We start from the raw sequence: 62,044 nt of genomic DNA, 5'->3' as shown, positions 1-62,044 counted from the left end.
GTCCCTTTTGTGTTGTTTGCGTGGGCTAAGAAGGGGATGGGAAGGAAGTACGTAATTTGACTAGTGCCCGGGGGAATTAAAGGAGGGAGAGGAAGAGGTCAGGCTGAACTGGTGAGCTCAGCGACTGGGGTATAGCTGCTGACGAGGAGGCTGAACAGGTTCACGGAAGCTAACCTTGTGTTTTTTTGGGGGGGGGGTTGATGCACTTGGCCTCCAATTCCATTGTCCTCATAAACTGACCGCCAAATAAGTTTCCAGTACAAGGGGAGGATTCGAAGTTTAGTTTTGACACCTTCGTGCGAGATATCCATTGCCTCAAGAGCATTAGCTCTGCGGGAAGACGTAGCTAATCAGGAAATCCGCGAGAATTGCTGGAAGATGGGGTTAATGTTTTCGTCCAAGGCTCTGACAGCAACTGTAGCAAGGCCTGGAAAATCAGGAGAATCTTCTTCACACGTATAAGAGAGGTACTCTGATAAGAGTGAGAAAAAAGCAGTACACCAGAGACTGTGATGAGAGGCTCTGTCCAACTTGGTTATGGTAAGCTCCAGGTTGGACTTGTCTTCATCAAGGAAGTGGTTCTTGCTGGAAGACTTAGCTGAGTCGGAAGCAATTTTGTCTTTAGCTGCAGTAGGAAGCTCGAGAATAGACAGAAACTTCAAAATGGTGAGGCCATTCTGGGGGAATTGTAAATAGGCTCTAGCTCGAGCCAAGTATGATCACCAGCATTTTGCACTGGAGGGAACTTTGTACATTTCCATGCGTGAGCGGTCTAGAGGTAGTTCTGGAAAAAGCAGTGCTGAAGCTTCCAGTGTGACCGCATGACGTTTTACGGAAGGGCGTCACTCGGAGTCCTCTTTGACCAGTGACTAGGCGGGTAGGCCTGTACCCAAGAGCCAAAGCAAGTCTTTCTGGAGCAGACATAGACAAGCCTCTATAGGCGTAAGGCTGGCAGCAGAGTCTATTTCTTCATCCCCAAAAGACGCATCTCGAAGGTCGGGCCGTGGCTGGACCGCTTCTTGCTGCGTACATGTATCTTGACTTAGTTTGCGTGTGGATTTTGATGAGGGTTGATAGTGTGCTGGATTATCCAAGCCCGCACTGACAACCGATGCATGTCCGTATTGGTCGGAAAAGGTCACGGAGGGCGGATCAGCAAGCAGAGGGTCAGAATCTGGAGCTGCAGCAGATGGTGTTGCTTTCAGATTGAAGCAGGTGACCAGCAAAAAGAGTGTCTCAGAGGACTGGAAAGCCGAGATGATAGCACAAGGAAATGCATCTCGATGTTTGGAGGAATGCGACTTCTTGCTGGTTGAACGACAAAAGACGACGTAGAGCGTCGATCTGCAGTTCATGCTCCGAAGGAGGCTTGTGCATCGAAGAGCCGCAGTGTCAGTAGTCTTGGTTTCAAGACGTTAGTGCTTGATAGCGGACACCGTGCACAGCACCTCTAACGAGTCATAATTAGACTGTGCGCCAGCTCGTACTAACGTCTTGTGAATCTTGCAGCAGCGTTTTAACTTGTTCTTTATTTTTCTCTCGCTTTTCCAAGGGAACCAACCAGCATTCGCTAAATTGCATGCATAATAAATTTTGATGACCTCAATAATACACCAAGGTAAGGTCACATGCATCATGGCTGTCTGCAGTCCCGACAACACAGACGTTCGTACGGAGTTAGCACAGAGTAGAACGGGTTATACTCAGACAACATGTAGGTTACGCCTACATGTAGGTTATGACTGAGGATCCTGTTCTTGGCGACCCATAATTATGTACAGTCAGTATGCCCTCCCAAGCTAACTAAAGCGTACTTAAAGACCTTAATCTTCGAGGACAGAGTACCCGGACTGCCAGTTTGTTGTCGTTTTCTTGCTGCACGTGTAGGTTTATTTGCTGCTTGTGTGAGTAATCTGGCCTCAGGCAGCATGCTCATTGTGAGTTGCAAAAAAGCGAGAACGTATTTCTTGCGTGGTGTCAGATAACGATTTTGTTTTCCCAATTTTTCTGCCGCAGATATCGCAAACATGATGCGATGCAGCATAACTGTATTCCCCAACGATACAAGAGTGGCAATTTCATGTCTGGTGTGAAAAATATGTCTTGCATGCCACTAATTCCTTCCCACAAACCAGACACTATTGACACGGTACTTGCTCGCATGAAGCCGCCATGTTGTTTGAGCTTCGAAGTACATGTACGTAATTATAATACCAAGGCTAGAAATATTTAAGTAGATTGATCATTTGCATACAACTGCCGCACCCCCATTCCACTGACACTACAGTGTCAGTGGAATGAGATGCATTCTTGCCAGAGAGCCCCAACAAGAAGCCGCTGGAGGAAATGACACTGGGTGCGAGGAAGCCACAGCAGTGTAGCAGGCCAATGACCTTTGATACAATAGATACAATGACCTTTGTGTGAGTCGGACTGAAATTTATGAAGGAAAGTTCAGTAATCGCCAAAATTGTCCATTATAGGATAACATAAACATTACCATCAACTGTCGTAGGCATTAACCTCGTGGTACTGTTCACACATGTGACCCGCCAATGTCAAAACATACCCACGGTAGTCTATCGCTTTGAAATTCAATGCACACACACTATACATCACACACACATGCCTCGTGTACTGTGTGCGTATAGAGTACATGTACATGCATTCACTGGTGACTGCTCTGTATCCCAGCATTGTCATACATCTTGGCATGGGGCTAAACTCATGGCTGTGGAAGGAAGTCAGTGGTTCGATATAGGACTACAGACTCAAATACCTGGGTTTGATTCTCGCCTGTTCATACAACCCTTCCATTCAATTTTTCTCCAACTTAAAAAGGTCCCCAAAACTGCTCAGTGCTTCTCTCCTGAAAAACACATTCGTCTCATTCCTAATTAAACACTTCAAAACTCTACCAACCTAAGCTTGATCGAGTCCAGGCAGACACTATTATCACAACAGCATGTCAATTTACACTACATATTTTCAGTTCAGCCCGACAGGTCAGGCCTTTTAATATCCTTCAATTCAGCTTGGGCAGAAAGGAAAATGGTGGTACATGGTAAGGACAAACATGTCTTTACAGCAGAAACAGCTTGTAGAACATTAGTTTTCAACAGTTATGTGTAATTTGCTTTGATGATGTGTTTCATATTTGAATATTACATTTTATCAATGAGCAAAGACTGATTCCTGTGATATGGTCACCCATCCAACTTGAAACAGGATGAAACTGGAACTGTTAACTATAAAAATGAGTCCATCTGTAACACCAAAGACAGGTGTCGACAAGTGTTTATATAAATTCCTACTCTGATTTCCCTGTTGGCACAGGTCCTTCCTTTCAAGCATGCTTATTAATCCTCATCTTCCTCGCCATCAGCATCTGCCCCACCCTGGGCCCTGCGCATATTCCTCCGTTTCACACGACCTGGCCGCCCCCCTCCCAGTGGAGACCTAAGGGAGAAGTCAATGTGCTTCTGGGAGTCCAGACGAACGATGAAAGATGGAATATTCACCACCTGCTTGCGGACACTGCAAAGAGAAACGTAAGGTGAATTAAAAAAACACTGACTACTGAATTCCTCACAACTTGCAGCAAGTACATGTACATGTCTTTGGTAGCATCAAGCACCTGCTGACAACCTCTTACAGTCAATTATTAGCAAGGTACAGGTACATGTAGCTGGCACCAGCTGGGATTACCCTTTTACATGTGTGACAAAATCCTCGTTATAAAATGTGTTATAAACAAAGAAGACTAAGCGACATTGTGAGACTTTGGATTTAACATTTTGCTCTTTGTATCATTTTTTATAAATGGTTCTACTGTACCTCCAGTAATGCAATCATGGGTAGCAATGCAACCACAGGCAGCAAATGCCACTTAAAGACTGAAATATAATGCTATCTTTTTTCTTTAAATGTGTGCTGCATGTGCTCAAGGAGCTTGTCCCATCTACATGTAGCTGCCCTAGTAAAAGCATATGTAAACAAGCATGATGTCATTGAATTATGGTTATATTAGATTTTAAAAAGCAATTAAATGCTTTGTCAACTCAAAACCCACAACACAAAAACAGTAAAAACTGTTTATATAATCAAATCAAAGAGAAGAATTCTTTAACACTAAACACTACATCCAATGTAGAGTGTTGACCTGAAGTGTAATATAATACAAAAAACACATCTTGACTGCAATGTACTGTAATACAGTCAAAGGGCTTGTCCTAGTGTTGACAAAAGTAGTGAAAGGCTTGGAAGTTGTAACCATATTCTGCAGACTCCGAGCAGTCACATGTAAGAAGGTGTGTGCTGACTCTGTGGACAAGATTATTATTAGGCCATTCTTTTGACATCTAGAAGACTAGGGAGGCCGAGCAACTATTATTATGTAGTTCATTACAGTACTGCTCACAATAAGTGAAACACGGTACCTGGATCAATTCCTTATACTGTGATGGGTATTAGGCAGATTATGCAAAGTACTTCATTGTAAAACTGCAAACCTTGCCCTGTGGTGGATAACCATTACCAGCACTTTACTGTCACTATACATGACCTATAAACCGATTACACCTGCAAAGTCACATGACCTACTCTGGGTATCAAACACCAACAAATATTGCACACTCCCAAAGCAAACAGTGTAGCATGTTGTTTACCAAAACGAAAGCCAGAGTTTGGTATAGCACTCAGCACATAATTGTCAGAGTACTTTACTGACCGACAGCTTTATTTTTGGTAAATGACACTTATGACACCCTTTGCTATGGAAGGATGCAAAGTTTGATGATGTTTGATATCCACTATGGGTCATGTGACTTAGCCAGTGCAATCAGTGTATTGTTCACTGGACTTTCTAGTGTGGTATGACCATGGAACACACTCTTGATCCTTTCCAAGTGTGTATGATCAGAATGACACAATAATCTCGCTTAATGCTTACAGTGCCAGTATAGGCCAGATGCAATTGACAGCTCTGTGAAGCCTTACCAGGACAATAGTCAACCCAAAGGAGATGCTCCTATAATCTCCAGCAAAGGCTACAGTCATTTACTTTGTTCTCGATCATGAACATTGTTCAATCTGACTGCTACATGGACAATCCTCAAATTCTAAAGATAAGTAGTCCCTATGTCTGCAGGAAATACTAAATCATTTTCATTTTGATTTGTACTTATTTTACATTTTAATTTGTACTCAAAGGATCAATGGAAGTGACTGCGAAACCTTGTCTAGATCTTGATTGGATAAGCCAATTCTGGATCACTTGAAATTTTAATCATGATGTAATCAAGTAAAAGATAAATTTTCCAGCCCGAATCACTGTAAAAAGCTCATTTTCTGATGAAAAAATTCTTCATTATGTAAAAATGACCGCCTATATTGTCAGATCAATGGCTGCGGTATTTGAATGGATCTTTGAAAATATAAAATTTCTGTTTTCTTGAAAATGATAGCATTCCTGGTGGCTAGATTTCACAGATTGTATGACACTATGATTTCTTACTAAGATATTTCAAGATAATTTGACAGTCCCGTTTTTCAGATCTTGCAAATCCTACATAAAGCCAGTAAGTACGTTTACACATATGTTCACTGTATAAGAAAACTGAACAAGATGTTATGCTTAGCCTTAACAAGTTACATTTCCATTTTGGGGGAAGAAAAACAAAACTAATGGTTCATTTGGAAAGGTTCTGTGCTCAGCATTGATACTTTGTTACATGGAACTATGTTTCCCAGAGGACTGAGAATGACTTTACGGCAACAGTTAACTTGTGATGAAGCACATTTAGGCCGCTGGATGGGTACTGGATTACCTAGTGTGCAAAGAGAGTTGTGGACTGACTACTGCTGTGCATTCACCAGGGTCAGTTATGGAAATTCTTCCTTCCCTGTTTCAGTGAACAAGGCTTTTGTTCTTTAAAGTAGATTCAGAAAAATTGAAAATACATGTACAAACAAGAATTAGCTTTTGCACAATGACTGAACAGATCCTCAGTGAATATTTTTCTGGTTTCCATCATTATCAACGTTGCCAGATAGTCAGTTTGGACTTGTCCCATGCATTGTGGGTTCAATGCTAAAGACTGGCAATTAGAAAATAGCACTTCCTGCAAACTAAAGGAACAGATAAGGTGCATTTTTTGATCAAATAGTTATTGGCTTGATCAGGCATGCGTTTCGGACGTTGACCAAAAAACAAGGAAAATCCAATCCTTAGAAGACTTTGTACAGTATTTTTCAATTTTCAATGGCACAAGTGTGAGGTGAAAAATTAGGAAATCGGCTAACTTGAAGAAAAGTTGCATGCCTCCTTGATGGGCGATAAGAGATTTTTGTATAAAGCCAACAGGGAAGTATATGTATTATGTACTGTGCTGATTAAGATGCTCTCATTGAACATGACACATTGCGTCTCTGGTTATGGTGTTGCCATGGTATGCAAGCTTCATTGGCTATTTATTGTGAGCAGCAACATACACAACACTTTTAGTGGAGACACCAATGTCTTGTGGCTATCAGTGTTGTAGCACAAGGCAAAAGTAATAGTTATAACATACCTGCCTCCACAGTTTTGGGTCTTTTGTTTTCCCAATGACCCAAGACAAAGCTAGGATCTTACAATGATCCTACCTTATTGGCTTTGGGGAACTCAGAACATTACAGAGAGAGAGAGAGAGAGAGACGTAGGACATTTTGCCCAAGTGGTCTCAAAGAAATGCACCGACAATAGCCAAAACATCAACTTTTTAACAGCATCCAGAATGGGCATAACTGCTGTATGTCCAAAGACCTTCTGTGCCGCAGTGGTTTCACTAGTAGTTTCAGCTGCATGGGTGTCAGAAGATAAAATGTGAGGTGAGAGTATTCCATTACCTGAGAAATTAATTCTTGCTGAAATATTAAGATAGGATAAATAACTGAAAGAACAGCTGCAAACGGAAGCTGCAAAGAGCAACTCAGATATTAATGACTGCCTGTGCTTTACAAAGCAAGTGTGTGCAACTTTATTGGTGGAAACTTTCCACTATTTGGACTGTTCCAATTTAAGTTTCAAAATTATTCTTGTGTCAAATCAAATAATAAACACATGTAGGAGCCTGCCAAATCTTCAAAATGTAAATGCATATTGTGCCTATCTTCCTTATTTTGAATAGATTCCTGAGAAATGCCCAAAAGATAGGCATTATGTACACCCCACACAAAGCAGATAAAGCAGAATCTCTGCCTTGTACATGAAGCAAGAATCTGTATATGTTCGATCCCAAGAAACGGGTATTATGAAATACTGAAGCTTTCTTGTTTACTCCAGATTTTTCTGCGGTTCATTACAGGAAATTTATGGCAAGAATTTCCCCAAACTGGGAGATTTACAATAATTTATGGGGAAAAAAAAAACATATATAATACAAGCCGATGAGACTACAGGACTAATACTGGACAATGAAACTTGACTTTTAGAATTGTGTATATCAGGACCTGTGATTTGCTTGTGACTTGTCTGTGGAGCAATTGAAAAAATTTGTCTGAACAAAAAGTGCTTAAGGTGAAGCTAATTCCAGAAGAGGTACACGTATTTTGTGAGCTGAGTCTATCGTTCAGTATTTTGGGTTGTTCTCTTTCCCATTTTTTTCACACTGGAAGTCAGCTTGTGTCCGTTGTTGTTTTGTCAATTTCCAGCCATTAGTTGAAGAATTGCCCCGAGACCTAGCTTATTTGCACTGTCAAATCAGTTTGGAAATATGTAGAGTTGTCTTTAGTTGCGTAAGTCCTTGACAAGGAAATCTTCATAAAATCTTCCTCTTACCTGCCGACACAACCTAGTTACTGCCCACTTTGTTAAAACCCTACAGACACTGAAACAGTGCTGAATATTATGATTAAATCCCAGTGTTTCTCTTTCTCTGTTCTTTATATCAGAATGATCTTGTTCCAATTCCTTTGTTGTATCAGAGAAAATCGAGTCTTGAGTAACACTCACTGATAGTTTGAAGATTCTCGGAGAGTAGCAAAAGGGTTCTAATGAGAACTTGAGAAAGCTGTTCAGTAGGCTTGCTAATTTTAGGCTCCCTATCATGACACTGAGGAAGTGCTGGGACAGTTGGGGAACAAAGTTTTGCCTTGCATACAAACTGATGATCCATTCCTACATTTTCTTACACCTATGAAGTAATGAAAGCAGATGGGGACTGTTTTGTCCAATGCCTACCGGATGTGACGTTGGCGAATGAGAACGCGAGCATGGTGAATGCTCTTAGCCAGACCAGATTTGAAGACCTGTGTTTGAAGACGGCGTTCCAAGAAATCCTCCACACGCAGTCCCAAGACATAATCAAGCTTCATCTTACTCTCGTCTAGCACACCGATGCGGACCAAACGACGGAGGAGGGCATTACCTTCATAAATAAATGAAAAGGAAAAAACCAACCTTTTTTAAAACAAATACTGTAATAACCCTCAGCAACTTATGTAACGTGCTAGGTAACTTAATTCTTCCAATATTCGGACAGCAGATGACAATTCTGTGTTCAGTTCTCTGGGCCATCTAGCCCTATGTAAAAAAGCGTGGCTAAGCTGCACAGGGTCAGGGAAGAGTAAGTTCAAGCCTTGATTCTAAATCACACTGAGAAGGTATTGAGGCCAAAATATAAATTTATTTCCATTTTCCTGACCAACCCTAAGGTTCAGTACAACCCTAAAATTATTACAGGCAAGTTAGAAAAACAATTTTTAAAAAATCCTGTCTTTGTCTTGACAAAACACCTCTGAACACTTTCTTGTCCCAACATCAAAATGCTTGTGTTTATATGTCTGCCTCCTTACATTTGCAACTCATGAAAGGAATCTTCAATTATTTTCACTGGTTTCCGTCACGTTTTGCTACCACTATGGTGAAAACACATGCACAATAATTCTCAGTGGTTTAAAGAAATGCTGCACTGGTTCCTGCTGCGACACCCCTTTCAAAAAGATGGCACGATGGAAATGTGGCAACTAGTCTATGGGTTATTCCATCGGTTTGGGAAGCAGTGTGTTTTAAGGGCACACTCGCCTTTGAAACTGCCTTTAACCCTCATCTGTTATGCGAGTTCACGCACACATGCATAGCGCCCCGTAGCCAACACACAGGACTGCGCCAAGAATTAGTTGTAAGAATTCTTACGACTACTTTCCCCAACTTTGTTCTTTTCTTTCTCAGCTTGAGAGGCCCCTACCAACATGCAATAAAAGAAATTTTTTCATTGGTTCTTAAAAAAATCCCAGATGAAACTGGTGAGGAACCCCTAAGTTGCTGAAGATTGATAAGTCCATTGAAACATGCACTACATTCGGCCTTTTGTCTCGACATCACGGTGTACACAGATCATGTGTCAAAAACTCTCAGAAATCGCCAAATTTTGCAGACAAAATGTTAAAATTAGACATTGAAACTTTGGATTCCAAGTTTTCTGATGTTTCCTCACGAGATGGAAGCAGTTTCGACTCTGATTCGAGCAGTTTTGAGTCACATTCGAGCTCGGAATCGGGCAGTGGAATTTCGAGTGATAGGTATGACTAGCCCTGATGGCGAATCTTCAGATTCGAGTCATTTCACTGCCGAAAATCCTCCCCAAAAACATGACTAGGTCTATTTCATGTATTTAGACCTGCCTAGACCCTATCATAATTTTTGCCTCTGTTTTTACAAAACCATGACGCAAAAACCATGATGCAAAACCCTGAAAAGGAGGAAACATACAAACCCTACCATCCAGAACTTGTAAGTTGGCATCGTTTTTACTTGCGGGTTCCTGTATTTCAATCATGTCATGTTGTTATGCTAAAATCTGATTGAAATTTGGGTGAAAACGACTGCAATTTTTCTTTAGACATGTTGACCTTGACTCATTCAAAATTATAAATAGTATCAGTCAATTTGATTTCTTTTCCTCCCAGTAATTTGATTGATTTTTGTCTCGTTTTCCCACTTTTAGTTTTCAAAGAAATTTCAAGTCTTATGGATGAAGGAGGGGTGAAGCATCCTAAGTTCGCCAATGAAGGCTCCTGTGGACCTCGTCTTCCAGCTGTCACTCAACTTGGCATCAGGAGTTTTTCCACGGCATTAGATTTTTTCAAACTTTTGCTTTCAATAGAAAAAAATTAATACTATGTACATGTATAACTACACAACAAGTATGCCGATATACATAAAGCAAGTAAACTTTCGTATAATTGGACCGATGCAACTCCAGATGAAATGTACAAGTTCACTGGACTTATTATCTTCATGGGCATGGTACGTATCTCATCTGTTCAAAACTATTGGTCCCACAGCATTTACCGTTTGTTTTTACCAAGGGCAACATTGGGCATAAAGAGGGTCAAAGCCATTTGTGCCTTGCTCCATATTGTTGACCCTGAAAACGACGGAAACAAGTCTGACAGGCTACGTAAAGTTCATTATCTCATAAATAAATTCAAAACTATTTGTCAGGAATTGTATGTACCATGTAATCATGTTTCAGTTGATAAAAGAATGGTAAAATCCAAAGGTAGATCAGGGATTAGGCAATACATGAAAAACAAACCATTTAAATTTGGCATCAAACTTTGGGTACTAGCAGAATCTTCAACTTGGGTACACTATTGATTTTGATATCTATGCTGGGGGAAAAAAGGTGGCAAAAAGCAAAACAAAAAAGTGAACCAGGGAAGGGTTTGGGGTATCAAGTTGTACTGAAATTATGTGAGTCTCTTTGTAATGATGGATACCATGTTTATTTTGATAATTTTTCAAAAGCAGTCCACTTCTGGGAAACTTACTAAAATGGGCAATTTTGGCATGTGGGACAACACAGAAAGGGAGATTAGGATATCCTTTGGAATTTAAAAAAAACAGACGCTTCTTAGAACAAAACAGAAAAACGGGGGGAAATGCGCTGGTTTAAGGATGGTGATATACTTTGTGTACAATGGAAAGATAAAAAGGCAGTCACAATCATGGCAACAATTCGCAATGCAAACAAATCAAATAATGTAAAGAGAAAACAGAAAAAGGATGGGGGTTGGGATGATAGGGATACTGTTGTAAAACGACCATGGTGTTTCAGGGATTACAATAAACATATGGGTGGGGTAGATCTTTCGGACCAGTTGATTGGGAAGTACAATGTTCTTCGAAAAAAAAACTGGTCGTGGGAAAACAATTTTCTTTCATTTAATTGACATTGCTTGTGTAAATTCCTATATATTATTGAAAGCCTGTCGGACTAAATATAAGATAGATACACTAAGGTGTCACCCCCAACTTGACTATAAAGCAGTCTTTCGTGTATTGTCGTTTTTTCCGATCGGTCTGGTGTTGCCAAGTAGGGGGAAATCCGTGGCCGCGACGGAGGTGGGCGCTGAAGCGCGAGGGGGTTTAATGAGCCAGGCGGCCGTGTCATCGCGACAAAAAGCATCATGAATAAGCATGATTTCTCTGGACCTCATGAATACTAACAGCCGTTCTGCAAACAAGACGTTCCCCTATTTCCAGTTTCAACATTTATTAAAGGCGATGGGGTCGTTACAGTTGTTAAGAAATTTTTTGCCGAACTTCGGTTCGTGTTGGGACATGTACATGCATGTGCATATGTACATGTACACGTACATGCGTTGTACACGTGCAACAGTTGACTCGCTACGAAAGTGCCTACTTCCGTGTATAAATGACACATTATTACTATCATTGAATCTCGGTTTTCATCCAATATCCATGAGAAACTTTGATTTCAACAGTTTTACACGTTTTTGCCAAAGTTTATTTAGGCATTACAGTTCCGTGAAATGTTATCTTCGGAGGCGGTGTGACATTTTCCAAACGAGTTCGCCGACCCAAACGGTTATGTTTAAACCAGGCTTGACTCATAGGATGTGTGAGAACAAAAAAACAGTATGCTTAAACAGGAATTTTCTACTTTTCCCAGAATACAAAATCAAACAGGATTTCAAGTGAATTGTGTTCTGGTTTTTTTTTTTACGAAATACAACTACCAAACTGTGGCATTCGATATTTTCGAAGGACCCTGATATCAAGTCTGCATTCTTTTCCCGGACGGCCACGAAGTTGCAATTTTGAATTTCCTATTGGTCTTTTTTCGAATGGATTACAGCATTTTTATTTGAAATCTACTGACAAGAGCTCTGGCAAAATTATATCACAACATATAAATACTACGATTTTGACCAAACGAAAGGAAAGATTAGGCCTATTAGGCCTCTGTGCGCACCAACTCTCGTCACGCGCTGAAGCGCTGCAGCTGCTATGCTTCGCCTGGCATAATCTTTTTTTCCCTTTGAAGTTGCCTTTGATCGAACACGAATCCAACTGTGATTAGCATCCAATCAAAATTTGTTTTGCATGTTTATTTATGACATCGTTGGCCTAATATGGAATGTTAGGGCGTGAATATTGGAGAATGGCATACATAAGATCGGTCTGAATATGCATGGAACAATTGGATGTAGTGAGAATTTAGCAATGTTCTGCAGCTGAAATGCCGTGCCTTTCGTGTTCTTGGTTGGTTATTAGCAAATTCTCACAACGTGCGTTTTACACCATCATCATGTAATCCGGGGCCATCGAAAATTTACTGTACAATGTACATACCCGCTCTACCCACCACACGTACATCTGCTGAGCAAGGATGCAGAATATTAATTTTTTCTTTGTTCCTCCATGTGACTGAAAACTTTAAACTGGTAATTGTTCTGATGGGAGAACGTTTTTATGCTGTAACTTACATGTATTTAATGATTGTCAGACAGCCGGCTTTCTGCCCTGTGCTGGAGTGCGTAAGCCTATGGGATGTGTAAGATCTAAGAAATGGGACCGTTGAAATATCGTTATATATTTTACTGTAAAGTATAGTGTCAGACAATCTGTGAAATCTTACCACCAGAAATTCTGTCATTATCGAGATTTTTTTCTCGGGAAAATTTCAACTATGGAAACCGTTAATGGGAGCTGTTGCAAGAGTTCTAATGAATGGGTTGTGTGCTAAATGCCAACGCACCATCAGTTCACCTAAAGTCAAAATAGATAAATAACCATAACTAATGACCTGAAAGAGAATTTGGACTGATCTGAAAAAACTTTATTCATGAAACCTCACATAAATTTATATCATCTCAGTTTTACCCCCTCAAGATAATGGTATGGTCCAAAACAATTACATATGACCTCTCTGGAGGAGCTCCGAGACCGTTTTTCTCAAACAGAATTTCCACTCCAATATCGAGACATTGAGCTTTTTAATTTTCAAATCACAGTAACTCACATGACCAAAACGCAAGGATGCATGTGGTAACTACAATTTTGTTGAAGTGTTTTGTTGAATTTATGAAGTGTTAATGATGGGCGCTGTTGATGTGCATGTTAACGGTTTTTGACCAATGTACTCCGCAGGCCTACGTGTGAAAGCGAACTGTACATGTACATGAACGTGGTCATTTGTGCATGTGTACATTATATGTAGGGCCTACGGCACGTATGGTCGCCAAGTCAGTGTGGTACTGCAGCAGTCAACTCGCTGCGGGATGAATCGTTGTTTGAAAATTCTCAGCGTTACATTTTTTTAAGATGAAACACAAAGTTGAAGGTAAATTCACCAACCACAATTATCATGAAAAGCAAAGGAAGAGAATGTCTTTCTTAAGGGTCAGATCGAACTATCCTAGCAGGCAGGAACGTTGTGAGGTCCACAGTGTTTTGCAAGACAAATCATGCTGCGCTCAGAGTGTTAAAAATGAATAGTGTTTTTTCAATTTTTCACAGAGCTGTGTACTCAAAAGCTGAAACAGTCCCTTGAATGATACATTAAGTCACAAACCCCTAAACCAGTCAATTTGGCAAACTGCAGTACATGCAAATCCTGCACAGTACCTAAACATATGCATCCATTTCAGAATTCCCACCAGGGCGGCCGGCCGACTTCAGACAAAAAAAACAACAAACTTGTGGTTTTTAACCACTTCCAGCCAGGGGCTCTGGTACTGGAGGCATAGGCCTTATATTCGTGGCCGGGGTCTCCGAAATCGGAACTTTACTGAAAAAAAAAAAGTTGCTGGCCGTTTCTTAAAAAGTTTGGCACTGCCAGTTTAAAAGTTTAGGCCATCATTGGAGTTAAATAAATTGGTCTGAGGCAATAATGGGTTGCTGGGGCCGGAGAATTGGGACTTTATTTTATAGCCGGGATGACCGAACTTATAAAAGCCTGTAGTAAAATTACGAGCTGCTGAGAGCTGCCGGGCACTGCCAATCAATCCCTGTATTCTTTTAGCGCAGAGCGCTGACATTAGCAGAGGTAATCCGGGTATTGTTTGTGCAGAGCACATTTGTTCACGCTGCCAGGCGCTCGTAGCGGATTGCACTGAAAAAAAGCGCAGGCTGTGCTGGCTCATTATGCACCTGTGCCCCATGAATGACCTGGCCTGGGCGCTGCTGGCCCTTGCCACGTTGACTGACAGGGCACGGCCCTCCCTGCTTGAGAATAAAATTGCCGTGCAGTGGCTACATGTTTTCATATTGGGTATCGTGTTATCAGAGCAAAGACAACATGGCTGAAGTTATATCTGAAGAGTCCAGTTCTTCCAGTGAAAGCGAGTTTTATCTGAGTTCAGACGAAGGTTCTTCGTCTTCTTCATCACCGCCGTCACCTGCTCAAGTACAGTCAAGTACAGAAATTGACAGTGATGTACCCTTGGTGGTATATGTCAAGCGCAAGAGACAGTCCAGTACACTGACGCCGCGTCAACCAGCAGCAGTGCTGCACTGTTCCGGTGGACAGATGAAGACAGTACACCGCTGAAGTACGGCTTCACCGGTAATGGTGGTGCCGTTAACCCCTGCCTGCATTGCAGCTCGACCTGCAGTGAAGCCTTTGAACTGCCAGTTTAAAAGTTTAGGCCATCATTGGAGTTAAATAAATTGGTCTGAGGCAATAATGGGTTGCTGGGGCCGGAGAATTGGGACTTTATTTTATAGCCGGGATGACCGAACTTATAAAAGCCTGTAGTAAAATTACGAGCTGCTGAGAGCTGCCGGGCACTGCCAATCAATCCCTGTATTCTTTTAGCGCAGAGCGCTGACATTAGCAGAGGTAATCCGGGTATTGTTTGTGCAGAGCACATTTGTTCACGCTGCCAGGCGCTCGTAGCGGATTGCACTGAAAAAAAGCGCAGGCTGTGCTGGCTCATTATGCACCTGTGCCCCATGAATGACCTGGCCTGGGCGCTGCTGGCCCTTGCCACGTTGACTGACAGGGCACGGCCCTCCCTGCTTGAGAATAAAATTGCCGTGCAGTGGCTACATGTTTTCATATTGGGTATCGTGTTATCAGAGCAAAGACAACATGGCTGAAGTTATATCTGAAGAGTCCAGTTCTTCCAGTGAAAGCGAGTTTTATCTGAGTTCAGACGAAGGTTCTTCGTCTTCTTCATCACCGCCGTCACCTGCTCAAGTACAGTCAAGTACAGAAATTGACAGTGATGTACCCTTGGTGGTATATGTCAAGCGCAAGAGACAGTCCAGTACACTGACGCCGCGTCAACCAGCAGCAGTGCTGCACTGTTCCGGTGGACAGATGAAGACAGTACACCGCTGAAGTACGGCTTCACCGGTAATGGTGGTGCCGTTAACCCCTGCCTGCATTGCAGCTCGACCTGCAGTGAAGCCTTTGAACTGTTTTTTGACGACGTTCTCTAGAACAAGATAGTGCAAGAGACCAATCAATATGCCATGCAGAGGCCCGCTACGACTTTGGCGCACATGCGATCATGGGCTGAACACTGGAAAACTTAAGGCCTTTCTGGGCCTTTGCATAATGACGGGCATTGTGAAGCACCCCACCCTTCATAGCTTCTGGTCCACCGACCCACTACTGAAGATGAGCCTATTCCCGTCCGTCATGGCCCGAGATCACTTCCTTGCCATCCTGCAGTCCCTGCACTTTAACGATAACACCACCTTGCCGGAGGACTGCACCGACCGCCTCTTCAAAGTGCGCACAGTCGTCGACCATCTTACTCAGAAGTTTGCCACTGTCTACGTTCCTCGACGGGACATTTCCGTTGACGACTCCCTGTTGAAGTTTTACGGGCGTCTCTGCTTCGCTACCTACAACCTCTCCACCATGCATACGGCAGACATCCATGGCTCCAGCAAGCAAGACAGGACGGGGGAGGAAAAGCAGAAACCTACCTGCATCATCGAATACAACATTCTGATGTGGGGCGTTGACAAGAGCGACCAACTAGCGGCAAATCATCGAGCTACTCATAAGTCCCTCGAGTGGTACAAGAAGCTCTTCTTCTACCTGCTTGACTTGACGCTGGTGAACAGCTACGTCGTGTACCTGGCCGTTGGTCACCGCCTCTCCTTCCTTGACTACCGCTTGAGTCTTGTCCATGAGCTGCTGTTCGACGAGTCCTTGCCTGAGTACTGCCCTCAGCACAATACTCCACCAGTCACCAACTCCCGCTATGTCGGCCGACACACCCCCGTGGCCTTTGAGAGGACCAGCTATGGCGACTTCCGCTACTGGCGGTGTGTCCTCTGCCCCTCCTGTGGTCGGCGAAAGAAAACACACTTCGAGTGCGACACGTGCCACCAGCCCCTCTGCATCGCCGACCGCAAAGAGCCATCAGTTGGCCTGCTGACGCATTGTCCACAATGGGCCCACGGTAACAATTGGGTCAATTCCTGCAAGTAGGATTTTGCGGTAACAATGTCATTTATGTGTCTCAATCGATCATCATTGTAGCGCGCTTGCAAGTGTTCCTGTGTGAAAAGACGAAGTGTGCGTGCCAGAAATGATTCATAACCAGACCCGCATTCTGTTTACACTTTCTGGAAGTATTTTGGCGACGGTTTTTTTTGGATCTGCTTCACAAAATCTTCCAGGCAAACGAATCTAGCAACGTGAGCAGTTTGAGTTACGGATATGTTTTGTACATAAAAGCTTATTCTTTCGGCGGGAATTAATTATTCTTTGAGTTGAGCTGAGTTTCGAGTTAACCGACTTTGAGTTATCAAGATTTTACTGTATATGGCAATAATCCAGTAAAAATCATTTTCACAGGAAAGTTCACAAAGGAAAGGAAAGGATAGCAAATTTGGGGTTCTCAATTTGAACAAGGAAACATGCAACCTGAACCATGTCTTCCTTCAGTGGGCATGGTGCATTGCCAGCGTGTGGCTGCTCAGAACAGGCAATCGCAAGTGTATGTTGTGCACATGTGGCCCGGCGCTGCATGCTCTGCGGGGCTTGGGGCTAGTTGTGGGTATATTCGACTTCTTGCACGGGCCTACTATCATTACTGAACCTGTACCAATAATTTATATTGGGAGTTCCAAGTTCAGATCAGTGTAATAGTTGACGATTATAATGAACATGCTGTTCCAATCGCAGATTGGCCGGACTCTCCGGTACACACAAGTCATGGAATCAGCCGTTCCAATCGCGGACTTTCAATTTGACATTGATATTAAATGACCTGACCTAAATTTGGGTAGGGCATTCTGAATGCAGAGTGAACTGAATATTCATACTTGCTGATTAACATACACCGTTCTTGCTGCATAGGTCGTCGTCATCCAGTGATCTTTTGTTAAAAAAAGTTCATGGACTCCAGCGGACTTCCCCTGGGAAGAACAGTCAGGCCTTACTGGTAAGCCCCTTATGTCAAAGCAAAAGGACCCTCAATTGTCCAGAAATACTTGATCAATTTTTAATGTTTGAAAAAGTGCACCATTCAGTTAAAAACACTCAAAAAAGATGTCAAAGTCTTCGTACACGCGTGAATTACAGTGCCGCAGTGCCTGTCAGTAGAAAAAGATAAAACAGAAAAAATGGGCACTTGCACAAGGAAGAAAAATTAGGAAAATCTGGTCCATTAGTTTGCAAAAAAACAGAAAATGAAACTTGGCATACTCAACAAAAAAATTGAAATTCGCTACAAATTTCAACACACCTGCGCATAGAAACCGTCCACACAGATAAATATAAGGCTGAAACAGTATGCCCTTCAGCTTAGCTAGCAGGGCATAAAGATCACAACACAAACAAAACCTGTTCTACATCCATTAAGATCAGCAGCAACTAACAAATGACTACCTTCAAAGAGTCTCTTGGGGTCCTTGTCCTCACGGGTTAGCAGGTCACGGGCAGCCTTTCTGATCTTGGCCAAGGTGTACTTGACACGCCACACTTCCCGCTTGTTCCGAAGGCCATACTCACCAATGAGCTTCAACTCTTGGTCCAAGCGTTCCTTCTCAAAGGGACGCCTGGGTGTCACACTGGTCTTACTGCATACTTGTCTAGGCATGATGTTTTGTTACAGAGACCTATGAACAGAGAAACATGAACACATACACAAAGTACAGCATGAGGAATTGTACGCCAACAAGATCACTGGGTAATGATTCTGAATTTTCCAAATCGAAAACCCAAAGCAAGGGAGTTGTTACTGGAATCCTAACTGACATTGATACAGAGCTCTTCGAGGGCCTGCAAGAAAAATGGAGTTCTGGAGGTTAAATGCTTAATGCGCAGAAAAAAACAGCTAATGAACAATCAGCCTTTTCACCGTGTAATTCAAAGCCTGCAGAGCACGCAGGGCCACAAACGAGAGTTTGGCAGGTGGCTTTCGTGGCCAAGTGAGCCCGGAACTCTTGGAGTCGGCTTTCGGAAAGAAATTCCCATCGTCAAGGGGTTATCTAAATGAGAAACATTGTGATTTTCGCAGTTGTGAAATGGAAACTTTTGAGTAATTTCTGGCATTAATTAGTTGACATGAAACTTGCACATGACAATACTGAATGGTCGTAACCTTTGGGATTTGAGAATTCCCTTTACACCAACTCTACGTGTACGTACGATAGTCTGGGTAGCCTAACCCCTGAAGTCAAGCTGTCCTTGAGAGGAGACTTGGCCGGACCCTGTAACCTGGCTGGAACGCCAGGGAACCGGCCGAGCACACCGTTACGGAGTGGAAATTCACATTACTTGTTGAGGGAGTAATCACCTATCAGGGATTTGCATTTGATCAACATAATGAATTTACCAATTTTCAATAATTAAGTACATAGCCCTCTTGGAAATCTAGTAGACGAGTAAAGTACATGTAGAAAGTCATGGGACAATTATTTCAAATTTAAGGGCCCATTACACAGATTATTCGTCCAATTTCAACATCATTGTAAATAGTGTACATAATCTGGAATTGTAAATATACAAGCCAGAATTGCACAAACTGGTTCTAAATCATTTTTTCCCATGCGTCTGAAGTAGCTTTACCCAGAGTTATCACAAACATAATGATCAAACTGTTCAGTTTAGAGAAACGGTGACAATTTTGTTTCAAAAAACAGTGGACGAAATTCCTCTGTAACATTAAGAACAGTATGCTGCTTACTATGTACAAAAAAGAGCCCTGTTTTGGGCACACGGTAAGACGGAAATGCACGCAATGCCATTTGTTAAGTTTTCTTTATATTTGAAGGGTATCCAGGTACCTGTATCGAAATAGAAAGGAAGCCTAGACTGCCCCGTTCAAAACATACCTGTAAATGCATGCACCCCTACCATCAGAACCAAGACAAAGGACAGTAAGCCTAATGAATCCAAAATCACAATGCCAGCAATACGAGGAAACGATGCCACTGCCCAAACTGAACAAATGACAACCACACAAATGGAACCAAAGCATCAGTGTTTTTGCAGCAAAAAAACATCCTGGAGAACTCAAATGTGCGATATCATATATATACATGTAATACCCTTTTAAAAATAAGAGAACAGCTGCAAGCACATTTCTAATCAATCATCTTCGCTCTCAACTTGAAGAACCTCCAAAACACAAAGAAAAACACAGCAGAGGCGTAACAACTTTGCAGTCACCAACCAGTGTGAGAAAAAAATGCACCAATATCTCACCAAAGGAAAAAAGGACCACAATTACCCTACAAGATGTAAGCCAACCCCCCTCAGGCAATCTAAACATTGTATCATAAATGATAAAAACTTCAGATAACATTTAACATTTATTTCATTTCTTAAGCACCATTTCTTTTAATATTCAATAGGACTGTACATATCAAAATAGCAAAAATAATAATTACATATTCACAACAGTTTTATAAAAACTACAATTAAAATTATAATGAAAAGTTACAAAAAATACATGTAAGTTATGGGTTGAACCACATGATTAATAAACCATAAAATTACATGCATAAGGCCTTATTAATTATAACATTTATTAAAAAGGTATGCCTTGATGGCATGCTGGAACTCGTTTTCATTCCTAATATCTTTCAACTAGGTTGGCAAAGAATTCCACAACCTCAGTCTAGCAATAGCAAATGCCCTATCATTAAGCTTATTACACGATCAAGGAACTTGAAGACTCAAGGTATCCTGACTATCCTAACGCAAGTCATAAGCACAACAGGATCTGACAATCAAGTCAGTCAGGTAGCTTGGTGCTTTGTTCTGCAACACCTTGAAAACCAAAAGCAAGATCTTAAATTCCACATTTGCACGAACAGAGCTGCATTATTCTGCAAATGCTGTAACTTGTGGAATGAAGATTGAGACATACCATATATTACAAAGTTGACATAATCCAGGTGAGATGTAATTAATAAATGAACCAAACACTCGCTGGCTCCTTGATTCAGATATTTTCTAATACGACATAAATTTTGTAAGCTATAATTCACCTTCTTACAAATATGATTGATGTAAGAGTCCAAACACAATCTTGAATCCAGCCAGACTCCCAGACTACAGACACAGTCAACAATTTTTATATGGTTGTCAACAATTTTAACATGGTCAATGTGGATTTTATGCAGTTGTTGCTGAGAACCAAACAAAATGATCTGTTTTTCCAGCATTTAGTTTCAACTTGTGTTTCAACATCCATGCTTGAACCGAAACAACACAGTTTCAATATTTTGCAATGAGTCTGATGACACAATTTGGGAGAAAAAAATTGCAACAACTGGGTATCATCCACATCACATAATCACTTATAATAGAGAACTTGAATAGGCCATGAAAAGCATAGGGTCCAAACATGAACCTTGAGGAACCCCAAATTCAACACTAATATGTTCCGACAGAGCACCTGAAATTGAAAACCTTTGGTAACGATTACCGAGATATGATGACAGCCAAGTGAGTACAGTGTTACAAAAACAAAAATCATTCTCCATAATTTGGAGCAACAACTTGTGGTCAACCGTATCAAATGCGGCACTAAGGTCAAGTAAAACCATCATGCCTACCTGTTTGTTAACCATATTTTGAAACATATCCAAAGTAATTCTACAAAGCATGATTTCTGTGCTGGGAAACTGCCTATAAACTGATTGGTTTGTCAGGAAGAGATTATTCTTGTGTAAGCAGTGATTTGATCTGCAGCTATTCGTTCCACTAATTTTGAAATGAAGTACAAATTACTTATTGGTCTGAAATTTGACAAGTCGGCACCAGCCCCACGTTTCTTAATCAAAGGAACACCCACTGCATTTTTCCATTAAGTAGCAAATACACCATTTCTGAAGGAACAATTAACCATAGATATAATAGAAGTAAAACATCTATACATTCCTCAAACAACCATGTTGGAATGGGATCATTTACACAATGTTTAGAAGGCTTTTAGAAACGCTTGACCAGATTCACATAAGCAGGTGCTGAACAGTCTTTTTTCAGGCCCATTCATTTTACATAAAACATCAACAGGAGCCTGACTCTCCAAATCATCACTGATTTTAATGGTTTTATTAGTGAAATGGCGATTAGAGTCATTAGCCAGGTTACTTTCCGAACAACAAATAGGAAATTCATCACTTCTACTTGGCTTCAGCAGAGAATTAATAATGCCATATTGTTTCTTTTGATCACCATGGCAATCATTAATCTTACTAGAGTAATAATCCTTACAGGCTTGAAAGACCATATTGGTTGTCTTATTTCTGAAATACTGGAACACATCTCTGCTAGACATTGTACAGTGTCTTCGCCAGAGCCTTTCAGCACGCCTCCTTAATTGCCCGAGTCTTGTAATTTCGTCTGTTACCCATGGAAGCTTTGGCCTAATTGTAATTTTCTTAATTTTTGAAGGAGCATGCCTATCCAATAAATCCCTCAAAACAGTATTATATACGCTCACCATCTCGTCAACATCTTCCCTCACCAACAGATCATCATCACATAGCTGAGAAAAACGTACGTCATTTACAAATGCAGCCTTATCAAATTTCCAGTAAGACATAAATGATTGTGTTTTCACTTTGATATGCCTGACACTGTTACGTAACAACGTAGTAACAAAACAATGATCTTATATAAAATGACCCTCTACAGGTGGAGAGAGGTGGGGTTTATCGTCGTCACGTGTAATAAACAGATCAAGAGTGTGAACAGATTCATGAGTTGGAACATGCACGAGTTGGATCAGGTTTCTTGAAAAACAAATATTAAACTTCATCACCATTGCACTTTCTACATCACTGACATGGATATTAAAGTCACGACAAATGAGTACTGACAAATTACAGTCTAAAACAACATCCAAGTAATTTTAAAATTCCTCAAAAAATGCATTAATAGGAATGGGATATATGGTTAAATAAGGACATCTGTACACAGTTATCAACTTTACTTGATTGCCTCCAAAACCAACTGTCCATTCAAAAGATGCCTTCTCCCCAAAGTTGATTTTATTGACCTTAAACAAGTCACTGTGAAAAACAACACCAATGCCCCCATCTGATCTATTTTGTCTGGGCTGATCGTTAATGGAATAGCCAGGCAAAAGACATAATGATCGAACTGCAAAATCATTTTCTTAAAGCCAAGTTTCGGTTAGAATACAAAAATTAATCTTCTAATCAATGAAATACAGTAAAATCTCAATAAGTCAAAGCCGGTTAAGTCGAAACTCCGTTTACCTCGACGTCTTTCTGTATTCCCAACAAAAGAATAGGCCTTTATGTACAATAAACTATCTGTAACTCGAAACATCAATACCACTGAAGCTGCTTATCTCGAAGTTTTGGCAGGCCAATTTAAAAAAATTTGAAGAATGATGAATAAAAAGTGATGAAAGAACGCTTGCCTTCATTATGAGTCATTGCTGTCACACGCAAGACTTTTCTTTGATGAACCGAGCATGTTCACAAGGGCTGCCTTTGTCACGTCGACAAGCACTGGGTGGGCATCAACCGCAACCATAAAATAAATCAAGCACGAATGATGCGCCCTCAAGCGCTTTGTACATGTATCACGTGACTCAGCACGGAAACCCTGACCGACTGGCCCGCGCGCTGCATTATGCGGTAACAGCCCGCCAAGCAAATGTGGTAACAGCCAACAAAGCAAATGAATGAATTCTCGAGACGTAGACACAGGTACCGGTACATAACTTCATTGGTTTGTTTATTAATGCTGTTGATGATGTTTGAGGAAAACTTGCACAGTAGGGATAGCCGAAAATCCACTTCGTGTTAGACTCAGCTTGCAGGCCGTAAGCCAGTAAAGTTGCATGTGCACTGAAGCGAGTAACTTTTGATAACTCGAATGTCAGATAACTCAAACTTTTCGTCCATTCCCCTGAGCTTCGACTTATTGAGATTTTACTGTAATCGCAAAAGGTTTCACACTTGTTTCTGATGGACCAAGTGTAAACTAAGGCCCATTTAAATGCAGGAACAAAGCTGCAAGCCTCAAGATAGGGATAATGTAAGTTAGAAATTCTCTAACCCTTGTCAGTCAGTGTTGTTGAGTTATCAACCATCTTTGCGGAAACCAATACTGTAATCTTGTAAATGTCTGGAATATCAGACACCATGTGATATTGGAAGGAGGTCGCATCCCAGGATAAGTCTGTGTTTGCCACTCTGGCACCCTAACCATAACTTGGCAATTCCAAAAGACTTCATGAGGCTATTAAATCATATGTTCCTCGTAGTGCAGGAAGTTTAGCTCTTGTGTAACTCGAGCAGGCTGCTAGAGAATCAGTATGAATATGATTGTCATTCTGCTGCCATAGTTGTGTCACAGCCGATGATTGCCTAGCAATGCTGTAACGGCGATACCTAGTCGGTGTTGTAGGTCTTGAGACCTTTTTTTGCAGTCTCGGTCTCGCCCTGTCAAAGTCTTGGTCTTGGGAGGGCCAGTCTCAGTCTCGAAAGTGCAGGTCTCGGTCTTGGTCTCGGATGCCATAGTCTCGGGTCTCCCCCTTGAGACCAGTCGAGACCATAACAGGAACCGTAACAAAATGTGCATCTAGCTACCACGCATGCACACGGTTGCAAAAGGCAAATTACCTCTGCAAGAGTCAAATCTTAAACCACTGATATAAATACAACACAGTAATGTTCAGATTTTTTTTTGCAATAAACAGTAAAATCGATGCTGGAATTAAGACTAGTCAATGCAGCATGATGTAACCTTGTCCCGAGTTGTTACTTTATTTCCAATCCAGAGTAGCCATGCTGCTTGACACCATGGAGATGAGGTTGCGAGTAGCGGAATTTGCACACTTGACTGGTTCCCGTTCCCTACACAGTCTCCTGCTGAACGTAGGGCCGGGACGGAAACCAGTCTGTGTGTGCACACACTATGAATTGTGTGCACGTGTGAAAGTGCTTTCATTCCATCTGGTATGTGGTACGTGTTGTTTTAGTAGTTTTGTTACGGTACATCTTTTTTGGATATTTGTTTTTCAGTATTTTGCTTACAAAAAACAGTCTAAGGATATGTTTTAATGTTCACATATCATTTGGGACACTCGGGTTGAAAATGACCAGACCATGGTAAAAGTAGAGCAGTATCACTGATAAAAGAACTGAGACATTCTTTAACAAATATTTGACCTATTTGTGAGTGTGATTTTAAGCTAATGTTTTCATTTTATTTCTTTTGTACTTAATTGTACTACCATATGTTTGTCCCTATTTACCTTTTGGTAAAAACTAAACATTGGTTTATGGTTGGTCTCGGTCTTGGATGTCATGGTCTCAGTCGCGACCTGCAAAAGTCTCGGTTTTGAAGTCCTGGTCTTGGTCTTGAAGGAGTAGGTCTCAGTCTTGGTCTTGGATACAACACTGTACCTAGTTATGTCTATCAACATTACAGAAAGAAAACCAACAAGAAGTGGTGACAGCTGTATGTTTAGGATCAAGCAGGCAAAGGTTCCTACCTCCCCCCCGTAGAATTTTTTATTATTAATATATTCATTTATAAAGTGCACATTTCATACAGCTACATGTATATTCAAATGTGCTCTCCAGCGTACCACAGCCAACTGCCATTTCAACCAGTCAGTCCAGTCATGGCTAAAAATTACACACATTTTATTGAAAGTGGCAGCACGTACCCACTCATATGCAGCAAGGTATGAGACGGAGAGAACCGCCCCTGCTTTGTGTTGGTCATTGTCTCCCAGGAATCTTGGGAATTCCTTCAGACATCTTGAGGGGATGCGTTAAGTATCAATAGTCAGGAATGTGTATAGGGATTGGACATGTTGGGGGGTACCCCTCGGTCTCATTTCTTGCTGGGTATATACCCACTGCCCAAGCCTACAGCAGATTGGCCCCCAGTCTGGGGCTAGATAAGCCTAATTTCCCTCTTTAATTCAAACCCCTGCCCTCTTTGTACAAAGTTAACTCTCCAGTCCGGCGAAATAATGTCATAGTCATCTAGTTTCGTGAGTCACGAGACTTTGGAAGCTTAAATCTAATTCTTCATACTGTATCACGGGTCCCAAAATTCACAATCCCCAAAGTTGTGCATACAGGCACTAACGGGTGTCGGACACTTTGCCACATCGCCTCATTTCCACTGTGCCCCACCAATTATCATTCATTCTGTTCTTTAATAACAGAGGCATAGGCCTAGATGGAACAAATTAACCACTTCCTGGCGGGGCCTCCGGAATCGGAGACGTATGGTTTATATCGGTGGTCGGGGTGTCCGAACTCGGACAACGGAAACAGGGCCCTGTAACAAAAGATCGTACTCCAAACAAAAGACCAGGCTGCTGGGCATTACTGACATTTTTCACTCTAAAAAGTGGTGATAATCCATCCTTGTTTTGAAATCGTATACCAGGGTTTTGGGCATTGACAGTGAGCGGATTACCACCGGGGACAAAGCGCTCCACCACCGCTGCGATGAGCCACACAGCACTGCTGCACGCTAATCTGGCCCCTATTGAAAAGAGGTCAGCAATGCACTAAGCCAGGTTCGTGAACAAAAGTAAGTTATACAACACCGCACAAACTGGGGTCTATTTACAAGGCTGCTGGCCTGGCTGAAATAATCGGGTGTCAATGAAGGTCACCTGTCGACTTAGAGTAGTGCCTGAAGATCACTTGGTGCGGCTACAAATGACCACTAAAGGAAATGATGAATTTTTGAAGGATTTTGAAAACGGAAAAAATGATACTCATGCCGGCCCAGCATCATCAACATTGAAAAATGCCCCGGCATGAAATGGTCAAAACATCAACACTTGAGCAACAAAATAACAGTGGGAGAATCCAACTTGCAAGGCTACAAAAATGCTTTAGATTTCCCGGCCGACCCTAATTTTTTGGCAAAACCCTAACATTTTTATTGACAAGTTAGAAAAATTTTTTTTAATAAGTCTAAGAAAGATAAATAAATAAATCATGTTGTCTATTCTGTCTTCACAACACCTCAAAATGGTATTTTCTCATTATAATGCTTGTGTTTACATGTTTTCCCAGTTACATTTTCAACATTTGAAAAACAACTTATGCTAATTTCACAAGTTCTCTTTGTGTTTCGCTGTTGCTGTAGTACTAACACGTGCGCAAAGCACTGGTTCCCACCACTCCGCACCCATACAAGAGAATGTGGAACACTTCTCTCGACCATATTTTGAAGAGGCTTGTAACACACTCGAGCACGGACAGGGCAAAGGGGATGGGGTGAAGTGGAAATGGGGCGATGTGGGGATAGGGCGAAGTGGAGATGGGGCGAAGTGGTTAGGGGTGAAGAAGCCCCACGTGAGACAATCTGTCTCTTTTCTGTTGCAACCAGTCTACTTTAAGGCATGTTTTCAACGCCTGAAATCCAAACTGCAGGACTGTCACAAAGTTAGAATCCTAATATCTTCCAAAAGAAGAATAACTCAACTATTTTACTTATACCGGCATACCGGCGTATTCCTCAGTTTGGACTTTTACACGAGTACCCTAAAGCTTTCCCAAACGGTATATTTTTCAATGTATGGCACCTTGAAAAACCGGGCCTGTGATATTTCTATGCTGACCATGGCGGTGCTATTTTAAAAAACGAAAGCAGTGCTTCTTGCACAAATGCTGCTTTTTTTTTTTTAAATAGTGCCGCCCATGGTCAGCATAGAAATATTCCAGGCCCGGTTTATCAAGGCGCAATATATTAAACAAATATACGGTTTGGGAAAGCTTTAGGGTGCTCATATAAAAGTCCAAACTCTGAGGAATGCTTCGGTGTAGGTAAAATTGTAGAGTCATTTTCATTTCAAGACATGTGAAGATTCAAAGTTTGTGACAGTCCTGCAGTTTGGATTTCGGGCATTTAAAAACCCGCCTTGAAGTGGGGCTGTGGTGGCAACAGAAAAGAGACAGATTGTAAAAAGAGCCACTACAGCTCTATTTGTGGGGCTAGGCTAGCCCCACTAGTGTGGCACAGGCCCTTGCTACTGCTCCATCCTTAGCCACACATCCGTATATGCAATTTCGTGTCGGCGTGGTGAAATCTTCGGTACACCCTCTTAAGCCAAAAGTTTTTTTGCACACAAATGATCCGTAATCTCTCGGCTTTAATATAAAGATAGCAGTGAGAGTGCAACCGTGAAATTGAATGGGTAAAGGCAAAAAGACTGGAAATACCAGAATAACGTGAGTGAGATCATTCAATAAATGGTCACTAGAAAGCGGAGAGACTAGGTATCATTTGTGTGTGCAAAAAAATTGTGCCTACGATTACAAGAGGGTGCGCCGAAGATTTCACCACGCTGACACGAAATTGCGTACACAGATTTGTCGTTGAGGATGGAGTGGTAGCGAGGGTCCATGCCACACTAGTGGGGCTACGGCTAGGCTGTGGTGGCGACAGACATGACAGAAGAGATAGCTTGTAAAAGAGAGCCACCACAGCCGCGCCCCACTTGTGTGGCATGGATCCTAGCCACACGTCAACAAAAAATTCGGTACATGGGCATGTGGCTGTAGGGGAATGCAGCGTACAGTAGGCCACATTAATGGGGCTAGGTCTAGGTTTTGTGGGAATAGGCCTAAATTAATGTAGGCCTAATTGGTTAACCCACCAAAAATAAAAAAGAAATTGAAACTAAGATTAGGGACTACATTATAATTTTATTTGTGTTTCTGACATCTCAGGGATATGTTGGTATTCATGTTATCGGGCCGTGAACAGTGCTGATTTTACATTGTATTCAATGGGGCTGAGTTTTAGTGAATATGACATATGCCTACTATTACCAGGCTAGTATTTAATAGTAGGGCCAGTACTACTAGTATTACTAATACTAATACTAGGCCTAACAAAATGTATTCAAGCGATCATTGCCAACTGCACGACAAAATGCCATTGACATTTTACGTATGATTTGGTACAATTTCGAACTGGTTCTGAATCAATATTCGAATAGAAGCCCAGTTATTGATCTCATGTAGAAAGATTCTAAAAATTTCGAAATTAAAAACTACATTTTCCCCTTAGTTGATACTGACCAGCTTGTGAGATCTCCACACACGCGGTGCAATTCAGAAAAGGAAGGCAGTGAGTCAGTTGACCTCTAACTACACGTTGTACAACGCATGTTTCATGTACGCGTACATGTACACATTGTGACCAGGTGCTGGTCGTGTGTACTAATCTAAGTGAGTGAGACAGTGGGAACGAGGTTGGACACACGAGGCGCACGCGCACGCCCGGGGTTCGCTCGACATTAAATACTGCGGTCGCGCATGCGCACAGCCTTCAGTGTGCCGGCGGTACCCAGGCTGTTTTCCAATACTCGACTTGGGCTGCGATGAGGCTTCAACTTTTTTTTTTTTACTTCCTGACTTTGAGGTTGTAAGAGCACCAGTAAGTCTGATAGTGCCACAAAACATCACGTAAAATGCAAAAGAGTCGAACATAACAGCACTTCAATTTAAGTTAAACACTTCAGGCCCACATGGCGGGGATTTGACTTCCTACACGCGACGGCGGTAGAGACGAAGTGAGTATTGGAAAACGGCCCCGGTTCGTAAGTGTGACGTCACTTCAGTTTAAACCACGCCCACTGCACATGAATGCACGTAGAGTTACATGTATTGATCGTTGTTTACTGTGGAACCATGGAACCGGAAGTTAACTTGCAACTTCAGCGATCGTCCAATGGGATCGAGCCTGTAAAATGTGGCGCGTCTTCCCTTGTGACGAACCGGGGGGTACACCACTGAAAATAAATTCCCATACACAGCAGTGATAAATCCCCATAGTTCACAAATATTTTAAAAATACTCACAACTCTCACAGGTGTTCAGGCTGCACAGAAAATTGATGTTCCACATGTCCTCTTTCATTTTCCTTTCAATTTTCGGGGGGGGGGGGTTGACCAATGAATTTTTGAGAAATTTTTACCAGAAGCAGACCACCCCTAAAATGCAGAAAATGTCCCTGTCCAGAAAAGAAGCCATTTTGAAAAATCCTCCCTCGGCAAAATGGCTCAAATAGTGCCACTTTCAAACCGATTGCATCCAAATTGCTCAGAATTGGAAGCCCCGAGTCCGGCCCAGAGGTGAGACAGTGGGAACGCGGTTGGACACATGAGGCGCACGCGCACGCCCGGGGTTCGCTCGACATTTCTTCAATTCCTCAGTTCCATGGCTCTCAGGACCCTCTAATATAGAATATTTTGAGTCTATAACTTTTATTAATGAGCTCGGCGGACATATTTCTGGCCTAATTACGAGGGTGCACCCCGGGTGCGCCTGACTGATTTCCAGTGATTGCACGGACAAAGCCTAGACCGTTTTGCAATACTCAACTTCGTCTCCGTCTCAGGGTTCGTTCCCAAAACCAATCCCCAATTGTGGGCGCTTAAGTGTTTAAATTACATTGGATTACTGTAATTTTTGGCTTTTTTGCATCTTATTTGATGCTCTGTGGCGCTATTAGACTGATTACTGCGCTTACATGCGCTTCAAAGTCAGCTAGTAGAAAAAAACAGTTGATGCCTGAGATGGAGCCGAATTTGAGTCCTGGAAAACGGCCTTGGACAACGGGTTACGAATTACCCTCTCGAGGCGGAATGCCAGCACATTTGTATAGCGAGCAACCTGCCAGAATATTCCGAGTCTCTGACACCGACAATAAAATGTCCGTTGTGAGAAGGGCGTGTTACCGTTCCTTGGTGTACGTGCCCCAAATCGACTTTACCCAACAGAGTTGCCAAATCTGTGTTGTAACTAATACAGATAAATACTATCACGCTCCCACAAACTGTTCCCTTTATGCATGTAGATTATAGTGTACACGCTACTACACACACCACTTACCCACACCAAGCACAATACCATCTACACGTAGATTACACGCATTATACAGCAGCGCATTGCATTCCACGCGCGACCCCGTTGCTCTATGCTGCAACATGCCTTTGAACCGCAGCACCGAAGCACACTTCCAACTTAAGTCATTTTCCCCCAAATCTTCCTCGGAGTCGATCCTACTTTCAGACGCACATATAACCCGTACATTCGACCCACACAGACCCCTAACTCATGCCGTATGTGTTCCGCCAAACCACACACCGAAAGCCTGTGTCCGGTTACGGCACAGCGAGGTCAATTACCTCCGCTCACCCTCAGTTTTAGCCCGTAAGAATTATGTGTAGATTTCCTAGCCATCCAGAGAGTAAGTGTTGTGAAAGGCTCTCCCCTTTCCTTTCCCTCGTTGACCAACAAGTCCCCCGTAGTCACCCACGAACAGCCTTTCACCCTCTTGCTCCCAAACGTCTCGGACCCTATCGCTCTCCAGAAACTGTCAGCGAAGAGACTTTTCTTCCGTAGACTTTCTACATGTATGAATTATTCATAACCACCTCAATCCAGCGCTCCCATTGGCTAAGACGCGGTCCCAAAAGTCTATATAAGGCGATCACCTCCAACAAAAGATTGTATAGCGCCCCGCAGCGCTATACAATCTTTGGCTCCAACAGTCCACAGCGTTCACTCCTGAACGAGCAGCTTTGGATGAACATCTCCCTGACAGTTCGTGTTTTGCTCCGATATGAACAACCTTTCTACCACCCCCGAATAAATAGCTGAGATTTGGACGAGCAGTACTCGAGTAACACCCAGCCTTACTAGTAGCAGTTGCTTATTGTAAATATTGAGAAGATGTAAATGATTCTTCGAAATAAAACAGTACTGTGTATAAGTCAGTCCAATGACTCTCATTCTTTATGATAACGACTCCCTTCCCCAAGAGAGACGTTACAATTCTATTACCTCCACGATGCTTTCAGTGTCGTGAAATTGTGAGTCCGAAATAAAAAAATTGCATCCAATTAGCACAAATTCAGTTTGAGTATTCTGAAAGGTGGTACACTGTAATAAATCTTAGAAAATTCCACATTAACGTCAACATTTGTTTGAAATTGGTAACGATGTCATTATCATACCTACACCAACAGTATTCAAATCAAGCTTGATTTAATAATATCGAAGGCACGTTAAGAGAGTTATTGTGCACTTTCAAAATCTGGTCAATCCAGAAATTCATTGGTCTTTAAGCCGGTAAATTGAATGAAGATTTCTTCCAGTGCACTAAAGGCAAAAAATAATGTTATATTTAAACGAACAAAGAGAGATACCATGTCTGTTTTTCTCAAATTATATGCTTGACAAGCTCTCCACCTTGACATTCTTATAATAGAAAGTAGGTTTGCGGTAGCACCATGGACGTATCTCTTTTGAGAGTATATGTGGTTCTGAAAAGAACCAGTGGTACTTGACGTTTCGAGCAGTATGCTCTGGTCGTCTTCAGGAGAATGCCGGACACTGACTGGGAGTGGGGCTTAAGTCGTCTGGTGGAGGATTCTGGAGACAGGGATTAGTCCGATGATGCGTGAAGGCCGGAAGTCTGGAGAAGGGGTTAGGCTGGCTCGGTGATGCGTGGTGGAAACTTGCTCAGGTGTGGCAGTACTGATGTGGGTGTGGATGGGTAAACATGGGAAGAACTGGGGCAAGGTGCCAAGGGTATAGATGACCCATGAGGCGGACTAAGAAGGGTTGAGGATGGGGCGCCAGATGTCACTGATGGTGAAGCCTGTGTCTTGCGGAACTGTTCTGTTCTTGTGAATCTCAATTGCCTCACGAACACGGCGTGGATGTCATTGCTCTATGTTGGCAATGAGATGAGTTTGTTGCCAGTGGACTTGGTGGTCTTCAGTGGTGGAGTGTTTGATGATGGCAGATTTCTCGAGATCCCCCCGTCCCCCCTGGAATGACCTGCTTCCAGTGGAGAGACAAATTCTTCGAGCAGTCTTCCGGAACCTCCATGGGATCGCCTCTATCCCCGGTTCTGGCAGACCTGTTCATGGAAGAATTTGAGCAGACAGCCCATCTTCTCTGCGGACCTCAACTTGAGCCCAACGTATGGATCCGGTATGTGGACGACACCTTCGTCGTCTGGCCACATAGCCCACAAGACCTCCAGCTGTTCCTTCAACACCTCAACAGCCAACACAACAACATCCAGTTCACCATGGAGAAGGAAAAAGACGGACGCATTGCATTCTTGGGTGTCGAGGTTTCAAGACTACCACCCTATCCCGCACAGTATATAGGAAGCCAACACACATCGACCGCTACCTAAACAACCAGTCATTCCACCACCCCAGCATCAAGGCCTCCGTCAACAGAACCCTCGTACGTCGAGCATACAACATCTGCGACCAAGACCACCTACAATCAGAACTCAATCGCATCTCCACAGCACTGCAGCGAAACGGGTTCAAGTCAAGACAGATCAAGACCCTAGATCCCCCCCCCAGACCAGCGGGTCTCCTAAACCCAAGGTCAACCCGTTAGGCACATTAGTTCTGTCACCCTCCCCTACATAGGCAATACCTCCCACCGGATCCAGAGCATCCTTCTACACCATGGCATCAAAGTCTTTCATACCACCTCCAACAAGATCCAAGCAACTCTCCAGTCTCACAAGGACAAACAAGACCCCAAGACCAAGCCAGGGGTCTACAGGATCCCCTGCGAACGCGGCAAGGTGTACATTGGCGAAACTGGCAGAGATCTCACTACCAGACTCAATGAACACCGAGCCCACGAACGACGGGGGAATCTCCAAGTTGTTCCTCCTAAAGTCACCGAATGCATCAGCACAAAATAAAATTTAGACAGTCATGCGAAAAAAAATCTCCAGGCCTAATGATGGATTACTGCATAGTTCAACACTGAACAGGTGGCCTGGTGATATATTTTTTTCTCAATCAGCACAGGTAGATGTATTCGATGACATATTCCTTGAGAATGGTTTCTAAATATCACTGAGTAAATTCATTAGCCTCTAACGTAATTTGTATTTCATCTTTAATGGGTTCCTTTTTCTCTAAGGGCTTTGTGGTATTTCCATCCATGATACTACATATATGAAACTCAGAGGTACAATTCAGGTTTTTGTCATTGAAATCGTGCTGTAGTTATTTTCTCTTTCACTGCAGATTTGCAGAAGACAGCCATAATGTCATGTCATGTCTTCCAGGGCTGACATATATCAGATACATGTACATGAAATTATAGGATATATTCCTCATCATTAATCAAAAGTCGTTGTTACTTTTGATTTAATATGAAATTACATGAGAAAATGCTTTAATAAAAATCAATTGAGAAAAGGAATATGAAAAAAAATCATTTGTCAAATGGAAAAAATACCTTTGCATTGTAACAATGTTGGTGCTGAACATTATGATCATGCCAAAATAACCATCGTGACCGTACAATTATGTACTTTCATGTCATACATGTATATACATGAACAATCAAAGCAGGTCGGCCACTAGTTTATTTCAATAGATTCTTTTAACGTTCTTGTACCGTTCTTACTTCCCTTCCTTCAACGTGCATGCAAACTACCCATCATGGGGCCTTACCCCCTAAAGGCAATACAAGGTTGAAATTTTAAAAAAGGTTTGAACCCTTGAACATGACCTCCCCCAAAATACTTGATTCTGGATCTGTCCTCAGACATGGCACCGCTGAGCTTAGCATGAGATAAAGGATAGCAGATATCCTTGGGAGAGCATTGACCAGTCACCTTTGAATACATCGGCAAGAAAATCAGTTCAAATTCTTTATAACAAATTCTTGTTGCTGAAGATCACCGTGTCACTGAGCTGAAAGAAAAGCACAGTTAAAAGAAGTTTGGACTATTGTGACTCCAATACAAGAAATAGATTTTTCAGCTATACAGGAGATATAGCCACGCTGAGCCACAGATTCAGATAAAGTCTTGAACAGTTTGAAACAAAGTTGAGACTAAGGAGATCAGAAAAACAATTTTTCTTGCTTCAGCCAATTCTACATTCGGTATGGAGAACATCTTCAAGTTGGCAATGAATACAGGTAGCAGAACCATTGTCAGGCATAGGGGTTAAAAACCAAAATTGATTTTAAAATGTTTAAATACAGGTGATTCAAAATACATTGCACCACCAAGAGTTTGCTGCAGACAGGCCCCTTTTCAAATTTGTTGACAATAAACTGCTCCGATTAAGCACATTCTGGTACATAGCTTGGGGATATTGATTGAGTTGTTTCCTACTCCACACAAAACGACCATTTTGACTACCTGACACCCATTCGCAATAAGCAGTTTCGAATTTTCAACCAATATAAACCAACAATCTGAAAAATTGAGCATGCACAGCGCAGTTAATGAATGAGGTTTTGGCAACTGTATAGCCCATAATGCACCATGAAAGGGTGTGTTGGTGGTTTTCCACAGGGTGTGTGATGAGTCTAGCGCAGTAGTGTAGTAGTAGTTAGCTTTGTACACCTGCTCTCTACCGTCAGCTGCTGCCGCTGGCTAGCCCTGTTTTGGGGCGAAAAGGGAGCCGAGTGCGTAAGTCTCCCCTGCCAGCACATAACCTCTCCACCATCAAGACTCTTGCGGTGCCTCTTCTTGGCAATACACGGTAACAGGGCATCTTGCAACCCCAGGCTGAATCTGCAAGGGATCTCGGAGCAGCAGTGGGCCCCAGAGGTATGATGTGCAGGCCCACCGGCGTGTGGACACGCCCTAGCACCATGCCAACCACTGCCTCAGCTATGGGTTAAATAGACCAGCAGCCATGCTTAAATGGCCCTGCTGCCTTGTGGGTAACCTCGGGAGAAGTAAAGGCTCAGGAGTAAACCTGAAAGAAATCTGTAGCTGGGACCCCGAAGGCACTCTGCTGACAATCTTTGTCATCTTTCTGGCAGCTCCTGCAGCCAAAGCGATGCCAAACTCTAGCACTTTGTGTTCCGTTGGACTACATCGACTAGGCCGAGAGGGCAGTCTTGGTGTACGGACAGCCCAGGACTTCCATAGCTTCACGCCCAGGAATCAGTACGCCACACCTTCATTTACTGACTTACAAAGGCCTGGGGCGATGGGCGAGTGGTGACGGTGGCAGGCACACGATTGTGCTGGGAGCCGTCAGCTACAAACCTGCACTCAGGCGGCCAAGAGGCGTATTCGGTCGTTCTCTTCCCACTGACGCAAGGGCGGGGAAGGATCTAGAAAAGATGACCTAAAAATGCTTGCCTCTCCACTCCCTGCCAGCTTACCGCAGCTGGACGGGCATCCAATCACGCGGTCGAATCTGCATCATGGATTACCCATATTTTTGTTTAAAATGTTTCCCTTTTTGTTGTAAAACATAATATTCGTAAAAACAATTGAACTGAATTTGTCATATCATTCGATTCATTAGGGATTTTACAGTCAAGAATACTTACAATTTTCTCAGGGCAACCTCCCAACAGAAAGCGTAACTCTCCATATGCATCTCGCGGAAGAGCATGTCATTCTGTGGATCTCGAGCAGGATAGTTGGCCTTGGATTCCAAGGCTTAACAGGGTGTGGAGTGTGTTCATGCCAGATTGACATTATCAGATCAGACATCAAATTGACAAGTGAAAATTCTAAAAAACAAAATTTATTAGCTGGTTCGGCAGTTCAGCCGAACTAGGTATTGTAATCGTTCTGTTTTTTTTCCTTTCCTTTTTTTTTTTTTAGCTGGTTCGGCAGTTCAGCCGAACCAGTATTGTAATCGTTCTGGTTTTTTTTCTTTCCTTTTTTTTTTCTTCTTCTTCAGCCAAGTTCTTCTACCCCTACACTTCGGCACCTAGGAAAATCAGAACAATTTCAAACTTGGAGGATAGTTGTGTGATCATCTAAGGACGGTCCTAGAAGAAATTCACAGTGATAACTTATGTGGTTTATTTGTTATTGATTTTTTTAGAATTAATTTTCCCCCATAGACTTTGTACACAGATTGCACACAGTTTTCGGACTGTCCTATATCAGGCTGTGAGGGCGCTATTGCAGAATTACGGTCACACCTGCCTGGGCTTTCAATTGTCAAGAAACTGTCCCATATTGAACCATGGATGGCGTTGTTGCACAACATAGGGTTTGTACACACATTGTCCCGCATAATGCGTGAGCAGTCCTCAACTTCGACCGAGAATTACTACCAGAACGAAGAAGAAATCAGACTAAATTTTCCCTTCCGTTCGATCGCAAATATACCCAAGTGTCCAAATATTAAATAATATTTCATAAGTTTTTCCCAGTTTGACAAAAATCACGTGACATGAAATTAAAGGAGCAGTTTTCCTGCACACGTGTTTCTAGCTCATTGACTGTGTACACGTTTTTGAGCGACAATTTTGGTAACTTTGCAGTCTTTGATCCTTCCCAAAGTGATAGCCAACGAAGACCCCGAACCAAGATTTATTACAAACGGATGACGTCATGATGACATCATCTTCTTATTTTATACTCATTTTTGAATATTTAATTTTTCCCCATAGGTTTTGTACACGTTTTTCTACTTAACACAAGTGAACAAGTAGTCTATAACTTCGGCGCAAGATTACTATAAAAACAAAGGAGAAATTGGGTACTTTACGCTCTGTTATTTTATTTCTAATGTGCCTAAGAGTCCGAATATGACGTAATATTTCATAAGAATTGTTCAGTTTAAGCTCAAATCACGTGACACGAACTTAAAGAAGCAGTGTTTCTGCAAACAAGTTTATAGCCCCTTGACTGTGTACACGTTTCTGAGCGACAATTTTGGTAACTTTGCAGTCTTTGATCCTTCCCAAAGTGATAGCCAACGAAGACCCCGATGCAAGATTTATTGCAAAGGGATGACGTCATGATGACATCATCATCTTATTTTATACTCATTTTTGAATATTTAATTTTTCCCCATAGGTTTTGTACATGTTTTTCTACTTAACACAAGTGAACAAGTAGTCTGTAACTTCGGCGCAAGATTACTATAAAAACAAAGGAGAAATTGGGTACTTTACGCTCTGTTATTTTATTTCTAATGTGCCTAAGAGTCCGAATATGACGTAATATTTCATAAGAATTGTTCAGTTTAAGCTCAAATCACGTGACACGAACTTAAAGAAGCAGTGTTTCTGCAAACAAGTTTATAGCCCCTTGACTGTGTACACGTTTCTGAGCGACAATTTTGGTAACTTTGCAGTCTTTGATCCTACCCAAAGTGATAGCCAACGAAGACCCCGATGCAAGATTTATTGCAAAGGGATGACGTCATGATGACGTCATTGCCTTATTTTATATTTATTTTTGAATATTTTATATTTGCCTATACGTTTTGTACACGTTTTTCTACTTAATAAAAGTGAACAAGTAGTCTTTAACTTTGGCGCAAGATTACTATCAGAACGAAGGAGAAATTTGGTACTTTACGCTCTGTTGTTTTATTTGTAATATGCCTAAGACTCCGAATATGAAGTAATATTTCATAAAATTGTTCAGTTTAAGCGCAAATCACGTGACACGAACTTAAAAGAGCAGTGTTTCTCAAAATGGGGTTTTTTGCCCATTAACTTTGTACACGTTTCCAAGGCACAATTTTGAGCCCTTTTGGATGTTTGATCGTTTTCACAGTGACAGCCAACAAAGATCTTGATACAGAAATTATTATATTTATTATTAAATAAATGACGTCATGATGACGTTGTCATGTGATTTACTCTTGTTTTTTCAATATTCATTTCAGCCCCTTGACTTTGTACACGTTTTCAAGCCAGCATTTGGGTTAGTTTGAGAGCTTTGATCAACAATACATATCTTGTTGGTAAAATAGTCCCGAACCAGCTCTGTGTTTGTACTTGTTTACAAACACTTCTCTCTAGTTTATATGTACCATTAAGCATCACAATATAAGTTCAATTTGACCAAAAAGAGCTTAACAACAGAATCACTTAATAAACGGACGGGTATGATCTGAAGGTTTACATGGTAGGTAACAATATAAAAACGTATTTGCAGTTGTACGTGTATCGGAAAGAATTCCATGCATATGCGGACGCCACTTGACATCCATGTGCATATTATCATCATGTATATCTATTTCTACATCCTTGGTGTATGGGACTGGTCAGAAAATTTTTAAGTGTTTTCTAAGTAAACGACTTGGGTTTTCCCGTCTAAATTGAACTTATCCTGACATGTTTTTGCTTTCTGACGGCTAATAGGTCACTGTAGGGAACAATTACTGGCGTATATATGTTCCGAAAACTGTTGCATTGCCGCTTTGTAACATGCCTGGCCCACATACCCCGAGTAGTAGGCGCAGGAGAGTTCCAGAAAAGCTTTACCCTCCTATACCTATCTGATCCCCCATAGGGACTTTCCCTAACCCCCAGACCTCTCCTCAATTCCCTGGGGCTCTTCTCAAGATCGTCTGACGACGAGATTTCACAAAACGGCCTAGATTCATTAAAACATTCCTCCAGGGAAAAAATAAAACCCCATTCTCCCTTCAAGCGAGCCAACAAGAATTTAAAAATCTCACAAGCCAATCATACCGTCAGCTTTTAAATAAAGCCCAAGACAACGACATCCCCTTTACAGCCACAGGTGCAAATGGTAACGTACAACGAAAAGACCTCATTACCGCGATTAAAGACTACACAAAACTGGAATCCATCGCAGAGGTAAACATCCAAAGAATAAGACGCTTTCAAGGTAACTACAGAATTGGGAACTGAAGCCTACTTTATATGCCGACGACTTCGTACACTTTTTTCGATTTCTACAAAAAGTACATCGAAGATAAAGCGTTGACCGAGTTTGAAAGAGATAGGCTCTTACAAGTTGCAAACAGCGATAAAAGTCCAGTTCAAAATGGAAAAGCCCGAAGTTTGAAACCAAAATAGGTGTTTTTACGTTTACGAGTAAAAACAACACGGTGATTTCTGAACGTAAGGTCAAAAATGCCTTGAAACAACAAATAGCGAAATATCTAGAAGGCATCGAAGCTCACGAACAGAGAGGCTCTGGCTGGGTGCTTGATAAAGTCGTCGCGTTTTACATCAACGTGGTGCGTTATAATCCAGTAGGAGTGACTTCCATTTCATTGCCTACAGAACTGGCTGTAAAAACAGCGATCATCAATGTTCAGAACAGAAAGGACTCGGGGTGCATTCGCTAGGCGTTGAGAGCAGCTTAAAATTATATTTTGACTACGATTCATATCAGCTAGAAACTAACCCAAATCATAAGATAAACAACGAACGCACCTCAACGTACACGACAGCAGACGGTTTAAATTTCACAAACATAGATTTTCCCACACCGATTTCACAAATTTCACGCATCGAATCGCAAAACAACTTAGTAATTAATGTATTCGGTTACACTTGGAAAGATGGTGCCTTTATACTTTACAAAACTAAACACATAGGCGAACCGATCAATTTTCTTTTTTTTAATGAGGTGAAACGGCTCACTATTGCTGGATTAAAAGTTTCTCTCGGTTTATGGGTGACGTCAGCACTCACAACGGTAAATCTTATTGGTGTTTAAATTGCTTGTTTCATTTTTGAACGGAACATAGACGCGACAAACACCAAGAAGATTGCGAAGGAATGGGCACAGCGCCTTGTAAAGTCGAATTACCCCAAAAGGGTAAACATGTTCTTAATTTTGAAAACTACAAAAATAAACAAGACGCGCCATTCGTCATGTACGCGGTTTCGAGTCTGTTTTAGAGCGTCTTCCATCAGAACAATTAAACACGATTAAAACACAACGCCATAGGCCCTGTGGCTTTTCATACGCTGTCGTTCTATGTGACGGTATGTGGACCAGTTGCGAAACATGCAGAGGTCAAGATGCAGCCATTCATTTCGTAAAATCACTATCGTATGGAATTCCATATATCCCGTCGTCCATCGTCCGTCGCATTTTGCTCTTTGTTGTGTCCCAATTCTGCCATTTACCAGTTCCAAACATGCCATTATCCGTCGTGCGTCGCCCGTCGTGCGTCGCCCGTCGTGTGTCGCCCATCAATGGCTGCAAAAGCCGGGGTTTAACAAATGACAATGTGATGATTCCATTCACTTCCAAAGATCTTTTCAGAATAAGGCAAGTACAAATCCCACCAGCAAAGCATATACTAGTCAGATAATTAATGCCAATAATGCTAGACTACCTCTGCCCTTTGACAAGAAAATATCGCCTCTCTGAGAATTCAACCAAGTGTTTTTTGGGGAAAAACATTTTCAGCAAAAATGTTCCGGCCAACTTATCCACAGTGTTATTCTAATTTGCATACTGTAAAAATGTGCCGACTTGTTTTCATCAAATTCCAGGAAGAAATCTGCCAACCGATACAGATATTCCATCTTGTCCTCTCAATTTCACCTTGAAATCCAGAAATACTAGACGTGCTGTGGATAACAAACAGTTTATTACGTGTCTTGTTAGGGGACAATTACCACTTGGTTTAAGTTTCAGAAAATATGACGTGTTGGTTTTGTGGGTGTGTATGCCAGGCTGGATAGACCAATGAGAACAGGTTGTCCAGCACATCAGCATTATTTATGGAGCTAACAAGTAACGTTACTGTTTAAAAGACTTCTGTGAGCCAACCTGCAACTAAAGTCATGTCTAATTTGGAGTATACAGCAGATTTCATCATAGGTATACCCGCCCTCAAAATAATGTCGAATCGGTTCGTCTCTTATGAAAACTATTAAGGAGTCAAACATTGTAAATAATCTATTATTTACATTCCGTTCTGTGGGATATCGTGCAGGGACAGACAGAAATATTACATAGGCTATAGACCTAAAGTCAGGCTGTTAACGAGTAAAGTTACGTCTAGAGTAACTAAGTTATCGAGAAAAACAATCTACCCCAACCAAAGTCTATTTTGTTAATTTATTTATGTAACCAAAATTTTGATTTGAAGAAAATAGCCTACCACCTCGAGATGCGTTTTATAGCTCTTTGAAGCAGCAGAACATAAGCAAAGAAGAATATTCCCGAGCTCAAAATGTATGGCAAACGTTTAGGTGTCAAAATCTCGGAGATTGTCACGATCTTTACGTCGAAACGGACACCTTGTTGTTAGCGGACGTAGGCCTATTTGAGAACTTCCGGAAAGTCTGTAAAAAGAATAACGGTTTAGACCCGGCCAATTATTACACGTCGCCAGGTTTATTATGGTATACTTTATTGAAACACTCTGAAATAAACTAGAGCTATTGACAAACATCGACAAGCATCTCTTTTTCAGGCTAAACGAGGCGGCATCTCTAGCGTTGGAGCGAAGCGTTATGCCAAAGCTAATAACCCCTCTTTACCCGACTACGACCCAAATATACCGACGTCTCACATACTGTACCTCGATGCGAATAACTTATACGGCTGGGCCATGAGTCAACGGTTACCCATCTGAAAATTTTAGTGGGTTAAAGACACAACCAAGTTTACTTCCGAGTACATGGTGAAGCTTTCACCATACGCTTCGAAAGGCTAGATGCTCGAAGTCACCTTGGATTACCCACGGCACTTGCACGATTTACACAACGATTTCCCGCTGGCACCCGATAACATCTCAGTCCCTAACGAATGGCTGTCGAACTATAAGAATGATTTGCTATCGAGTGGAGAAAGGGTTACATCCGTAGACAAGCTAATGATGACTTTGGACACTAAGCGCAAATACGTTGTACACTACCGCATGTGCAGAAATACCTGGAGTTAGGACTAGAGTTAAAAACGGTCCACCGTGTAATGTCGTTTAAACAAGCGCCTTGGATGAAAGGTTACATCGACAAAAACACCGAATAGCGTAAATTAGCCAATTCTGATTTCGAGAAGGACTTCTTCAAATTAATGAACAACTCTGTATTTGACAAGACAATGGAAAACGTAAGATATCGCATCAACGGACATCTGCTTGGATATCAACAGGACGCCAATCGATTCAAACGCCTAGTTTCTAAACGCATTACAAATTGACTACGCCGTTTAATAAACAACAGCTGTCCAGATCCGACAAAACCAATTATTCACAGTTACGCAAAATAAACTGAGCCTTTCGCCTTTAGACACAAAGTGTTACATTTTACCAAATGGGGTTAAAACTTTAGCCTACGGACATTATCTAACTACTTAAGAAGGTGGTAATTCGGTATCTACAGGCACCACTTGAAGCTCTTCTCTAACAAAACTCCGATTGGGGCCGTTTAACGATAATACAACGTTGGCCCCATTATTACCTTTTTACCTCGGCCTCGTCTAAATTGACTCGTGCGTTTTTCAATTTGGTAAACGTCAATGCTCCAAATGGGATCAGTTGTAATATAGGTAACTAACGATTGTGTCTGAAGGAAGTTCAATTTCTCTTCTTTTTGGGACTGGTGCACTAGGTGCTTGTTTTAGGTGGTCTAACTTGACGGCTTCCCCGGGCTTTTTATCGATTAGTCTAGTCTTTTCTTCATGTAGCACTTTATAACCTGAGGCAATCGTTCTACCCATTCTACGTTTCGCGTACCGACGTTTCATATTTCCTGCGCATAATAATGACCGAACAGCTGTCCAGCTAAAGTCAAGTTAAATCTTTCAACGATTCCCTGGGATCTATATACACCAGGTTCACCCACTTGAATTTCAACCTTGTTTTTAGGGCTATTCCGCGGTAACGGAATTACATTTCAGAACAAAATTGACTGTTATTTTCCATGCTATGAATTGGTCCTTTGAACTACCTGACTACAATATCTTTAATAAGGTCTGGCTATAGCCCTACCATCATACCAGTAATAAAAGATTGAAACATACTACTTGTAGAAAGATCCAAGGACCAGAATATTTTGGTAACGGAATTACGTCAGAAAATGAAGAACTTTTTCAAACATGATTTGAAAAGGAAATTCTCTGAAATCTATAACATGAAGACCACAGCTACACATTTATCTGTTTTCCCTGTGGTTTCAACTTTATTGTAGCAGCAGTTTTACTGTACTGATATTTACAAATATTCCATACTTGGTCATTTTTCAAAAAGAGGCAGTGATAACGGAATTACAAAAAATGGTAACGGAATTACACTTGTGAAATGTACCTTGAAAAATGCCAATTCTTGAAAAGCGGTTGTTTTTTTCTTACTCTAGGCATGTTTTTCAGCTGTAATCATATAAAATAAACCATAATTCAATGCATCTGTATGCCTCGCTGAAAGATAATTCAATTTTTGTACCTAGCAACAAGAATTTACTGGAAAAGAACATGAAATTTCTAACTTGTGAACCCCGAGTTGTGATCAGAAACAAGGCAGTTGCTTCAAGCATATTTCTTGGCGTCAAACTTTTTAATCCTGCTTCAGTTTGCGAGCTAACACTTGCTTCCATATATATCAAACAGTAAACGTTAAACATGGTAACGGAATTACATATTTACAAACCACGAATTAGGAATAACCTAATGAGCTGTGAAATCACAATATAATTGACCATGTGTGCCAACTTCATTTGACATCATGTGCATGATGAAGTATTAAGGTCGCCAACATGTGCTGAATGAGCTCATCTTTTGGCGCAAATCATTCAAACTACAATAAACATTGAAAACAAAGAGTCTTGTACTACTGCAATGCAGTCATGTACACTGCAGGTATCTGGAGTGAATTAATCAATGACCAAAGTTAAGTGTACATACATGTACATGTATCCGAATACAAGCTACCGTATTGACCATCTCTAGTCAACTGGGTGGAACCATCCTCTGGGGCATGGTCGCACTGGTATTCAGTACACGTACAAGTAGGAGACTTGTACATACATGTACATGTAGTGCTCAAAAAGAAAAATAAAGGGTCTTGTGAAAGATTGTTCAAAAAGGTGCCACTTACTATTGGACATAACTGCACATACAGTATGTAAGGTACCAATCATGTTTAAATTTTCAGTTAACCACAGCTCTTATAATCCAAACTTGTGCCTAGTTGAAAATAAATTGTTCCCTTCTATCCATCAGTGGTTCTTTGAGTACTTGCTTAATGCTGGACCTGTGAATGGTGTCCATGTCATCAATATTAGGCCACACATACTTGTCTGAAGTACCAGTACTGCGTTTCAAGAATCTGACAGTGATTTCATCACCGTTACTGTTGACTACCTGTCCTATTAATGTTTTGGCATGTTTCTGTCCTTGATATTCAATCATCATCCAATTCCATATTACGTCCTTGTTACTATTCAAGTTTCCATGCAGGTCTGTACCCCCACTGCTTTGCTGGTCTGTGTCCCCACTGCTTTGCTGGTCTGTGTCCCCACTGCTTTGCTGGTCTGTGTCCCCACTGCTTTGCTGGTCTGTGTCCCCACTGCTTTGCTGGTCTGTGTCCCCACTGCTTTGCTGGTCTGTGTCCCCACTGCTTTGCTGGTCATCATGCTTTGTATCCCCACTACTTTGCTGGTCTGTATCCCCACTGCTTTTCTGGACTCTGTTCCCACTGCTTTTCTGGACTCTGTCCCCACTGCTTTGCTGGTCTGTGTCCCCACTGCTTTGCTGGTCTGTGTCCCCACTGCTTTGCCGGTCTTCATCCACATTGCTTTGCCGGTCTTCATCCACATCGCTTTTCCGGTCTTCATCCACATCGTTTTGATGGTCTTTGTCCACATTGATTAGCTGACGAACATTGCCATTACCTGTATGATGATTTGAAACACTGATTACTTAACTGTTAAGACAAAAATATATAGCAGTTTATTTATCAGTACATAATTATTACACCCGGTGCCTTCATAGCATAATAAGCTCTTTAGACTAGAGTACATGTAAAAACATCAAAAAATATAATGCTGAAATAAACTATAATCATGTACTACATGTAGCTTGTTTGAGTACATCAGTGCTGCACATGTCATACACGTACACTGCAAGTAAGCCTATGTATGTACATGTACAGTATGTTAAGTACGCTCAAGTGAAAGTGCAAAAGAATGCATTTTGTAATGAGTATGATCATTGATGCAAGTACTTTTTAAGTAATCACTTATTGAGATTATCATTGTGAAAAGAAACTGCTCCTGGGGAATAGAATACTCACAAATTTGTAGTCTTGTAGATGTACGTGCAATGCATGGAGGGAGGTTACCGTGTGCATATGCAAATAAGTCATAAATTGCTGCCTTCTAGTGGTACATGTAAAAGAAAGAAACATAATTGTGATTGCTGCCCTCCTTGACCAAACACGGCCACAAAACATACATGATTCTGCAATGTAATTCTGTTACCCCACGTAATTCCGTTACCATGTAATTCTGTTACCAATGTTTCCATTGGAGTAAATATTTATATTTGAGAATTTAGTGTTTGAGGTTATTAGTAGGCAGATTAAGGAAGGGAACTTACAATGGTGGAATAATTCTGAAAGAAATGAGGCCAGGAGAAAAACTTCTGTAACTTTTTGGTGATGGAATTACAGCCTATTAAACCCAAATTTTGTAGTTTTCTCTCTCAAGTACCATATCTAGAGGAAGGAAGTGCCTCTGACACAAGCATCTATGGCTCCAAACCTTTGCAATTATACACTATTCAGAGGGATTAGTTAAGCATTTAGGATTTAGGACATTTTATAGTATTTAGCTTCAGGGGTCCTTATCATAAGCCAAAAAGAATATCAATTTCAAATTTGATTTTCCGGGAAACCAAACATTATTTTCCAAAACGGTTTTTTGCTCCATGCCAGGTGTACATTTATTGGCGCAGTACAGTCAATTCAATTTCTATTTGATCAGCTTTAAAATTTGCCATTTTTCTCATTTCCCATATGGAATTGCTGTTTAGTAAACAGCTTTTTAAAGCTTTTATAAATCCGTTTAATGGCTTCTGACGCTTGTTCGGCCGTTTTAATTGTCAACGGTTCAGCCTCTTTAAATCTTGAACCCACGTCGACCACGGTCAAAGCGTATTTATAAGTTTCACGGTTTACTCGATCCCAGGGTAGATATAGCACATCCATTTTATGTGCGTAATTTGGTTCTACAGATTCCTGTTGTAAAGTACTCGGCCTGGGTGCGTATCTAGGGGCAGGTAAATAAATTTAATAAATAGCTTGTTTATTTAGCCAATTTCGTATAACCGACCGTCTTTTCATATAAATTATCCACGGCGCTTTCACCTTTCAAATAGCCTTGTGGATTGTAAAACAACCTTGAAAATTCTTTCTCCACATTAAAATAAAGTTTAACTTAACCTTAACTTAACCGATACGCCAAAAATACGACTAACGCGGTTCCCCTGAGAATCCACACCACTTCGCGAATTTTTATCTTCCGAAGGTTCATAAAAGTCCGACAACTTAGGCTCTGGTGGCATGGGCGTCACTTTTTACCGATCAACTCTAAATAAGCGCGCAACGGCTCGTCTACGTTGACTAATGTCTGCTGACTGGCGCGCTCTTGCCTCATGGGTTCGTTTAAAAAATCTAACGTGCGCGCGATTTTCTTCCAAAGTTTTCTTAGCTGGTTCCAAAGCAAGGCCATGTCGTTTACGTTCCTCATCGACTTTATTTTTAGCTAAACTGCTGAATAAAAAACTGGACCCCGTGAATGCCAACGCATTGACTATGGCCCCTCCTACCATCATTAAAGCACTTGCCATTTTTTGTATTTTAAAAAATGGAGCAAATTAAAGAACAGTTGACAGAAATTCCGGCCGATCAAACAAACATGGAATCTATGCTGGGCGACATGCGAGCTAATATTGATCACAACTCTAACATGCTTTTAGAGATCCAAGAGGTACTTAACGAAATGAGACACGAAATGTTTCACAAGCGTGATTTATTGGGCAAATATGAAGACTTATTTTTTGAAGCGGGTGTATCACTGATCGCGATTTCGTTTATGTTTGCAATTTGGAAGTGAATTATAAAACTGTCTATAATAAAACATGTCAAGTCAGAACACTAAAAACTTGAACCCGAGTCGCCGACTTAAAGGTCTCGAGCTATCAAAGGCAAAAGACGCGAAGTCACCATAACACACAACTCGAGCCCCATAGCAGCCGGCCATACGCTAAACGTCAAATTTCCCGCATTACGGTATAGGAACTTGGAACTGCGTACTGCAAAATCACCGTTTAAACTCGAGCTAGACGGAGCATCGGATGACAACAGTTTACAACAACCTCGCAAGGAACCTAGTGTTGTAACGTAATGTTATCGAGACGCACATGTATAACACAGTTTTAAGGATAACTGGCGGCCGATATCAAAGACTAAAACTATGGCTTACTTTCTGTTCTTATACGCTTCGGCAGTGGCTTTGTCTTTACCGTCGTTGGCTGGTTCGGTGGCATATGCTGCTCCCAGTTGTTAGCTTGAGAAAAGTGGATGTAAGTGAACCAAGTACTGGGGAGCCAAGCCACGTTGATTTGATCCTTTATTTGTATAGTGGGGAGCAAGGATAAATAATGTAAGGTTTTATTGGAGGCTCTGCATTGTTCAAGCAGTTGGGGGCCATCCTAAGGCTTTTATTGGAAGCTCTGCATTGTTTGTGCGTAGGGAGCCTAGCTTAAGAATTTTTTGGAATATATTGTACTAGGGAGCTGTATCTGTGTATTGAGTTACAGTAGAGAGTTTCTTTTTATAAAGTTCTCTCACGGAACTACTGGGTTCTTGAGAGGAGATTTAGTGGAATTAGGCTGACGAGTCTGTTTCCCCAAGTGGTTTGACAAAGATCTGGGGCCTATTTAGTATTTTTGAGGAAGGCCTGGGGCCTATTTAGTATTTTAAAAAAAGGTCTGGGACCTTAGTGAATTCCTGTGGAAAGCAGACAGGTTTTAATGATACCTGGTCTGGTTTTCCAAGTTGATTAGCCTAGACAGCTTTAAACGATACCTCGTCTCCGCTCTGTAAGCAAGTGGACAAGTTTAAACAATACCTCGCTCCATTTTTGTGTTATACTACACTGTCTGCAAGTTACTCTTTCCCTTACTCCCTTGGTCGTATTCAAGTGCCAATCAACCCTGGGTTAGAAATAAGCAAAGATTGGACAAAGACATTTACTGGACAATACAAGGAGATGTTCATGTACAAATACATGTACAGAGTGTAAATACCTGACCTTATTTTATTATTGTTGCGGATACAACAAGTTTCTTACAACTTGTTATTTTTCTCATTTGTATCATTGCAGATCTGAATTAAATAGTTGGGAACAGTTTTGTCCTGTACAACTGGATTCCTGTCATAATTCATGTAAGCCCTTCCCCTTTTGAGGTGACTGCTTCTCGGTAAACTTCGTCATATATTTTGACCCGAAACCACGTCGGCCAACGCGAAGTGCTAAACCGGAGAGGAGAAACTCCGGAGCCTGAACTATTTCACCTGGTGGCAGCGCTATCAAGGATTTTTAAGAGGTTTCCCAAATCCCTCCCCCTTTTCCGATCAGCCCCTGGTCCACGCCCCGCCCCCGCCCCCTCTCGTGTGCCCGGAGGGGAGACAGTTCAAATTTTTTTGCCACACTAGCAAATGTCGGCTTTTCCAATAGACATGGCTGACTTCGATGCCTGCCCTTCTGGAAGATGATGACTAGCTTTTGTCGGTACCACTAACCGTAAACAGCCCCTCATCACAGAAGAATATTTTTCTCTGCACGGCCAAAGAGTGTCTTTCCTGTTTGACACTGGTTCAGAAGTGAACACCTTGCCAACTGTGATCTATCAATCTTTCAACGTCTCAAAGACAATTCTCTGCAACTATCTTCAACCAGACTCAGTGGCTTCTTCAGTGGTAAAGTCATTCCAATGGCCAGACAAGGCTGCTCTGCCAAGAGAAAGACAAGATGCAGCCACTGATGTTTCTTATCCTAGAGAAAGGGGAACCTATTCTTAAAAAGAAAGCTTGAGAAGGACTGGAAACACTGCAGCTACATGTAGGTTATACACTCATCAGTCCAGACACAGTATTTGAGGGTTCTGGCAATATGATTGGTCATCCTGTGACCATCAAAATTGCACACGATGCCTTGCCATATTGTGCCACTACTTCCCATCGAATATCCTCTTATGCTCATGCCTCAACTAAATCAAGAGCTGGAAAAGCTGGAGAGGCAGAAAATAATCCAACACATCAATCTGCCGATGGAACCGTACTCACCCATTGTTGTAGTCTGAAAGAAGAGTGGTTAACATCTGACTAAGTGTCAATCTGAACTGGCTTAAAAGAGAGAGAACAAGAGAACAATTAGTCATTTCTACTGTTGAGGAAGTGCTGGGCCGTATCTCTGGTGCACAGATCTTCTCACTGCTGGATGCACAACATGGCTTCTGGCAGATGCCACTCAGTGAAGAGAGTCAGTAACGGATGACTTTTATTACTCCCTATGGACGTTATTGTCACTGGCGCCTGCCGTTTGGTATTACACCCACTCCTTAAAGATATCAGCATGTCATAATATGTGACCTGACAACAGGCATGGATGATGCTGTCATTTACATGGACGACATGCTGATCATGGGGCACGATAATGAGGAGCACAATGAATGCCTACAGCAAGTCCTCCAAGTTGTGCAGAATGCTGGACTTAAGCTCAACAAGGAGTAGTGCATGATCACACAGACACGTGTCAAATTCTTGGTCATGAAACTCGACAAAGATGGTGTTCACCCTCAACTGGTAACTTACACAGATAGGCCCCATCTACTTTAAAGGGAGTGAAATCTAGGAAAGGTGAACTGGCTGGCGCAATTCATTCCTGGAGCATCATCAGTGGCTGCCGCTATCAATGACCTTCTGAGGAACAACATCAACAGGACATGGGCCCCATCCCAGCAGGCAAGCATTCTATAACATCAAGAAACTCTTGACTTCGGCACCCGTCCTTGCATTCTATGATCTGTCTCAACCAACCATGGAGAGTGCCGATGCAAGGTGACACAAGCAGTTACGGAATAGGTGGCTGAATCCTACAGCAACATGGCGAGCAGTGGAAACATGTAGCCTACTGCTCCAGAAGTCTGTCCAGTGCAGAACGGCGATATGCCCAAATAGAGGAACAACTGCTAGCAACATTGTGGCGTTGCAAGCAATTCATTATGTACTTCACAGTCCAGATTGACTACAAACAAGCCCTTGGTACCTGTGATAAACAACAACAAATGAAGACCTCTGACATGTCCCTCTCTGGTGCTAGTGTCTCATCATGCACTTCATGAAATACGAGTGCCCTGCCGTTTACACACCAGGGAAACTCTTGCCGTTGCTGACATCTTGTCAAGAGCCCCAATGAAAATGACGAGGGCAACACTGATAACCTGGAAGAAGAAGTGGAGGCTCATGTCAGCATGATAACAAGCACTGGCATGTGCCATCAGGTATGCAGGCAGAAATGGCACAAGAAACAACCCTTGGCAACACGCCCATCACCGTGACATCATACGTCAGTATTGGATGGCAGTAGTCATCCAAAATACATCAAAGACGTAGAATCTGCCAGTGTACGGAGTTATTGGGAAGAGCAAGTCAAAACCAGTCTCACTAATGGAGTCCTCATCCATGGGAACTGCGTCATAATTCTAGAAAAGATACGACCTGAAATGCTCCAGAAAATTCAGAAGGTCACCAAGGCAAAGCAGATTGCATGGTGGCTAAGTAATCTGGTGGCCAGGTTGCCACTAATATTGCTGAATTGTTGAGAAGTGTAAGCATTGCCAGATGAAGCAGTCGTCACCGTGTGCCGAACCGCTGATAACCACCCCACCACTGGATCGACCATGGCAGCGCTTAGCTTGTGACTTGGCAGATGTGAAGGGAATTAAGCAGTTCATCATCCAAGTGGAATACCACTCAAAATGAATCGAGGTTTACCACCTTAATATTGCTGTCCGTCATTAATTACATGAAGGCAATATCTGCACGTAGTAGTGTTCCGCACGTAGTAGTGTTCCAGACGTATTATGATGGGTTTTACGGTCTTTAGCTCCATAGTGAGTTTGCCAAGGAGTACGGTTTTCAATACGACACATCCAGCCCCAACTATCCCCAAGCCAATGGCCAGGCTGAGAAAGCAGTCTACATCACCAAGATGATTCTACAACAACCAGATCCAGTTCAGGCTCCGATGACCTACTGTTCCACTCTTGCACCTGCTTTGGCTGTTACCCCAGCCCGACAGACGATAGGGACAGAGATGAGCACATTACCTATTCTTCCCCTAGATCTTCATCCAAAGCTTGCAAACCAGAAGCAGTTGAAGGAAGCATACAAAACCAGCAAATCTAGAAGAGCCTTCTACTTCAACCAGAGTCATGGCGTAAAATTACTGGATGAGCTCAAACCAGCAGACCACCTCAGTACACACAAAGTCAGGATGAAGTGTGATGAAGTTGATGGTAGTCCATAAGCGTGAATCAGAACCTGTCCTTGACATCGAGACACCAGTGACCTTCAACCTAATCCAACAGACAGACCTCAGTGCAAGCTGCACCCATCCGACTGGCATCTAGACTATGTCATAAACTAGCAAACTCTTCAAACTATAAGTTCAAACACTTTTCACAGCCTCATCTCAGTACTTTGCCAACATCTCAAGTATTTATACCCGGAGATACGTTAAGCAAACGTGTCCAACTTCTAACTCTTGAAAACCTGCATGTTATCAATTGCATTACAGACTCTAGATTTATGAACTCTTTAATAGCTTTGGATCTGAAAACATATCAAAAGATTCTTTGAAATATGACGGATGTAAACTATACCAGACCTTGATAAGAATTCAGTTTTAAAGGAATGGTTAGCAACTTCACGTTATAGGATTTATGTATAACAGTTTATTTCTTCTTCTAAAAGGAAGAGATGCTGCGAGCATGGTGACATGATCTACACGTTGTTAAATGTGTTCAACGAACCAGGCTTCCAAGATGTCTACCCTCATGAAGTTGAGTGCCTGGCTCATGGTGAGTTCATTTCATGAATTTAACAGGCATTCATTACCTTTTGCACCCTGTTCCTATAAAAAGGAAACAAATTAACAAACATTTGACCTTAAGGAACATTACTCAATCCTGATAGACGTAGTTTAGGCAAATTTTGACAATATTTAAGCAAGAAAACTTAAAATTTTTAATACCAAGTTTCGCAAAAGACAGCCACTCATTCAAATCACGTCATTTTGTTTTTCATCTGGTTACCTGACTCAGGCATTTTGGATTCAATCACAACAAATCTCCATCCAGGTCAATGAAATTGACTGCATTTGCTTATTTGTCGTTCGCAGCTCTTCGGGGCGGTCATGTATGCTGCAGCTTTACCTTAAAATTTCCCCTCGAAAACCAAAAGCCCTGTTCTGTTTTCTTTCTGACAGTGATATGAAAGAGGACATCACGGACAACTTGTTTAGATAAGTTGTTTCAAAAAAGTAGAATTTGTTCCCTGTAGAATTTGTTAAAGGTAACAAACCCCATTTAACAGCTACGTTTCTTAAATTCCCTCATGCATACGGACTAAAATTTAAGTTACAAAAAAACTGCAGTATCCTCAAAAAGTGTAATTTTGTACATTTTAAGAAAGGAAGGAGTACTAATGGTAACTTAATCAGGCAAAAAATAATAGAGAGATTAGTATTAGTACCACCAAAATAAAAATACATTGTACTTTGACTTTTTCATCCTAGTTAAAGTTTGTAAAAGATGGGCACATTCATAACATGCAATAAACCTGAAACTGAGGTGCTTTGTGAAGTCATTTACCAGACAAGTTTAACATTTATACATAATAGCATAAACTTTCATGCAAATTAATTTTCTAATTGGGTAAGATGTTTTTTTTCATTTACAGATTAATTAATGCACCTTGCCTTGCACTTTTGCTTTCTGAGAAATTATTTCACCATACAAATTAAATCAAAATCATAACTGCACAAAATGTTCAAGCTATTCTAAGTTATATATTACCCTTAATTTGGGTTTCTAACAGAAGTTTGTAATTGGTGAATTCCTGGCAGCTAGCTGAGACTATGCTGCCCTCTGTTATCAAATTGGGTAAAACCTGAAACTTACATGTAAGTTGTGTCCAAATTGGCAGTGGTTTGAAATTTCAAATGAGTCCACGATAGTGGCTTTAGCACATAGGGTGGCAAACGTGTGTAATTTAAAGCCACAGATCACATCCAAGTAATTTGGACACAGCCATAGCATACCTGCCCACATTGAACAGTCAGAAAGTCGAACACCCCTTATATAAGCCCATTTCAAAGTGTGTATCCAGCAAAGAAGGGGTGGGACTCTTTTTTACCAGATCTTAATATTTTATTCAGGCAACAAATCATATAGGGAAACTGACTAGGTTATGAATGATTATAAAGATGAACAAAGAAATTGACTGTTCATTTTAATAATCATTCACCAGGGATGAGATTGACCAATGATAAAAATAGCTGAAAACAGCTGAAAAAGGCATAAAGAAGCTGAACTGTGAAATCTCCTATCATGCCTATACTCTTGTACACAATCAGCCAAAAAGCTGAAAAATCTCACCCCTGACCCATAGGTCTAAGCACCTAGTTAAGCACCTAGTCCAGCACCTGTAAATCAGTTCATAAGCACCTGGTCAGTTTCCTTATATGATTTGGTTCATGATTTATGTTCAAAAAGCCATATCCTCTTTGAGTAATCCTTGTTCACCACTTCCCAGGTTGTATCGTGTGTAATTGGGGTGTGATCCCTGGCCACATGGTGTTTCAGGTTTAATGGCTTCTGGCTAGCACCCCAAACAGAGATATTGACAATTGGGAAGAGCCACCAACATATGGCTGGGTAGCTCTGTTGGTAGAGCACTGGTACGGTGTTCCACAGGTTCAAATCCCGCTCCAGTCAATTTCTATGTTCATCTTTATAATATTTTACTCATCAAATATTAGCACCAAAACCCTAAGAAAACAACACCACAAGATAAAAGCAAATATGTTAAGACCACGAGTAAGGGTTTATGATATTTTCTTTTGGACTTCAATACCATGTTGAATAAGCCAAAAGCTGCATTTACTTTTGAATTCCCCCTCCCCCGACACCAAAAGCTGAGTAAGAGGGGCTACTTTATATATATGTACATGAATGTATGCACGTGAAGTCCGAGTAAACAAGGACCTTCAAGAATTGCTTCTTTTAACAATTGGACATGGATTGTAGAGTCCTAGAACCCCCTGTATAGGCCTTGTGTACCATTAATTGATTTCACTCACAACTATCTAGTGTGTGAAGAAAATAAATTTTTGCCATTTACCAACGTATGGATTCTTTCTTGCAATAAAACTTGTACACAGTATACATATCTTTGTCAAATTAGTAATCCAAGGAGATAGATGTTCGAATCAAGGTTTATTGTAGTGTTCAACAGAGCATCACAAGGGAGTGGGGTTGTTACATCCACTTCATTGGCAAAGAACTAACATTCATCACACAATGACAACTTTCTTGACACTATACTATCTCTGCCACGTGAAGTATTTCTGAGCCTGGCTATCCAATGACACTGTCTATATCTCCACAAAGCTTGCCAAGCCGCTCAGAAATCCTGGCATACCGTGTAGTGTCCAGACCCATCACAGTTGCTAGACACATGACTTCGCCACACTGCATCAGACCATACAGGGCCAAAAGACTGTAATATGCTAAGGACAAAGAAAGAAATATAAAACAAGAAGTCTATTTCTGTTTGAGAACAGAGCACACGGTTTTTCCACATTTTGAATATTTTTAGGAAAAGAGAATAGGGCTTTAAAGAATGGATCTTTAACGTCACAGGACTTTATAACTCATGACGTCATCATCAAGATATCAGTTTCCGTCTGTAACACTTCTTTTTCTAGCTATCTGCAAATTTGAACCAATGGGACATGAACTTCATTAAAAAAGGGGCATTTAAGAGTACACCTTTAATGTCACTTGACTGCTCACTTGATGCGGTCATCATCACATGAGGTTAGTTTTCATCTAGCATTCCCTTTCTAGCTATCTGCAAACTTTCAATTCAATCGCACATGTAATTCGGGAGATATAGGGCTTTAAAGAGTGTTAACCACTTGCTGGCGGGGTTTCCAGAACCGGACTCCTTTGGTTAATACGCAAAGCCAGGCTGCCCAAATCAGAGCTGGGCCTTGTAACAAAAGACCATACTTGGAACAAAAGATAAAGCTGCTTGGAATTGCCAATATTTTTTCAGTTGTCAATAGCGGAGGAAATCCGTTATTGTTTTGAATTATTATACCACTGTTTGTGGCATTCAGCGCCAGCGAATTACCACCAGGGACAAAAGCGTTCCAGGGATGAGCAATACAAAACCGCTGCATGCTAATCTGATCCCCATTTGAAAAGACGCCAGCAGTGCACTGGGCCAGTTTTGGGAACAAAAGAAAATTACGTAACACCGCACATTCTGGGCTCTCTTTACAACGTGGCAGGCTTGGCTGAGATACTCAGTAGATGTCTGTCAGATTAAAGTAGCCACCAGACAGTCATTCGTGTAGGTGTAAACGTCCAGTAAATGAAGTTACAGATTTTTAAAGAATTTTGAAAATGGAAAATCTTGAAAATCCCCTGGGTATTAAATGTCATGCAACTTCAAGTTAAACCCAGCATAATATTACTTAACAATGTCATCATCACATGAGGTCAATTTTTGTCTATAACCCTTCCCTTTCTAGCAATCTGCGAAGTTTCAACCAATGGGACACATACTTCGGGAGATATGGGGCTTTTAAGAGTGCACCTTTAAGGTCACATAACTTGGCATCTGATGATGTTATCATCACGTTTGGTTCGTTTGATACATACCTTTTGAAGTATTTTCAAAGTTTCAACCTGATAGAACACGTACTTCAGGAGATACAGGGCTTTTAAGAGTGCACCTTTAATGTCACATGACTTGTCAGTCGATAACATCGTCACATGCGGGCAATTTTTGTCTATATTCCTTCCCTTTCTTGTTACCCACACAGTTTTAACCTAATGGTACACATAATTCAGGAAATAGAGGGCTTTCAAGAGTGCACCTTTAAGGTCATGTGACTTGGTACCTGATGACATCATCACATATCTGTTTTCTTCTTTGGTACATCCCTTTTGAAATATCTGCAAAGTTTCAATCTGATCGGACATGTAGTTCGGGAAATATACATTGTAGGCCTCTGAAATTTGCACCTTAAATACCATGTCACATGACACGTGGTGATGTTACAATGAAGATTGTTTCTTGGACCCTGTCTACCCTGAGGACCAAGTGTGGACCTAATACATTGTGTTTGTATCAAAAAAAGGGCCTTAGTCTTGCTGTTGAAAAACGTGCACAAAAATATGGGAAAAATATTAAATATTTTAAATTCCACAATAAATCTGGTGATGGTGTCATTCTGACGTCATGTTTCGGAAGTGACACTTGCTATAAGTTACTTAAATGTGTAGAGTTTCAAAGTCATATGACTTGTTTAATGGCCAAAGAGGTGACCCCCCCCAAAAAGCTGGAAGTTTCACTCATGGTGTGTGGCTTTTGAAAAACATGAACAAAACATGGAGAAATATTAAATATCTAAAATTCCATGATAAATCAGGTGATGACGTCATCATGACATCATGTTTCACGAAAGACCTTTGCTATAAGTTACTTAGGTATGTAACGTTTCAAAGTCACATGACTTTGTTTTATGGCCAAAGAGGTGATGAGATAAAGAGTGGGATGACCAAGAAGAAAAAAACAAGAGCTTATCTGTCTGTTTGACAACAGAACAGGGGGCTTTTTTGCATTCTTTTGTACACTGAAACACTAAGTCATCATCACATCAAGTCTTCTTCGTGTATAACAACTCCCTTTCAAGTTATCTGCAAAGTTTCAGTCAGATAGATACGGAGCCGCTAAAGGGACATGAAATTATGAGATTTTTTTTATTTTGTTCCCTCGAATTATTATTTTGTTCCCTCAAATTATTAATTCGTTCCCTCGAAATCATTGCATACCCTCGAAATATTATTTCGTTCCCTCGAAATATTATTTCATTCCCTCGAAATGTTATTTCGTTCCCTCGAAATCATTTCGTTCCCTCGAAATATTATTTCGTTCCCTCGAAATATTATTGCGTTCCCTCGAAATATTATTGCGTTCCCTCGAAATTTTATTGCGTTCCCTCGAAATATTGCATTTCGTTCCCTCGAAATAATGATTTCGTTCGTTCGAAATATCTGGGCCATTTTCTTTGATACTGTCGTGGCACATCGACTTAGTGTTCCAGGAAAAAGCTGAAATACCTTCAAGGTAAGTAATGAAACTTTATAGTAATCGGCATTCCTCAGCGAACAGTGTTTCCGAAGCACCATTGTCTCGCTGTAACTTGTACAATGATGTGTACATTTTGGGTAGCCACATTTATGGATGTTGCAAAGCTTTGCACACAACACGTCGCGAAATTTACCTAAGTCCCTATCTAGCAATTCTTTCTATGTGCTGCAGATCAGTGCTTACTCCAATCTATTTTGTTCAATTAACAGGTCAAGACCTAAAGAAGAGGTAAAAATGGTCACAGATGATATTCGTGAGGCGATTAAGATATACTTTGAAATCGGTTTGCAGTACCGAGACATTGTCTGAATACTTGCAATTGAGCACGGTGTCTTGTTGTCACTGCGTCATCTAAAACGGCTATTGAGAGAACTTGGACTTTTCAGGAGGAAAAACTACAGTGACATTAGGGATGTGGTTGACTTTATTCATGAACAAATACAAACGTCGGGAAAACTGCACGGGTACAGATGGATGCATGAGAAATGCCTTTTACATCATCTGCACTGCAAAGTGGAGGATGTCCGTATCATTCTTGCAGTGTTGGACCCAGAAGGGAATGCCCAAAGACGCAAGAGGAGGCTACTTCGCCGATCTTACTCATCAAAGGGACCCAACTATCTGTGGCATTTGGATGGTTATGACAAACTAAAAAAATATGGAATATGCATCAACGGGTGTGTGGATGGATTCTCGAGGCACGTTGTGTGGATGAATGCATATTACACCGACTCTGACCCAAAGTTTATTGGAGGCTACTTCGTAGAAGCAGTGAAATCTCGAGCTGGTTGTCCACGAATCCTGCGTGGCGATTCTGGTACTGAAAACGCATACGTGCGTGACATGCAGAGATTCTTACGAATGGAGGACAATGACGCCATGGCAGGTGACTCCAGCTACTTGGAAGGACCAAGTACAGCCAACCAGCGCATCGAGTATTTGTGGTCATTCCTCAGACAGGAGTGCACAGACTACTGGATATGCTTCTTCCAGCAAATGCTTGACGATGGTCATTTCAGCGGAGACTTCTTAGATGTGAATTTGGTACGGTTCTGTTTCATGCATCTAATTCAGGTACGTGTTGGAAGATATTCCAAGTTGATACATCACTTAACAAGGAAATTGAAACTAATTGCAATCTGAAAAAAGTTAGCATTGATCCAACAGGACTGAAAGGCTGACATATTTATCATAACCCAAAGTAAGCCTATGTTCAGTGGCCCTGATAGTTTCACAGTTCAATTTGTCGCAAAAAGCCTTCCTATTTCACACAGTTCAAGGCAAAACAACTACAGTATAAGACAATACATGTAGCCGTAAGCTGATTTATTCCTTGCTCCCTTTCACAATTATGAACTGGCCGTGGCGGTGTAACAGAAATTTATATTAATTTACTGCTATGTTATATGTTTTTACAGGATGATCTTGATGATACAATCGCAACCTGGAATCAACACCTCATCTGGCCATCCAGGAATGCCCATTCGCCAAGTGGTCGCCCTAATATGATGTACTACATGCCTGAACTGTACGGCACCATTGACTACTTGTGTCCGATGTCGGAAAGAAACATTCAAGCATGTCAAGACGAATGTGCATTCAGATCCAAGGTTCCATGTGACATGGATGTGTATGAAATGTGCTGTCGTTTGATCAGTGACAATCGGTATCAATTTCCCCAAACTCGGAGTCGGCTTTGGACTTGTACATTGAAATAAGGTGAGAGATCCTCACAATGATGTAACTCTTCCTAACTTAATCAACACTCCTACATGCTTCAAACATCTTTTTTGGATGTTCAAAGTGTCTCTGTGCAACCATTCTTATCGCATGCCAATATTGTCAAAACTGTTAATGCACACTGCGGATGTATTGGATAAACATACGAACCGATTCAGATAAATATTTCTTGAAGTTGGCAATCATTCTTAAACATATTTTGGGTCGATTTTACAAGAGAACAAAAATTTTGATCTTGCACTTGTAGTAAAAAATCATTAGCTACACTTATACTTTGTTGATCCTTGAATGAAAGAGTAGGGTATATACATAAACCAAACGGTGGTGCTATGTTGACTTTGCCCATGTACAAGCAATGTTCCATTATTTTGTTGAAAATTGGTTTTAGATGCATTTCTGGGATAGTATGGTGGCATTGAAAATGGTGGTCCTGGAGGGACATTGCATATCGCAAATATCTTTCCAAATATTTGCAATAACATTTGTGATGTCATTGCACATTAATCACAAGTAAATTGCAAAGATATTTGTGAAATGCTCATATCGAAGTTGTAGTTGAAATTCCACAAGAGTGTAATGAACATCACTCTGACAAAAAATACAATGGCCAACTAGGAACGATGTAATTATCGGTAATCATCAAGCTCAAATATCAATAATGCCACACAATTATAGTTAACATTAACTAATCAACATAATTAAGAATGCTGAAGCCTTTCAAACCTATAAAATGACAAAAGAATCAGCACACTGTTTTTGAGAAGTTATCACATAATTATAGCACCAATTTTAGTAACATTGTTTCTTGCTCCAATTTTCAACTCACTGATCGTGATCAAATTACAGCATAAAGAAAATGAACATGGCAAATTGTTCTTCATGTCCTCCTTGTGTAAATTGGGAAGCAAAACCAAAATGCAAAAATACAAATAAATACTTGGAAATTACGATTTCTGCATAAATTTGCCATTGGAACAACACTGGTTCATGTTTACTCAAACTTTGTAAACTTAATGGCTAGAATATCCTCTACAGATTTCGGTCATCCATGTACCATTTTTAAATTAAAACCAAATTGCAGACCAAAGAAGTCCAATTAAACAATAACTACAATTAAATGTCCATTTCAATTTCTGTTTCAATACAGAATTAACACAAAAGTTACAACAATAAAACAACTGGCATGTATATTCGCTTCCTAAATGCTCATACTTTTAACCTTCTGGACAGAATTTTGTGTACTGGTGTACAATGTGAAATCAAAATAGTAGAATTTGGGTTTAACATATTTTGTCTATGTTGTAAACAAATTGAACTATAAGTTAGAAAACTGGAGATATATAGTATACTGTTTCTTTAAGAGTTTGTAAGAACAGAATAACAGCTGTTTCCATTGGTGCAATTTGCAACTTACTGGTCAGAATATTATGAAATAAAATGAAAACACGACATTATAGTCATCTTCAAATTTCCTTTGATCAAATAAAAATACACTTGTAGAGAAGCTAAATTAAAGTATACAAGAAATAATGATAAAATGTTTATTGATGATTTGCTTCATCAGCACGTGACAGAACAGCTGCTTAATATTAAAAGCATGTATAGTCTTCTTGCAATTTACTTTTTTTCACGAAACATTCTTCACATGCGCCAAAAATGAAACTAGACTTGGGTTTCCTTAATTTAATTAATAGCTTCTTTGTTGGAAATCGTAATGATACTACATGTATTGGAATCCATATTAACTTGTGTAGCTCAGCATGTTTGTCACCTTTCTACAGTTACACTGTAAAAGAAATATAGACGTCCACAGACTATGTACCATAAATCAGAAAAGGCATCTTCTAAAAAATATTAAAAACTTTTAAACAAAACAAGTTTTGAATTTACAACAGGGAAACAGCAAACTTTTTCAGATGAACTGTCATTTTTAAACTAACTAAAAGTAACAGAAATACCAGTGCGCGGCTTGGTCTATGGTTGTTGCCTTTATATTATGTCCATCTTGAGATAGTTGCTCTCCAGGATGCATGTGAACTCCTTTCGCAATTCGTGGTATCTGCCATAAGTGGAAGGGATCTCAAGCACAGGCCCACATGTGTGAGCCTGGGGTGCCCTACCAAGTCCCCTCATTCTATTGAATGTAACTGAGATGGACTGTGTGCAAAGTATTTCAGCCCCTGTGACATGACGAAGAAACTTCTTGAGCATAGGGGCGTCAAGTCCTCTGATAAACTGCTTTGGGTATGACAAAGCCGCTGCTTCCTCACTGTTTGATGGGTTTGCATCAAGGAGCCTGATAACATTGCATGTTGTTGGCTTCTTGCTG

The 62,044-nt window shown here is 41.2% G+C and overlaps 5 protein-coding genes across 10 annotated transcripts in view; 1 reads left to right on the top strand and 4 right to left on the bottom strand.

The window, feature by feature from the left end:
- Positions 1-2,983: 2,983 nt before the first annotated feature.
- rps9 (ribosomal protein S9) lies at positions 2,984-28,976 on the bottom strand. Its single transcript, XM_022255095.2, has 4 exons — positions 28,820-28,976; positions 18,150-18,379; positions 8,222-8,408; positions 2,984-3,537 (listed from the first exon to the last, which is right to left on the bottom strand). The coding sequence occupies exons 2-4, from the start codon at positions 18,358-18,360 to the stop codon at positions 3,360-3,362; spliced, it is 576 nt and encodes a 191-aa protein (XP_022110787.1). The 5' UTR covers positions 18,361-18,379; positions 28,820-28,976; the 3' UTR covers positions 2,984-3,359.
- An 8,213-nt stretch (positions 28,977-37,189) lies between these two features.
- On the bottom strand, positions 37,190-47,116 carry LOC147798578 (uncharacterized). Its single transcript, XM_087139240.1, has 3 exons — positions 47,078-47,116; positions 45,754-45,838; positions 37,190-45,352 (listed from the first exon to the last, which is right to left on the bottom strand). The coding sequence occupies exons 1-3, from the start codon at positions 47,114-47,116 to the stop codon at positions 44,646-44,648; spliced, it is 831 nt and encodes a 276-aa protein (XP_086995366.1). The 3' UTR covers positions 37,190-44,645.
- A 5,342-nt stretch (positions 47,117-52,458) lies between these two features.
- Positions 52,459-62,044, bottom strand: part of LOC147798573 (uncharacterized) — a 143,997-nt gene continuing 134,411 nt past the window's right edge. For all 6 annotated transcript variants that reach the window (XM_087138939.1, XM_087138940.1, XM_087138942.1 and 3 more), the window contains one exon: positions 52,459-55,318. In XM_087138939.1, the coding sequence (XP_086995065.1) occupies positions 55,167-55,318 (152 nt within the window). In that variant the 3' untranslated portion in view covers positions 52,459-55,166. The remainder of the gene's footprint in view (positions 55,319-62,044) is intronic.
- LOC147798577 (uncharacterized) lies at positions 58,208-61,375 on the top strand. Its single transcript, XM_087138948.1, has 2 exons — positions 58,208-59,049; positions 59,394-61,375. The coding sequence occupies exons 1-2, from the start codon at positions 58,450-58,452 to the stop codon at positions 59,691-59,693; spliced, it is 900 nt and encodes a 299-aa protein (XP_086995074.1). The 5' UTR covers positions 58,208-58,449; the 3' UTR covers positions 59,694-61,375.
- LOC147798576 (uncharacterized) overlaps positions 61,541-62,044 on the bottom strand; it is a gene marked incomplete at its 5' end in the record, with an annotated part of 1,595 nt that continues 1,091 nt past the window's right edge. Inside the window, one exon of the mRNA XM_087139200.1 lies at positions 61,541-62,044. This exon is cut by the window's right edge and continues 1,091 nt beyond it. Coding sequence (XP_086995326.1) covers positions 61,705-62,044 — 340 coding nt within the window.

The sequence above is a fragment of the Acanthaster planci genome, linkage group LG07 (genome assembly GCF_054643075.1).
Source record: "Acanthaster planci isolate LZ-2023a linkage group LG07, COTS_SCS, whole genome shotgun sequence".
Taxonomy (NCBI): Eukaryota; Metazoa; Echinodermata; class Asteroidea; order Valvatida; family Acanthasteridae; genus Acanthaster; species Acanthaster planci.
This window is presented reverse-complemented; position numbering and strand designations above follow the sequence as displayed.

What these genes read in the sequence shown, in the direction of transcription:
- rps9 (XM_022255095.2), bottom strand. Translation starts at nt 18,360, where the DNA reads ATGCCTAGACAAGTATGCAGTAAGACCAGTGTGACACCCAGGCGTCCC. An exon ending in CCCCAAGAGACTCTTTGAAG is followed by an intron (nt 8,409 to 18,149) that starts GTAGTCATTTGT and finishes TTATTTATGAAG; the next exon opens with GTAATGCCCTCCTCCGTCGT. An exon ending in ATTCGCCAACGTCACATCCG is followed by an intron (nt 3,538 to 8,221) that starts GTAGGCATTGGA and finishes TTCTCTTTGCAG; the next exon opens with TGTCCGCAAGCAGGTGGTGA.
- LOC147798577 (XM_087138948.1), top strand. Translation starts at nt 58,450, where the DNA reads ATGCATGAGAAATGCCTTTTACATCATCTGCACTGCAAAGTGGAGGAT. An exon ending in GTTTCATGCATCTAATTCAG is followed by an intron (nt 59,050 to 59,393) that starts GTACGTGTTGGA and finishes ATGTTTTTACAG; the next exon opens with GATGATCTTGATGATACAAT.
- LOC147798578 (XM_087139240.1), bottom strand. Translation starts at nt 47,116, where the DNA reads ATGAGGCAAGAGCGCGCCAGTCAGCAGACATTAGTCAAC. An exon ending in GTCAGCAGACATTAGTCAAC is followed by an intron (nt 45,839 to 47,077) that starts GTAGACGAGCCG and finishes ATGTACCACTAG; the next exon opens with AAGGCAGCAATTTATGACTT. An exon ending in ATCTACAAGACTACAAATTT is followed by an intron (nt 45,353 to 45,753) that starts GTGAGTATTCTA and finishes ATCATCATACAG; the next exon opens with GTAATGGCAATGTTCGTCAG.